Source organism: Rutidosis leptorrhynchoides, chromosome 7 (assembly GCF_046630445.1).
Source record: "Rutidosis leptorrhynchoides isolate AG116_Rl617_1_P2 chromosome 7, CSIRO_AGI_Rlap_v1, whole genome shotgun sequence".
Taxonomy (NCBI): Eukaryota; Viridiplantae; Streptophyta; class Magnoliopsida; order Asterales; family Asteraceae; genus Rutidosis; species Rutidosis leptorrhynchoides.
The window spans coordinates 359,011,747-359,083,835 of NC_092339.1; positions in this window are offsets into that span (position 1 = coordinate 359,011,747).

Here is a 72,089-nt window from a genome sequence, read left to right on the forward strand (position 1 = left end):
AGGCCGCAGATGAGTTTTCAATATTAATGCGGCAGAGGCACAGGAAGACCCGGAGCTTGCTACGGGTTCGTTTCTTATTGACAATAAATCAGCTTACGTTTTATTTGATTCGGGTGCGGATAGATGCTATATGAGTAGAGATTTTTGTGCTAAATTAAGTTGTCCATTGACGCCTTTGGATAGTAAATTTTTACTCGAATTAGCAAATGGTAATTTAATTTCAGCAGATAATATATGTCGGAATCGAGAAATTAAACTGGTTAGCGAAACATTTAAGATTGACTTGATACCAGTAGAGTTAGGGAGTTTTGATGTGATAATCGGTATGGACTGGTTAAAAGAAGTGAAAGCAGAGATCGTTTGTTACAAAAATGCAATTCGCATTATACGAGAAAAAGGAAAACCCTTAATGGTGTACGGAGAAAAGGGCAACACGAAGCTACATCTTATTAGTAATTTGAAGGCATAAAAACTAATAAGAAAAGGTTGCTATGCTGTTCTAGCACACGTCGAGAAAGTACAAACTGAAGAAAAGAGCATCAATGATGTTCCCGTCGCAAAAGAATTTCCCGATGTATTTCCGAAAGAATTACCGGGATTACCCCCACATCGATCCGTTGAATTTCAAATAGATCTTGTACCAGGAACTGCACCAATAGCTCGTGCTCCTTACAGACTCGCACCCAGGGAGATGAAAGAACTGCAAAGCCAATTACAAGAACTTTTAGAGCATGGTTTCATTCGACCAAGCACATCACCGTGGGGAGCTCCTATTTTGTTTGTCAAGAAGAAAGATGGTACATTCAGGTTGTGTATCAACTACCGAGAGTTGAACAAACTTACCATCAAGAACCGCTACCCACTACCGAGAATCGACGACTTATTTGATCAACTACAAGGCTCGTCTGTTATTCAAAGATTGACTTACGTTCCGGGTATCATCAAATGCGGGTGAAAGAAGATGATATTCCAAAGACTGCTTTCAGAACACGTCACGGTCATTACGAGTTTATGGTCATGCCTTTTGGTTTAACTAATGCACCAGTTGAGTTCATGGACCTTATGAACCGAGTGTGTGGACCATACCTTGACAAGTTTGTCATTGTTTTCATTGATGACATACTTATTTACTCAAAGAATGACCAAGAACATGGTGAACATTTGAGAAAGGTGTTAGAAGTATTGAGGAAGGAAGAATTGTATGCTAAGTTTTCAAAGTGTGCATTTTGGTTGGAAGAAGTTCAATTCCTCGGTCACATAGTGAACAAAGAAGGTATTAAGGTGGATCCGGCAAAGATAGAAACTGTTGAAAAGTGGGAAACCCCGAAAACTCCGAAACACATACGCCAGTTTTTAGGACTAGCTGGTTACTACAGAAGGTTCATCCAAGACTTTTCCAGAATAGCAAAACCCTTGACTGCATTAACGCATAAAGGGAAGAAATTTGAATGGAAGGATGAACAAGAGAAAGCGTTCCAGTTATTGAAGAAAAAGCTAACTACGGCACCTATATTGTCATTGCCTGAAGGGAATGATGATTTTGTGATTTATTGTGACGCATCAAAGCAAGGTCTCGGTTGTGTATTAATACAACGAATGAAGGTGATTGCTTATGCGTCTAGACAATTGAAGATTCACGAACAAAATTATACGACGCATGATTTGGAATTAGGCGAGGTTATTTTTGCATTAAAGACTTAGATGCACTACTTATATGGGGTCAAAAGTATTATATATACCGACCACAAAAGTCTTCAACACATATTTAATCAGAAACAACTGAATATGAGGCAGCGTAGGTGGATTGAATTATTGAATGATTACGACTTTGAGATTCGTTACCACCCGGGGAAGGCAAATGTGGTAGCCGACACCTTGAGCAGGAAGGACAGAGAACCCATTCGAGTAAAATCTATGAATATAATGATTCACAATAACCTTACTACTCAAATAAAGGAGGCGCAACAAGGAGTTTTAAAAGAGGGAAATTTAAAGGATGAAATACCCAAAGGATCGGAGAAGCATCTTAATATTCGGGAAGACGGAACCCGGTATAGGGCTGAAAGGATTTGGGTACCAAAATTTGGAGATATGAGAGAAATGGTACTTAGAGAAGCTCATAAAACCAGATACTCAATACATCCTGGAACGGGGAAGATGTACAAGGATCTCAAGAAACATTTTTGGTAGCCGGGTATGAAAGCCGATATTGCTAAATACGTAGGAGAATGTTTGACGTGTTCTAAGGTCAAAGCTGAGCATCAGAAACCATCAGGTCTACTTCAACAACCCGAAATCCCGAAATGGAAATGGGAAAACATTACCATGGATTTCATCACTAAATTGCCAAGGACTGCAAGTGGTTTTGATACTATTTGGGTAATAGTTGATCGTCTCACCAAATCAGCACACTTCCTGCCAATAAGAGAAGATGACAAGATGGAGAAGTTAGCACGACTGTATTTGAAGGAAGTCGTCTCCAGACATGGAATACCAATCTCTATTATCTCTAATAGGGATGACAGATTTATTTCAAGATTTTGGCAGACATTACAGCAAGCATTAGGAACTCGTCTAGACATGAGTACTGCCTATCATCCACAAACTGATGGGCAAAGCGAAAGGACGATACAAATGCTTGAAGACATGCTACGAGCATGTGTTATTGATTTCGGAAATAGTTGGGATCGACATCTACCATTATCAGAATTTTCCTACAACAATAGCTACCATACAAGCATTGAGATGGCGCCATTTGAAGCACTTTATGGTAGAAAATGCAGGTCTCCAATTTTTTGGAGTGAAGTGGGGGATAGACAGATTACGGGTCCGGAGATAATACAAGAAACTACCGAGAAGATCATCCAAATTCAACAACGGTTGAAAACCGCCCAAAGTCGACAAAAGAGCTACGCCGACATTAAAAGAAAAGATATAGAATTTGAAATTGGAGAGATGGTCATGCTTAAGGTTGCACCTTGGAAAGGCGTTGTTCGATTTGGTAAACGAGGTAAATTAAATCCAAGGTATATTGGACCATTCAAGATTATTGATCGTGTCGGACCAGTAGCTTACCGACTTGAGTTACCTCAACAACTCGCGGCTGTACATAACACTTTCCACGTTTCGAATTTGAAGAAATGTTTTGCTAAAGAAGATCTCACTATTCCGTTAGACGAAATCCAAATCAACGAAAAACTTCAATTCATCGAAGAACCCGTCGAAATAATGGATCGTGAGGTTAAAAGACTTAAACAAAACAAGATACCAATTGTTAAGGTTCGATGGAATGCTCTTAGAGGACCCGAGTTCACCTGGGAATGAGAAGATCAGATGAAGAAGAAATACCCGCATTTATTTCCAGAAGATACGTCAACACCTCCAACTGCTTAAAATTTCGGGACGAAATTTATTTAACGGGTAGGTACTGTAGTGACCCGAACTTTTCCATGTTTATATATATTAAATAAAACTGTTATTTACATGATTAATTGTTTCCAACATGTTAAGCAATCAAACTTGTTAAGACTTGATTAATTGAAATAGGTTTCATATAGACAATTGACCACCCAAGTTGACCGGTGATTCACGAACGTTAAAACTTGTAAAAACTATATGATGACATATATATGGATATATATATATATATATATATATAGTTAACATGATATTATGATAAGTAAACATATCATTAAGTATATTAACAATGAACTACATATGTAAAAGCAAGACTACTAACTTAATGATTTTGAAACGAGACATATATGTAACGATTATCGTTGTAACGACATTTAATGTATATATATCATATTAAGAGATATTCATACATCATATTATCATGATAATATAATAATTTAAAATCTCATTTGATATTATAAACATTGGGTTAACAACATTTAACAAGATCGTTAACCTAAAGGTTCCAAAACAACACTTACATGTAACTACTAACGATGACTTAACGACTCAGTTAAAATGTATATACATGTAGTGTTTTAATATGTATTCATACACTTTTGAAAGACTTCAAGACACTTATCAAAATACTTCTACTTAACAAAAATGCTTACAATTACATCGTCGTTCAGTTTCATCAACAATTCTACTCGTATGCACCCGTATTCGTACTCGTACAATACACAGCTTTTAGATGTATGTACTATTGGTATATACACTCCAATGATCAGCTCTTAGTAGCCCATGTGAGTCACCTAACACATGTGGGAACCATCATTTGGAAACTAGCATGAAATATCTCATAAAATTACAAAAATATGAGTAATCATTCATGACTTATTTACATGAACACAAAATTACATATCCTTTATATCTAATCCATACACCAACGACCAAAAACACCTACAAACACTTTCATTCTTCAATTTTATTCATCTAATTGATCTCTCTCAAGTTATATCTTCAAGTTCTAAGTGTTCTTCATAAATTCTACAAGTTCTAGTTTCATAAAATCAAGAATATTTCCAAGTTTGCTAGCTTACTTCCAATCTTGTAGAGTGATCATCCAATCTCAAGAAATCTTTCTTATTTACAGTAAGATATCTTTCTAATACAAGGTAATACTCATATTCAAACTTTGATTCAATTTCTATAACTATAACAATCTTATTTCGAGTGGAAATCTTACTTGAACATGTTTTTCGTGTCATGATTCTGCTTCAAGAACTTTCAAGCCATCCAAGGATCCTTTGAAGCTAGTTCCATTTTTATCATTTCGAGTAGCTTTATCCAGAAAACTTGAGGTAGTAATGATGTTCATAACATCATTCGATTCATACATATAAAGCTATCTTATTCGAAGGTTTAAACTTGTAATCACTAGAACATAGTTTAGTTAATTCTAAACTTGTTCGAAAAAAAAAGTTAATCCTTCTAACTTGACTTTTAAAATCAACTAAACACATGTTCTATATCTATATGATATGCTAACTTAATGATTTAAAACCTGAAAACACGAAGAACACTGTAAAACCGGACATACGCTGTCGTAGTAACACCGCGGGCTGTTTTGGGTTAGTTAATTAAAAACTATGATAAACTTTGATTTAAAAGTTGCTCTTCTGGAAAAATGATTTTTCTTATGAACATGAAACTATATCCAAAAATCATGGTTAAACTCAAAGTGAAAGTTTGTTTTCTAAAATGGTCATCTAAACGTCGTTCTTTCGACTGAAATGACTACCTTTACAAAAACGACTTGTAACTTATATTTCCGACTATAAACCTATACTTTTTCTGTTTAGATTCATAAAATTGAGTTCAATATGAAACCATAGCAATTTGATTCACTCAAAACGGATTTAAAATGAAGAAGTTATGGGTAAAACAAGATTGGATAATTTTTCTTGTTGTAGCAACGTGAAAATTGGTAACAAATCTATATTAATCATACCCTAGCTAACTTATATTGTATTATACATGTATTCTAATATATTATGTAATCTTGGGATACCATAGACACGTATGCAAATGTTTTGACATATCATATCGACCCATGTGTATATATTATTTGGAACAACCATAGACACTCTATATGCAGTAATGTGGGAGTTAGCTATACAGGGTTGAGGTTGATTCCAAAAATATATATACTTTGAGTTGTGATCTAGCCTGAGACGTGTATACACTGGGTCGTGGATTGATTCAAGATAATATATATCAATTTTTTTCTGTACATCTAACTTTGGACAACTAGTTGTAGGTTACTAACGAGGACAGCTGACTTAATGAACTTAAAACATCAAAATGTATTAAAAGTGTTGTAAATATATTTTGAACATACTTTGATATATATGTACATATTTGTTATAGGTTCGTGAATCGACCAGTGGCCAAGTCTTACTTCCCGACTAAGTAAAAATCCGTGAAAGTGAGTTATAGTCCCACTTTTAAAATCTAATATTTTTGGGATGAGAATACATGCAGTTTTATAAATGATTTAAAAAATAGACACAAGTACGTGAAACTACATTCTATGGTTGAATTATCGAAATCGAATATGCCCCTTTTTATTAAGTCTAGTAATCTAAGAATTAGGGAACAGACACCCTAATTAACGCGAATCCTAAAGATAGATCTATTGGGCCTAACAAACCCCATCCAAAGTACCGGATGCTTTAGTACTTCGAAATTTATATCATATCCGAAGGGTGTCCCGGAATGATGGGGATATTCTTATATATGCATCTTGTTAATGCCGGTTACCTGGTGTTCACCATATGAATGATTTTTATCTCTATGTATGGGATGTATATTGAAATATGAAATCTTGTGGTCTATTGTTACGATTTGATATATATAGGTTAAACCTATAACTCACCAACATTTTTTGTTGACGTTTTAAGCATGTTTATTCTCAGGTGATTATTAAGAGCTTCCGCTGTCTCATACTTAAATAAGGACAAGATTTAGAGTCCATGCTTGTATGATATTGTGTAAAAACTGCATTCAAGAAACTTATTTCGTTGTAACATATTTGTATTGTAAACCATTATGTAATAGTCGTGTGTAAACAGGATATTTTAGATTATCATTATTTGATAATCTACGTAAAGCTTTTTAAACCTTTATTGATGAAATAAAGGTTATGGTTTGTTTTAAAATGAATGCAGTCTTTGAAAAACGTCTCATATAGAGGTCAAAACCTCGCAACGAAATCAATTAATATGGAACGTTTTTAATCAATAAGAACGGGACATTTCACGAGAAATTTGAATCGGTGTTTGCCATAAGTAAGTGTGCTGAAGGAGACAAAGTGAAGTAGGCTACGCATACCTTCACAGGTATTGCGTTAACATGGTGGAATACCTATCTAGAGCAAGTGGGACAAGATGCTGCTTACGCGCTACCGTGGTCAGCATTCAAGCACTTGATGAACGAGAAGTACCGTCCCAGAACCGAGGTCAATAAGCTCAAGTCAGAACTTAGAGGGTTACGAACACAGGGATTCGATATTATTTCGTACGAAAGATGATTCACAGAATTGTGCCTATTGTGTCCGAGAGCGTTCGAAGATGAGGAAGAGAAGATCGACGCGTTTGTGAAAGGGTTACCGGAGAGAATCCAAGAAGATATAAGTTCACACGAGCCTGCCTCCATACAAAAGGCATGTAGAATGGCTCACAAACTAGTGAACCAGATTGAGGGAAGAATTAAAGAACAGGCGGCCGAAGAGGCCAACGTGAAGTTAGTCAAAAGAAAGTGGGAGGAAAATGGTGATAAGAGTCACCAAAACAACAACAACTATCCCAACAATCGCAACATCAATCGCAACTACAACAAACGGCACAACAACAACAACAACAACAACTACAACAGTCATCCCAACAACAATAACAACCGCAACAACAACAACAATCAGAAGCTGCTATGCCAAAGGTGTGAAAAGTATCACTCGGGGTTCTGCACCAAATTTTGCAACAAGTGTAAAAGAAATGGTCATAGCGCGGCGAAATGTGAGGTCTACGAACCAGGGGTTAACAGAACGAAAGGAACAAATGGTGTCGGAACGAGTAATGGTGGAGCAAGTAGTGTCGGAGCAAGTTATGCCAATGTAGTTTGTTATAAATGTGGAAAATCGGGCCACATTATTAGAAATTGCCCGAACCAGGAGAACACGAATGGACAAGGCCGCGGAAGAGTTTTCAATATTAATGCAGCAGAGGCACAGGAAGACCCGGAGCTTGTTACGGGTACGTTTCTTATTGACAATAAATCTGCTTACGTTTTATTTGATTCGGGTGCGGATAGAAGCTATATGAGTAGAGATTTTTGTGCTAAATTAAGTTATCCATTGACGCCGTTGGATAGTAAATTTTTACTCGAATTAGCAAACGGTAAATTAATTTCAGCAGATTATATATGCCGGAATCGAGAAATTAAATTGGGTAGTGAAATATTTAAGATTGATTTGATACCAGTAGAGTTAGGGAGTTTTGATGTAATAGTTGGCATGGACTGGCTGAAGGAGATGAAAACAGAGATCGTATGTTACAAAAATGCAATTCGCATTGTACGAGAAGAAGGAGAACCCTTAATGGTGTACGGAGAAAAGGGCAACACGAAGCTACATCTTATTAGTAATTTGAAGGCATAAAAACAAATAAGAAAAGGTTGCTATGCTGTTCTAGCACACGTCGAGAAAGTACAAACTGAAGAAAAGAGCATCAATGATGTTCCCACAAAAGAATTTCCCGATGTATTTCCGAAAGAATTACCGGGACTACCTCCACATCGAACTGTTGAATTTCAAATAGATCTTGTACCAGGAGCTACACCAATAGCTCGTGCTCCTTACAGACTCGCACCCAGCGAGATGAAAGAACTGCAAAGCCAACTGCAAGAACTATTAGAACGTGGTTTCATTCGACCAAGCACATCACCATGGGGAGCTCCTGTTTTGTTTGTCAAGAAGAAGGATGGTACATTTAGGTTGTGTATTGAATACAGAGAGTTAAATAAACTTACCATCAAAAACCGTTATCCACTGCCGAGAATTGATGACTTATTTGGTCAACTACAAGGCTCGTCGGTTTATTCGAAAATTGATTTACGTTCTGGATATCATCAAATGCGAGTAAAGGAGGATGATATTCTAAAAACTGCTTTTAGGACGCGTTATGGTCATTACGAGTTTATGGTTATGCCGTTTGGATTGACTAACGCATCAGCTGTGTTCATGGACCTTATGAACCGAGTGTGTGGGCCATATCTTGACAAGTTTGTCATTGTTTTCATCGATGACATACTTATTTACTCAAAGAATGATCAAGAGCACGAAGAACTTTTGAGAAAAGTGCTAGAAGTATTGAGGAAAGAAAAACTATACGCTAAGTTTTCAAAGTGTGCATTTTGGTTGGAAGAAGTTCAATTCCTCGGTCACATATGTGACGACCCGAAAATTTTCGACCAAATTTAAACTTAATCTTAATATAGTTTTGACACGATAATCAAAGTCTGTAATGTTGAGTCTTGAAAAGCTTTGGAATCATGTTCATGTAATCAAATACCTTTCAACTGCTCTCGACGATTCACGAACCATTAATCGTAATAAAAATGTATGTATATAAATAACTATATATGTAAATAATTATATAGTATAAATATTAATAAACTAGTATGTGATTTAGATAGAAAACATAAAAGTGATAGTTAAAACCTGGTTATTGTGACAACCCGGAAATTTCCAACCAAATTTAAACTTTAATCTTTATATGTTTCCGACACGATAAGCAATATTTGTTAAGTTAAATTTCAAGAATTTTAAACTATGTTCATACATTCATTCAACCTCGACCAAGTTCCAACGATTCACGAACCATTAAACGAATATGATTATATATGTATATGTGTATATATATTATAACTTGAAACGTAAACAAAATATTAGATTAAATACTTTATATGATTGTATCTGTTTCAAAATGTTTATCAATGGAATTAGAAGATAAGATCAAATGATTGAATGATCAGATATATTGAATTATGATTACAAGTCTCTATTGAAAGGCCCACGTTGATTTGAGAAATCTTTTCATCTTAACAATATTCGGAAAATGGTAAAGTGATTTATAAATAAGAACAAATTATCAATCATTGAGAACTAGACAAAGGATAGTGGAAGATTGAATCTCATAAAGACTCGATTGATCTATTTAGTTTCAAACGTACAAAAACGTTTTCAGTTTAAAAAGAACTTTATTATTAAAATGTATATAACTTTTATAGATATCTAGAACCACTTTTGACAACTCATTACTTAACTAGTAAGATAAAGATAAAGATAACGATATTTATATTTTATTTTATTAAATATATATAATGATTTAAATTAATATTATATATATTTATACGCGTATTATACGTACATAGTTTTATACTTTTACTATACTTAAACTTAAACTTTACTTTATTTTTACTTTACTTTAACTTTAATAATTCACTTTAATAATTCATACTTTAATAATTCACTTTAATAATTCATACTTTAATAATTCATACTTTAATAATTCACTTTAATAATTCATAATTTAATAATTTACTTTAATAATTCAAAAATATATTATAAATAGAATTCAATAGGTTTCATCATTTCATAGAAACTTGAAAATATTTTTCTCTAAACTCTCTCAATCGATTTACATATATATATTTACTCCGTATTATTTCAAGATGTTATTAGTATACATAAAATATTACGACGGAGTGCTGTCCGAGTGATTTCGAAATTGTTTTTCGAGTAGGATAGGATTAAGGAAATTATGGGTTATAGCTATGGAGGTGATTGAGTATGGTTCATGAGTATGCTCGTGAGGTCAATATAGTGTTTATCATTTCCGTTGCGTCTACGTACCTTTCCTGCAATATTGAATCTCAATATTGATACGTGAGTACTCATAATTTAACTTTTACATACTAATAGTGTATTCCTGACTAGTGCTCGAGTATTTAGGATTATGCATGCTTGTACTTTTGATATTGCCCTTAGACAGGTTAGGTTGAATCTTGAATTAGTTACACTTGCGGTTGAGATAAGGTATAAGATATGCATGTCCTTGGAAAGCTAGCGAAAAATTAAGAACTTTTCCTTTAGATATTGAATGGTTTCGATGAACGGATTAGAAGTTATAATCAATTGAATTTTCGATATTTTTATTAAAAATGATTATTATTATCGTCGTTTTTATCGTCGTTCTAGTTTTATCTTATTATTATCATTATTATTATCTTTATCAATAAAAGGGATTTATCATTAAAAATTGTTATTTTTTTTATTATTACAATCGTTATTATCGTTAAAGTTATAATTAGTATTATTATTATTATCCAATTATTATTATTATTATTATTATTAGTATTATTATTATTATCATTATTAATATTAATATATATATCATTATTTAAAAATGGTTATTGTTATTGTTATTATTATTATTACTATATTATCATTAAGATAATTATTAGTATTATCGTTAATAATGTTATAGTAACTATCATTATTAATATTAGTATAATTAAAACAAATATTTGTAACACCTAATTATTTTGATTACTATTATTATCATTATTATGAACACGATATAAAAGACGATTAAAAGCTATTAAACGAAACGATTAGGAAATAATGAGTAAGAGTATCATGATTAAAATATTATAAGATATTGATTTAGATAAAATTATCGTTCTTATTATTTTTATCATTACTATTATTCTTAAAAGTATCGTTAGTATTAAAACTATCATTTTAATAGAAATGTTATTGTTACTATAAAATATCATTATTATTATTATTTTAAATAGAATTATTATTTTAAAGATAATATTAAAAATTATCGTAAATATTAAATTTATCATAATTAGAATTATCGTTTTATCATAATGTCATCTTAGTAATTATAAATATTGATATTTTTATAATAATAATTATTATTACAAAATAATACAACTTTTACTTACTATCAATATAGATATTATTTTATCAAATAAATATGTGATACAAACATATTTTACTACGTGTAATAACTTACTTTAATAATACCTATCATATTATCTTTATGATATTAAATGAACCCTATAAATTTTATTACTTAATATATATAAAAGTATATTTTATTATATAAATTTAATATAAAATTTTATTTATTAATAAATAAATTATATTATTTACTCTAATAAATCTTTTAAAAATAATTAAAAATATAAAACGACGATATTTAAACTATATATTAATCATGTATAGATTTTTGGAAATTATTTTGAGTCAAATTTACTTTTGTTGACTTTTGCATATTAGTCTCGAGCATTAGGATTGTGGTACACTATGACTTGACCTAATTTGTTAGACAAATATTGACCAACACATAAATATATATAATTAATTTAGGTTCATGAATCTGAGGCCAACCTTGCACTTGTTCAATGACGTTATATGTATTTTTACTACGAAATACAGTATGGTGAGTTTCATTATTCTCTTTTTATATATATTTTTGGGCTGAGAATACATGCAATGTTTTAATAACTATTTTACAATATTTATATGCGTGAGTTTCATTTGCCTTTTTGCCCTTTATATTTTTGGGACTAAGAATACATGCGCTTTTATAAATGTTTGACGAAATAGACACAAGTAATTGAAACTACATTCTATGGTTGAATTATCGAAATTGAATATGTCCCTTTTTATTAAAGTCTGGTAATCTAAGAATTAGGGAACAGACACCCTAATTGACGCGAATCCTAAAGATAGATCTATTGGGCCCAACAAGCCCCATCCAAAGTACCAGATGCTTTAGTACTTCGAAATTTATATCATGTCCGAAGGAGGATCCCGGAATGATGGGGATATTCTTATATGTATCTAGTTAATGTAGGTTACCAGGTGTTCACCATATGAATGATTATTTTTGTCTCTATGCATGGGACGTATATTTATGAGAACTGGAAATGAAATTCTTGTGGTCTATTAAAATGATGGAAATAAATGATTATGATAAACTAATGAACTCACCAACCTTTTGGTTGACACTTTAAAGCATGTTTATTCTCAGGTGTTAAAGAAATCTTCCGCTGTGCATTTGCTCATTTTAAAGATATTACTTGGAGTCTTTTATAGCATATTTCGAAGAACTTTGCATTCGAGTCATTGAGTTCATCAAAGATTATTATTAAATCAATTTATAGTTGGATAGTGGATATTATGAAATGGTATGCATGCCTGTCAATTTTCGATGTAAAGAAAGTTTGTCTTTTAAAAACGAATGCAATGTTTGTAAAATGTATCATATAGAGGGCAAATACCTCGCAATGTAATCAACTATTGTGAATCGTTTATAATGTATATGAACGGGTCCTTTCAGTTGGTATCAGAGTGGTGGTCTTAGCGAACCAGGTCTGCATTAGTGTGTCTAACTGATAAGTAGTTAGGATGCATTAGTGAGTCTGGACTTCGACCGTGTCTGCATGTCAAAAGTTTTGCTTATCATTTCTAGTCGGAAATCATCTGCTTATCATCCTTAGAAAATTACCTGCTTATCATTATTAGTCTAGACACGTCTTGCTACATTAATTGCATGAGTAGTGTATAGAAAAAATTCATATCTTAGCGTATCTGCTAAATCATATCTTATCGTATCTATTACTGTAAACTTTGCCTGACATATTCCGTAAATTCCTCCGTAATCTACGAAATCTTTTGATCTATATACATATATGGATATCCTATGTAAATAGAATACCACCCGATAGCCGGAAAATCATTTTATATCGAAAAATCCTTTATCCAATCGTACGAAATGGAAGTTGTCATCAGTTCAAGTCACTTGAATTCTGAAATGGAATCTCACTCAAGCTCCGAAAGCAGTGTGACCGGAATGGATCAACCAATCTGTCATGATCTATTCTGGATGAATTAGGGATGGGTTCGTAGTCTTTTTAATCATTGGAGACAAGAAGAAGGCGATCCTTTCCATCAACCACATTGCCCTCTTGATGAAGAACCTGAAGCACTTACCGGCGAACCTGTCCGAAACACCATTTTCTCTCTCATTTCCAGAGTATCTCGTCACGGTTATATACTCCATCATATTCTAGATTTTATTTATCCGCTCGTCCGAACCGACAATCACCCCGGTGTAATAGAAGAAGTCAACGAGCTTCGCGCTCGGGTAGTGGCTTTGGAGAATATGGTGCAGAGATTACAAACACCAGCAGCAGCATCAACAGCATAACCAGTACCACCATCATCAACGCCAACAGTACCATTACCACCTCCAACCACAACCGCGTCGTAAACCTCAACTTCACAATATGTCCCACGAGCATCAACGTCATACGCACCATAGATACCAAGGAGTACCAACAACAATAACTGACGAAGTATTAATTCATAACTTCATTGGAGAAACATTCCGCAGCGATTATGTAATCTCTAAAGTCTTAGAGATTATCTAATCTAGCCCTAACCATAAATTAGTTAAGCGAACCAAAATGATAGAAGGAAGAGTAGAAACCCTGACAAAAATGGTGTGTGATTAACAAGCTAAACTTGCTTTACCAACAGCATCAACAGTACCATCAGCGTTACCAGCATCGTCAGTACAGTCAACATCCGAATCAACAACACCGATAACATCACAAACTCCGTCAGTTCAAGAATCACTGTGGACATCATTACGAATCAATAACGTGTATATTGTATCAACGAGTTATGAAGAATTAACTCATTCCCTCTGAAGAAATTATATGTATATTATATATATATATATATATATATATATATATATATATATATATTTTGAAATAAATCTTTCCGTGCTAAGCTATTGTGTGTAAATCTTAACTACTCGATTAATTAATATTACAAATATGCAATAATGTACGTCCTTCGGCCGCAACTTAACCAGCGTTAACTACAATCTCTGTCGCAATTCAACAAATTCCAATTCATAATAAATCAAGTATATATTTGATTTTACACTTTCATCATCGATGTACCCGAAACTTTTCAGATAACATCATTCGTACTTTGCGAAATTCACAAGAATTCCACGAACTGAACATCATACATCAACAAATAACGAAGTATTGATTCATAATTTCAATGTCATTAAAGAAATACTGCGTAAAAGTTATGTACTTTTTAAAGCCTTTAGGGATTATTCAATTCTAGTTTCAACCGTAAATCAAATGAGTTTAATTTAACATTAACTCATTAAATCTATGTTACATCTGAAGAAAATATACATATATATATATATATATATATATATATATATATATATATATATATATATATATATATATATATATATATATATATATATATATATATATATATATATTTTCATAAAGACTGTAATAAAATTCTTTTGTACAAAATATTAATTGTGAAATTTTTTTTAACTGGTAGGTAATACTCGAGAGATATATAAATTCACAATTAATATGTTACATTCTTCGAATCTGATTCAGCAAATCATCCATTATACTCCCTACTTTCACAACAATATACATTCTTTTATAGAAATCAAAACAACCATACTCATTCAAAATTTAATTACATATTCTGATTTTGAAATCTCAAAATTCAACTTGAGATATGACCAAAATCATCACTCTTAGATCCCTACATCTTTCACAAGCTATATTTTGACTTCAAAACTGTGTTAGAATATCAAATGTATGTTAACGATTACAATCTGTGTTCAAACCCTTCGAAAATTTCTGAAGACACTTCGAATGATGAGCAATCGAGATGATGATCCAACCACATGTTACCCACAATTATGTACCCGAAAAACTCTTGAAACCAAAGTAAAAGTTTAAACAACGTATCCGCGTCAGATTCTTTGGCATTTATTAGCAAAAATAACTTTGCGACTCCTATTCAAAGTAGCCAGTTTTGTCACTGCTCCAGCAAGTCAACTTCGACTTTTCAGTCAGACTAACCTTATTATAACCTTGAGATATACACCATCGTTACCAGGGAACCTTTTACATTCCACCACATTATTAGCAGATGTACCAACAACTTCATTACCCTTTGACTTTAGCCTCTCCAAAAAGTCATTATAATTATTCATTGAAACCCCATCATTTACTCATTCGCATCTTGTAATGAGAATAGCCATACGAATCATTGGGAATTAGCAATCAGTATTTTGAAATCTCGCAGCATGTCTACGCCAACAGTTATATGTGTATATATAACGTCTATCTTCTGGACTTAATTTGAATGTGAAGTTTCTGAAAAACACTCCGAACTACGAATTGATTCTCCGAAAATGGAAAAAATGCTGATGAAGCAGCAAAAACTATAAACGACTTTAAACGGTAAAAGCTGGATGATAATGATGAAGTGTGCTGGCAAAGCGCAGAAAAAGAGAAGTTTTGGAACTGGAAAACGGATTGAGCAAAGTAGGAAGGAGGCTGTGGACAAATTACAAAGACTGAACCTGACTTCAAAGGATCCAAATGATTCAGTACCTGCTGAAGTCATTAACGAATACCTTGCTTCTGACTCTAAACCCCTGCGGATAATATTCTTCATCATCCTATGATATTAGAAATTCTAAAATATCATCATATCTTTCATTATAAATATCCTCCATATTTCTGAAGATATTTTCTTAATTTTTCTTATTTGAAATCATTTACCTCTTCGCGCTATCTGTATTACATCATAAAAGAAACTATTTTAGTTTCTAAATTCTGAAACGTTCAAGTTTAAAATAGGAATATTTTGAAGTAGTGTTGGGAACTGAAGCATGAATTAGTATAATATAATGAAACTTGATCAATGTGATTATATTACAGTAAGTCATGCTGAGTTTCTAAATGGAATGTGATGATTCACAGATCATAACATCATCATGTGCCATGTTATACGACTCTTGTATTCTATTTAACCTCTAAAATATCAAGAAAATATTTCTTGATGATTCGGCCTTTTCCAAGGTATTTTAGTAATTTGACAAGTTAAGATCGTACCATCACAATTTCCTTCCTAGAACATTAACAATGTTCATTCTGAAATTCATATCTGTGAATTCTGGACCATTACAAGCGGTGCTTAATCGCAAGAAGAAGAAACGAAAGGACAAAACTCCGAAATAGAAATTGGGGTATAAATTGCAGCAAATAAAAGAGAGCATTAACTGTGAATGATAATGATTATAGAAGATAAAAACAGAGACTTTGAAATATAAGGGAACATATAAAGCCCAACGACAAACCAGAAATTATAAACCATATATATCGATGCATATAGCAATATAAAGACACGGGAGAACTAGAAACACTATAAACCCAAGAGTATAGTAGAAGTAAATAGATTCTTCCAGCGGTAGATGAAAAAGAAGAATGACCGATATGAAAGTTAGAAGTATATCGAGAATCAGAACTGGATGGAGCATATTGATGAATACTTTAAAATATGAGTTGAGGGGGAAAGAATAGAAGGTGATGAAACATGACTAGGAACTTAGAAATCAACAGATTTAACTCACACAATGGCGGAATAAGTGAATCAAACCCTCTAGTGAATAGGTTAAGTTTTTTTTTTGATTAATTTAGTCAAACCACAACTAAATCAAGTGTGATTAGATCAACACCTAGAGCTATTATTCACCACCTGGGTGATTTGGACTGAGAGAGAATAGGAGGAGCTCACTAGATCTGAATGTGTGTAACAAATGAGAGGCTTAACCTAAAATGAAGAACATAAGACTTTATATACCCCTGCTGTTGACTCACCCATACGATTCATTCATCACACATATGAGTTGGCTTCATCAGCCGTATGAGTGATCACTCACTCGTGTCTTCTCATTTAGGTTGTAATTGTGACTTAACTCAGCATCAACCGTACGTATGAGCCTGTCAGCCGTACTAGTGAGGCTTCACTCGTACGTCTGACTAAGTCTAACATAGTCAAACATCTAAATCTCGTTCCTGCAGTTCCTGTAACCACATACAAACACGGGTAGGATAATAACGAGCAATCATGGTGGCCTGTAAACTGTTGTACCTGCAATGGACGTGGGTAGATGTCTAGGGACTTGCATAAAATGCATCAACAGAAGGTGTGAGTTGTAAGGAAATGAAGGAGGTGAATTTATAAGAAAATCTCCGACAGAACAATTAAAATGGACGATCGCATTTAAAGCGGATCCTAATTCCCTTGATTACCGGAGAGTCAAATCTTATTAAGAAGATTTTCTTCAAATCCCTTAAAATCTGGGAATCAATCATATCTACGTCAAATGATAAGATGAATCTACACTTACTCATTTCACTCTTCTATGTTAGCTTCATTCGTACTCTTCATATAAATGGATTGTTTATCCAAATTATTCGCTGATGATAAAACTCTAATTTTTAGCCCGTATGCATCATGAAAACATACTTATTATTATTCACGACCTTTCCACTCAAATTTCGGGACGAAATTTCTTTAACGGGTAGGTACTGTGACAACTCGGAAATTTCCAACCAAATTTAAACTTTAATCTTTATATGTTTCCGACACGATAAGCAATATTTGTTAAGTTAAATTTCAAGAATTTTAAACTATGTTCATACATTCATTCAACCTCGACCAAGTTCCAACGATTCACGAACCATTAAATGAATATGATTATATATGTATATGTGTATATATATTATAACTTGAAACGTAAACAAAATATTAGATTAAATACTTTATATGATTGTATCTGTTTTAAAATGTTTATCAATGGAATTAGAAGATAAGATCAAATTATTGAATGATCAGATATATTAAATTATGATTACAAGTCTCTGTTGAAAGGCCCACGTTGATTTGGGAAATCTTTTCATTTTAACAATATTCGAAAAATGGTAAAGTGATTTATAAATAAGAACAAATTATCAATCATTGAGAACTAGACAAAGGATAGTGGAAGATTGAATCTCATAAAGACTCGATTGATCTATTTAGTTTCAAACGTACAAAAACGTTTTCAGTTTAAAAAGAACTTTATTATTAAAACGTATATAACTTTTATAGATATCTAGAACCACTTTTGACAACTCATTACTTAACTAGTATGATAAAGATAACGATATTTATATTTTATTTTATTAAATATATATAACGATTTAAATTAATATTATATATATTTATACGCGTATTATACGTACATAGTTTTATACTTTTACTATACTTAAACTTTACCTTTACTTTATTTTTACTTTACTTTAACTTTAATAATTCACTTTAATAATTCATACTTTAATAATTCACTTTAATAATTCATACTTTAATAATTCACTTTAATAATTCATACTTTAATAATTCACTTTAATAATTATACTTTAATAATTCACTTTAATAATTCATACTTTAATAATTCACTTTAATAATTCAAAAATCTATTATAAATAGAATTCAATAGGTTTCATTATTTCATAGAAACTTAAAAATATTTTTCTCTAAACTCTCTCAATCGATTTACATATATATATTTACTCCGTATTATTTCAAGATGTTATTAGTATACATAAAATATTACGACGGAGTGCTGTCCGAGTGATTTCGAAATTGTTTTTCGAGTAGGATAGGATTAAGGAAATTATGGGTTATAGCTATAGAGGTGATTGAGTATGGTTCATGAGTATGCTCGTGAGGTCAATATAGTGTTTATCATTTCCGTTGCGTCTACGTACCTTTCCTGCAATATTGAATCTCAATATTGATACGTGAGTACTCATAATTTAACTTTTACATACTAATAGTGTATCCCTGACTAGTGCTCGAGTATTTAGGATTATGCATGCTTATACTTTTGATATTGCCCTTAGATAGGTTAGTTTGAATCTTGAATTAGTTACACTTGCGGTTGAGATAAGGTATAAGATATGCATGTCCTTGGAAAGCTAACGAAAAATTAAGAACTTTTCCTTTAGATATTGAATGGTTTCGATGAACGGATTAGAAGTTATAATCAATTGAATTTTTGATATTTTTATTAAAAATGATTATTATTATCGTCGTTTTTATCGTCATTCTAGTTTTATTTTATTATTATCATTATTATTATCTTTATCAATAAAAGGGATTTATCATTAAAGATTGTTATTTTTTATTATTATTACAATCGTTATTATCGTTAAAGTTATAATTAGTATTATTATTATTATCCAATTATTATTATTATTATTATTATTAGTATTATTATTATTATCATTATTAATATATATATCATTATTTAAAAATGGTTATTGTTATTGTTATTATTATTATTACTATATTATCATTAAGATAATTATTAGTATTATCGTTAATAATGTTATAGTAACTATCATTATTAATATTAGTATAATTAAAACAAATATTTGTACCACCTAATTATTTTGATTACTATTATTATCATTATTATGAACACGATATAAAAGACGATTAAAAGCTATTAAACGAAACGATTAGGAAATAATGAGTAAGAGTATCATGATTAAAATATTATAAGATATTGATTTAGATAAAATTATCATTCTTATTATTTTTATCATTACTATTATTATTAAAAGTATCGTTAGTATTAAAACTATCATTTTAACAAAAATTATCATTTTAATAGAAATGTCATTGTTACTATAAAATATCATTATTATTATTATTATTTTAAATAGAATTATTATTTTAAAGATAATATTAAAAATTATCGTAAATATTAAAGTTATCATAATTAGAATTATCGTTTTATCATAATGTCATCTTAGTAATTATAAATATTGATATTTTTATAATAATAATTATTATTACAAAATAATATAACTTTTACTTACTATCAATATAGATATTATTTTATCAAATAAATATGTGATACAAACATATTTTACTACGTGTAATAACTTACTTTAATAATACCTATCATATTATCTTTATGATATTAAATGAACCCTATAAATTTTATTACTTAATATATATAAAAGTATATTTTATTATATAAATTTAATATAAAATTTTATTTATTAATAAATAAATTATATTATTTACTCTAATAAATCTTTTAAAAATAATTAAAAATGTAAAACGACGATATTTAAACTATATATTAATCATGTATAGATTTTTGGAAATTATTTTGAGTCAAATTTACTTTTGTTGACTTTTGCATATTAGTCTCGAGCATTAGGATTGTGGTACACTATGACTTGACCTAATTTGTTAGACAAATATTGACCAACACATAAATATATATAATTAATTTAGGTTCATGAATCCGAGGCCAACCTTGCACTTATTCAATGACGTTATATGTATTTTTACTACGAAATACAGTATGGTGAGTTTCATTATTCCCTTTTTATATATATATTTGAGCTGAGAATACATATAATGTTTTAATAACTATTTTACAATATTTATATGCGTGAGTTTCATTTACCTTTTTACCCTTTATATTTTTGGGACTGAGAATACATGCGCTTTTATAAATGTTTGACGAAATAGACACAAGTAATTGAAACTACATTCTATGGTTGAATTATCGAAATTGAATATGCCCCTTTTTATTAAAGTCTGGTAATCTAAGAATTAGGGAACAGACACCCTAATTGAAGTGAATCCTAAAGATAGATCTATTGGGCCCAACAAGCCCCATCCAAAGTACCGGATGCTTTAGTACTTCGAAATTTATATCATGTCCGAAGGAGGATCCCGGAATGATGGGGATATTCTTATATGTATCTAGTTAATGTCGGTTACCAGGTGTTCACCATATGAATGATTATTTTTGTCTCTATGCATGGGACGTATATTTATGAGAACTGGAAATGAAATTCTTGTGGTCTATTAAAATGATGGAAATAAATGATTATGATAAACTAATGAACTCACCAACCTTTTGGTTGACACTTTAAAGCATGTTTATTCTCAGGTGTTAAAGAAATATTCCGCTGTACATTTGCTCATTTTAAAGATATTACTTGGAGTCTTTCATAGCATATTTCGAAGAACTTTGCATTCGAGTCATTGAGTTCATCAAAGATTATTATTAAATCAATTTATAGTTGGATAGTGGATATTATGAAATGGTATGCATGCCTGTCAATTTTCGATGTAAAGAAAGTTTGTCTTTTAAAAACGAATGCAATGTTTGTAAAATGTATCATATAGAGGTCAAATACCTCGCAATGTAATCAACTATTGTGAATCGTTTATAATGTATATGAACGGGTCCTTTCAGTTATATATGAAGTAGTTTAAAAATATAAATGTATAAATATGTATACATATATATATATATATATATATATATATATATATATATACATATATATATATATATATACATATATATATATATATATACATATATATACATATAATTATTAATGGTATGTATATTATATTATATATAAAATATAAAAATACTAAATAATATATATTTTCTACTACTTAATATATTTTACATTACATAAATAATAATATGTGATATTAATATATTCAATTTAAATTTAATCATAAATATAGTTGTTATACTAATGCTATTATTACTTTTATTAATAGTAATATTAAGAAGCAGTATTAGTTATATTACTAAATATAATATATGGATATGAAAATTGATACATATAATTTTTTATAGTATTAGAATTACTAATATTATTGTGTCATTATTAATATCAGTATGATTATTTATAATAGTAAAAAAAATTAAGATTTTAGTTATTATTAATATCTTTATTATTGTTATAATTACTATTATCAATAAAATCATTATTAACAATAATAAGATTTTTTTTATAAAAATAACACAATTTATAATTGTTATCATTAGTAATATCATTTTTAAGAATTATTATTATTATTGTTGAGATTATTATTATTATTATTATTATTATTTGTATTTATATTAATATTATTAATACTATGTTTATTAATTTATACTAATTATGTACGTAATTATATAAAATAGGGGTCATAATCAGTTTCAAGTTGCTATCAACTGTAATTAAATTCCAAAAATTCGTACAGATTGATTCCCAATCAAATTCAATAACAACAAAATTCGTTAGGGGTCGATATCCTCTTTATATTTTTTTTTTATTTTCTTACCTCTGACAGAATAAATTTTATGTCGAGTAAATCAAGCTAGATTACAAATGATAATTGAGTGAATTCAACTGCAATGGTACCTGTTAAACTTTATATAGTACATTTCTATATACAATTATATCATGACTACATTTAAATTGGAAACCACAAAACCAGCCTATCATCACATTTTTCTTCCTTCGTTCTTGAGTATAAAATATAAGATCATAACAACCTAAACCAAACTCACCTTCAAAAGCTTCACTTGCCACCATTCTGAATTTTTCAACGACACTATCACACACCACTTGTGATCAACACCATCGATCCTCACTTTAAGAGGACACCCATCGAAACCCAACATCACTATCTTCATATTATAATTCTACTACTCGTCTCCTATTCGACAAATCAATATGACCCGATACAATAGACACCACCCTCACCATTTTTAATTGGTCATCAAACCCAATTGACATTTTGACAAACCATTTGAACCATCGGCAGACACCAACATCATCACCTTTTCTCTCACTTCCTTCTTTCTTCCTTTTGCACGATACAAGCTCCTGCCCTACTCCGGTTAACAGTTCCTGTCTGCTGTTGTTATTACAACCCGTTACCATTAAATCACCATCATTTTGAAACCATCGAACCAACTGTAAACCGCTACTAGGTTTGTATATTTATTATATAGTTTTATATATCAAGGAAAGGTATAGAAGGAAGCTTACCGAATTGTTTTGGAACCACACACACTTGAATTATATTTAATATAAATATGAAGAGCTAGTGAGCTGTAGCTTTCTTTTTAATCTTGTGGCCGACAACATTTTTTTTATTGATACTTTACAATTTGAGGAATGATGTGATACAATTAAAAAATGCCACGATGATAGGGATATTGGCTCCACTTTTATGGCCTGTTGCTTTCAAATCCAATACTAATCGATTGAAATAAAGTCTGTGATGATCATGAGATGATGCGAGTGTGATGATAAAGATAATGATGAATCCGTTTCAATTGTTTCCTGCTTTTCCTAGTAACTGTTTCGATTCCAAAACAATTACCCCACATTTATTCCACCAAGCAAACGAGGCCACCCCTTTCTTTTTAAATCATATTCGTGTTGTTTCATGGGACCAGTTACAATTTCCTTGCGTAAATTCAGGGTTCAAGAAGAGAAATAGATAAACTAATGATAAAGTGGGAAACTTGCTTTCCAAGTGAGATCTTATTGCATTTTAATTGGGGACGGTTATGATTATGAATATCATGAAAAGGGGTCACCCAAGATGAGTGTTGTTATTTAAAAAAAAAAAAAAAGAGAACGCATAAGGTTGAGCTGTAAAGAGGAAGTAAAATAATTTGTTGTTTCTGTGATGAGCCACACCGCATATGTGTAGGACAAAACATATTAAAAGCAGTTACTAGGCTTGTATCTTGATTGGGCTGCGATTTTATTTTGGTTGGGCCGTGATTATTGGGCCGAGAACCCATGTAATTGTTGGCTGAGTGTTTTTGGCTGCTCGACTATTTTTCTTGATCCTGATTCTAGTTGCTATTATAAATATAAAGGATAAAGAGATGATATGAGTATGGTGATTAATGGTGATATACGATATTGAAATAAATATGAAGATGATGATATGTATACGGATGTGGTTAAGGATGAAGACATGATTATGGAATGTGGTATGATGATCGGTAATAGCATGATGGTATAGATGATGATGACTGTGATCACGATGAATGATGATGATATTAGATGGTTATGTATGATATGATACATGAAGAAGATAAGAAACTAATTAAGTATCGATGGTGATGATATTATTTTATGTGATGTTAGTGAAGAAAATAAAAACTGAAAACGAGTTAAAATAAATAAAAATCCTAATTAGATCAGAAAAGAAGTAATGGGGGAGTGGTCTTAAAGTGTTTTGGGTTAGCGGGAGGTCGCGGGTTCGAGCCCGGTCTGGGGCAATTCTTTTTAGAGAAGCTTCTAAAGGGTATACCCTTTTATTTTATTTCTATTATTAGTATTATTGTTAATATTATTGTCATTATTATTATTATTATTAAGTATTAGTAAGTATTATTATTATCATATCATATTTATTATTATATTTATATAAGTATTATTATTATCATTACTATTATTATTCTTATTATTATTAGTATTAATATATGTATTAACATATAACATTTTTATTTATTAGTATTATTATTATTATTATTAGTATTATAAGTATTTTTTTAAATAATACTATTATTTCTAACATTATTATTAAGATTATTATTATTATTATTATTATTATTATTATTATTATTATTATTATTATTATTATTATTATTATTATTATTATTATTATTATTATCATTTATTATTACAGATAGATATTTTTTTTTTTTTACAATACAATAATATTACCACTACATCTCACTATATTTTATTACTAAAAAGATATTAATTAAGCTATATATATGATTTCAATTAATATATAAATATGTATTTTTATTGTTATATATAAACTTTAATACAAAATTTTTATTATTAATAAAGAAATATTAGTATATATAAAACATATAAATTAAATATACTAAATTTACCTAAATAACATATAATATAACAAGTATAGTATTAATAATAATATATGAATTTGTTTGATTACCATTAGATATGTTAATATATATACATGATATAGGTTCGTGAATCCGAAGCCAACCCTGCATTGTTCAATATAGTCATATGTATTTTTACTACAAAATATATTTGGTGAGTTCATTTGCTCCCTTTTACTCTTTACATTTTTGGGACTGAGAATACATGCGCTGTTTTTTTTACAACTGCTTTATTAAATGCTTTTGAAATATATTTTGAATTGCGAATACATGAAATGCTTTTATAAATGTTTGATGAGATAGACACAAGCAAAACATTCCCCGAATGAATTATTGTGCAGACAGAAGTTCTGCGGATTATTATTGAATTATGTGGACATGATAATTGCCACCATTGAATTATGTAGACATGATAATTGCCACCATTGAATTATGTGGACATGATAATTGCCACCAGTTGATGTGAATGTTATATATCGAGAGAATGATTTTATACACAGGTTATGTGTATGTTATTTTTGTGCACAAGATATGTGTACGGTTACTATGATTTATGAAAATGGTTTCGTACACGAGAAAGATGTACTGTATTTAAAAGATATAGCATGTACATTACAGGTGGATATAGGATTCGGGCCCATTTGTGTGATGACCCGGAAATTTCCGATCAAATTTAAACTTTAATCTTTATATGTTCCCGACACGATGAGCAAAAATATGTAATGTTGAGTCTCGAAAGTTTTGAAAACTATATTCATATAATCAATTACCCTTTGACCATGCCTAGCGTTTCACGAACAATTATATATACATATACATATGTGTGATTATTAAATTGAGATATATTATATAAAACATCGAACGGATTAGTGGATATGATTATAAGCTATGAGATCTATTTTATGAACTTGGAAATGTTATCAAGGTATTGAATGAATAATATGTTACATAAACGTATTTATTCGATGTAAGTTTATCGACGAGATTAAAAGATAATATCAAATGATTAAATTATCGGATACATTGAACTATGATTATGAGTCTCTGTTATGAGGTCCACTTTGACTTAGGAAACCCTTATTTTTTTAACGGTATTCGGAATAAATGGTAAAGTGATATACAAGTAAGAACAAAGTATCACTTATTGGGAGTTAGACAAAAGTTAGTGGAGAATCGAATTTCATAATACTCGATTTATCATATAGAAGGAATAATTGGGATAAGATTCGTTGACTAGATAAACCCATTTGATATGTTATATTAAGATATATTATTTAGAAAGTTAAGGAAATTAAACTAAACATTTACGCATAAAAGAATGAAATCAAATTAAGTTTTAAAGCATAAACGTTATAGGATTTTCGATTTTGTAAAGGACCTTAAATTATATAATTAGTTTTGAAAGGATAACTAGTATGTTATTAGATAAATATTTCAAAAATATGTATATGATTATAAATTTTAATTTAAATTAGTCATAAAACGTTTTGATATTAAACTAATATTAATAAATAGGCTTTGATAAATAACAAGATTATGAATTATAAAAGTAATTGACCAAAACACTCAAAAGATTAAGTTACACTTTGAGTGGGGTAGTTTTAATTAATTTAAGTCTAGTTAATAATAAAGGTACGTGTCACAAAATGTTTATTTTAAAATAAAATATTTTGACAAACAACGAGACTTTAAGTTATAGAAGGAAATGACCACAACACTCAATTTTATAAGTTATATTTTTATAAAGGTAATTTATTGTTGAGTAAGTCTAATTTTTGTAAAAGGTACACGTCACGTAACGTAAAAGGCTAGTTTTCTAAACGTACGAAAGTGCGCCCGAAAAACCGAAAGTGGTACATGAGTCGTGAGACCACGACCGTGTCATTTTTGTAAAAATTATATTTTTACTACGCACGTAAATATAATATAATATTTAATTAATTCTAAAGATTAAATATTATATATATTAATTAATATAAAAAGAAAAATGAAAAGGACTTGTTTCACGAGATTAAGCATCTTATGATGCTTTCACTTTATGACTTATACACGTTTTTTTTTTTAATTTTTTTATTATTATATTCATTAAATTATTATTATTATTATATTAATTATATTATTATTATTAATGGGTTATAAAAGGGAACTAGTTGGTTTCAATGTTTGTACTACACACACGATCAACTATCTATCTCCATATTAATTCAACATTTTTTTTTATTATTATTAATCTTATTATTATTATTAGTATTAGTATTAAACATAAAATATTACGACGAGGTCATAGCGAGTTATTTCAAAGCGAGTGTTGCGAGCGGGTTAGAGCTAAAGAAATTATGGGTTTTAACTATGAAGGTTATGGGTATGAATCGGGGGTATGCTCGGGAGGTCAAACTAGTGTTTATCATCTTCGTTGCGTCTACGTACCTTTCCTCCAATATTGAACCTCAATATTGATACGTGAGTACTCCTAATTTAATTTTTACATACTAATAGTGTATCCCTGACTAGTGCTCGAGAAAATAGGATTATGCTTATTTGTACATTTGATATTGCCCTTAGATAGGTTATGTTGAATCTTAAAGGTTGTTATACTAGGGATGAAATAAGGTATAAGATATGCATGTCATTGGAAAGCTAGCGAAAAATTAAGAACTTTTCATTTAGATATCGAATGAATTCGATGAACGGTTAGAAAGTTATGAATTAAACAATTAATTTCGTAATTAAAAATGCTGTTAATAATTAGTGAACTAATTTTCTGGGTAATAAAAAGTGGTTATTTGGATTCTACTCGTCGAGTAGATGAATTTTCATATAAAGCACGTCTCGTTTCGTTGAACGGTTGTCAAGTTATGGATAAAAGAAGTTTTGTAAATTTTGATGAAACGTCGATACGGAAACTGAAATTCTCGATGATCTGCGTTGTTTCAGATTAAAACAAAAATACCACTGAATTCTTTGCTATAAGGTCTAACAAACAACTCTGGCCGTTTGTCAATTTGAGTCTCGACGATTTTTCTAAAAATCGTCAATGTTGACTGTTTGATCACACTTTAAAATTCTAAAAAGAGCTGAAACTTTTTATTAAAAATGTCAGTTTTGTATCAGTTGTCATGGTCGGCCTGATGTATGTTTACTTTTACCAAAAATCATGTTATATCTTTGTGGTAACGAGAATTTGAAGGCTTTGACCGTTTGTCAATCCGAGTTTCGAGGAATTTTCTAAAAATCTCCAAAGTAGGCTACTCGGTCACTTTTGTAAATTTTATTAAAGCTGAAAAATTAACTTTGAAACGCCGAAACCGCGTTGGCAACTACGAGTTGTCTAGTTTTAGTTTACTTCTGTAAAATTTATACTTAATCTTTTTGGTAATGTGTAACTTTTATCCTTGGACCGTTTATCAATCGGAGTTCCGATAATTTTTCTAAAAATCGCTGAAGTGGTCGTTTAGTCATGTTTGACCGAAAAATCTTTTTTTTTGTATAAGTTATTGTATTTTTGCATGCGACCTCGTTTTTACTTTAACCTTTGACTTTTGACCTAACTGAGCATGGGTAATATAACATGTTACTATACTGTTGAGTCAGACTCGAGCATTAGGATTGTGGTACACTATGACTTGGCCTAAATTGTTAGACAAATATTGACCGTCATATAAATATATATAATTAATATAGGTTCGTGAATCCGAGGCTAACCCTACACTTGTTCAATGATGTTATATGTATTTTTACTACAAAATACAGTATGGTGAGTTTCATTTGCTCCCTTTTACTCATTACATTTTTGGGCTGAGAATACATGCAATGTTTTAATAACTGTTTTACAAAATTTATATGCGTGAGTTTCATTTGCCTTTTTACCCTTTATATTTTTGGGCTGAGAATACATGCGAAATTTTTATAAATGATTTACAAAATAGACACAAGTACGTGAAACTACATTCTATGGTTGAATTATCGAAATCGAATATGCCCCTTTTTATTTAGTCTGGTAATCTAAGAATTAGGGAACAGACACCCTAATTGACGCGAATCCTAAAGATAGATCTATCGGGCCCAACAAGCCCCATCCAAAGTACCGGATGCTTTAGTACTTCGAAATTTATATCATGTCCGAAGGAGGATCCCGGAATGATGGGGATATTCTATATGCATATTGTTAATGTCGGTTACCAGGTGTTCAATCCATATGAATGATATTTTTGTCTCTATGCATGGGACGTTTATTTATGAGAATTGGAAATATGAAATCTTGTGGTCTATTAAAATGATGAAAATGAAATGATTACTATAAACTGATGAACTCACCAACCTTTTGGTTGACACTTGAAAGCATGTTTATTCTCAGGTTTGAAAGAGATCTTCCGCTGTGCATTAGCTCATTTTAAAGATATTACTTGGAGTCATTCATGACATATTTCAAAAGACGTTGCATTCGAGTCGTTGAAGTTCATTAAAGATTATTATTAAGTAAATGACAGATTAGGTCATTTATAGTTTGGATATTATGAAATGGTATGCATACATGTCAACTTTCGATGTAATGAAAGATTGTCTTTTAAAAATGAATGCAATGTTTGTAAAATGTATCATTTAGAGGTCAAGTACCTCGCGATGTAATCATATGTTATTGTATTCGTCCCTATGGATTGGGTCGGGTCGTCTCATGTGGTATCAGAGCGGTGGTCTTAGCGAACCAGGTCTGCATTAGTGTGTCTAACTGATAAGTCGTTAGGATACATTAGTGAGTCTGGACTTCGACCGTGTCTGCATGTCAAAAGTGTTGCTTATCATTTTGTGTCGAAAATCATCTACTTATCATATGTAGGAAATTACCTGCTTATCATTCTTAAGTTTAGACACGTTTTCTTACATTTATTGCATAATAGTGTATAGACGAAATCTTATCTTGGCAGATCTGTTACTATGAACTTTGACTGATATTTTTTTCAAAGATTCTTCCGTAATTTATGGGATTTTGGTATTATATATACATATGTAAATTATGTATTGAGGAATACCAAATCTAAATTCTACAATCTATTTCATACCAAAATTCTTTCTCTGATCATACGAGATGGATCCCTCAACTAGTTCGAACTCCTCAGATTCCGACAGTTATGCCGATATGGAATTCCACTCAAGCTCCGAAAACAGTGTGACCGGAATGGATCAACCAATCAGCCATCATCTATTCTGGATGAAATGGGGATGGGTTCGTAGTCTCCTCAATCATTGGCGACAAGAAGAAGGTGATCCCTTTCATCCACCAAATTGCCCTCTTGGCAATGAACCTGAAGCACTTACCGGCGAACCTATTCGAGAAACTATTTTCTCTCTCATTTCCAGAGTATCTCGCCACGATTATATACTACACCAAATTTTAGATTATATTTATCCGCTCGTCCGAACCGACAATCACCCCGGTGTGATAGAAGAAGTCAACGAGCTTCGTGCTCGGGTGGTGGCTTTGGAAAATACGGTGCGGAGGTTACAAACATCATCAGCAGCACCAGCAGCATAACCGGTACCACCAGTAACATCCACATCGCAAGCCTCAAAACCATAAGCTCCAGCAGCATCACCGGCATCAACAGCACCACCATCAACAACAGGATCATTACCACCACCAACAATCACATCCGCATCACACACCTCAATATCCCAATCTATATATCGGATATCAACGTCACACGCACCAAAGATACCAAGGAGTACCAACAACAACAAATGATGAAGTATTGATTCATAGCTTCATCAGAGAAACATTCTGTGGTGATTATGTAATCTCTAAAGTTTTAGAGATTATCTATCTCAGCCTTAATCAAAAACTAGATGAGTGGACAGAGATGATAGAGAGAAGAACCGAAACCCTAACAAGACTAGTGCGTAAGGTACAAGCTAGACTTGTTTTACCAACAACATCAGCAGTACCAATAGCCTCACCAACACAGTCAAATGCTGTCAACATCGTGAGAATCGTCAACACCTCCAACCTCACAAGCTTCGCCAGTTCAAGAATCACTGTGGAAATCATTACGAATTAATAACGAGTATATTGTATCAACGAGTTATGAAGTATTAACTCAGTTCCTCCAAAGAATTTATATGTATATCCTATATATATATAAAAAAAAATAAATAAATAAAAAAAAAAAATTTTTTTTAACCATAATAAATCTTTCTGTACTAAGCTATTATGTATGGAACTTAACTATCCGGTTAATTCATATTACTAATATGCTATGATGTACAGTCTTCGTTAACAATTTAATCATTGTTAACCACAATCTCTGCTTCAATTCAACGAATTCCGTCTCATAATAAGTCAAGTGTATCATTCAATAACATGTTTGATTTTACACTTTCATCTTCGATGCACTCGAAACTTACTGGAAAACAACATTCGTACCTTGCGAAGTTAGCAAGAGTTCTATTAGCATCAGCATGATTCACTAAGGAAATACCTATAAATATTGAAGTATTGACTACATTAGTGAAATACTCCGCAAAGATTATGAAATCTCTAATGTTTTAGAGAAAATTCATTTCTAATTCAAGCCGAAAATCAAAGGAGCTTAGTATGATATTAACTCATTGAATCTGTATTACATCTGAAGAAAATATACTCACATATATTTTCATAAAGATTGTAATGAAAATTCTTGTTCAAAATATTATTTGAGAAATTTTTTTTAACGGGTAGGTAATACCCGAGAGATATATAAAATCACAATTAATATGTTATGTTCTTCAATTCTGATTCGACAATCATCAACTATACCAATATACATTCTTTTATAGAAATCAAAACAACCATACTCATTCGAATCTAATTACATATTCTGATTTTTGGGAATTTCAGAATTCAACTCGAGATACAACTAAAATCATCACTCTTAGATCCTTACAATTTTTCAAAGCTATACCTTGACTTCAAAACTGTGATAGAACATCACTTTTAATCGTAACACTCAGATGAATATGAAAATCATTCGGGATTCAAGACGATTTCATCATTTAGATATTGACTATGACAATCTGCAATTAAAACCCTTCGAAATTCTAGAAGACACTTCAAATAATAAACAATTGAGATGATGATCCAACCACACGTTACCCGAAGTTTTGTACCTGAAAAACTCTCGAAACCAAAGTCATAATCTAACATGTACCCGCGTCGAATTCTTTATCATTTATTAGCAAAAACAACATTTCGATTCCTTTTCAAAGTAGCCAATTTTGTCACAGCTCCAGCAAGTCAACTTCAATTTTTCAGTCGGACCAGTCTTATTATAACCTTGATAGATACGTTGCCCTTTCGTCATTATTACTGGGGAATCTTTCATATTCCACCCTATTACCACCAGCGTTTAATCATCTAAAACACGATTCTTCTGAACCCACCTCGGATTGCTAACCAAAGATTCAGATATTAGCATTAAATGCAGAGGAAACATAAAAATTGTAGATGGTTTAAACGGTCAAAAGTTTGATGATAAAAGATAGTGAGTTGGTAAAGCTCGGAAAAAGAAAGGATTTGGTACTGAAAAACGGATTAAGCAAAGTATGAAGGAAGCCGTGGACAAATCACAGAGACTGAATCTGCCTTCAAAGGATCCAAATGATTCAGTGTCTGCTAAAATCGTTAGCAAACACGTTACATCTTATTCTAAACCTTCACAGATAGATATTCTTCATCATCATCATATTTTAAATATTATAAGATATCTTCGTATCTTCCATTATACATATTCTCTATACTTCTAGAGATATTATCACAACTATTCTTATCTGAGATCATTTATCTCTTCGTAATATCTGCAACATAAAAGAAACCGTGTTAGTTTCTAAATTCTGAAAAATTCGAAAATGAATGTTTTTGAAGTAGTGTTGGGAACTGATGCATGGGTTAGTATAATATAATGACACTTGATCAACGTCATTATATTACAGTAATTCATGCTGAGTTTCTAATGGATGTGATGATTCACAGGACATACCGTCATCATGTACCATTTACACGACTCTTACATTCTATCTAATCTCTAAATATATCAAGAAAATATTTCTTGATGATTCGGTCTTTTCCAGGGTATTCTGGTAAATTAACAAATCAGGATTTACCATTACCCTTTCCTTCTTAGAACAATTACTATATTCCTTCTGAAATCCATACATACGAATTCCGGACCATTACGAGAGCTACTTAATCGCAAGAAGAAGAAACGAAAGGACAAAGCTCCGAAAACAAAAATTGGGGTATAAACCGCAGCAAATAGGAGAGAACATTAACTATGGATGACAATGATTATAGAAGACAGAAGCAGGAACATCGAAGTATAAGGGAAGATATAAAACCCAACAACCACCCAGAAACTACAAACCGTGTATATCAATGCGTATAGCGATATAAAGACACGGGAGAATGAAAAACACTATAACCCCAAGGTAATGATAGAAGTAAGTAACTTCCTCCGGTGGTAGATGAAAGAGAAGGATGACAGATATGAAAGTTAGGAGTATATCAAGAATCAGTACTGGATGGAGCATGTTGATGAATGTTTTAAAATATGAATCCAGGGAGCAAGAATAGAAGGTGTGAGCTGTGGAAATAAGGAAATGAAGGGAGTGGATTTATAGGAAAATTTTCGACAGAGCAATCGAAGCAGATTATCGCGTTTAATCAAAGAAGATATGAATCTCCTTAATTACCAAAGAATCAAATCTTATTATGAAGATTTCTTCTAAATTCCTTAAATTCCGGAAAGCAATCTTGAACACGCCGCCGGTTAAGTCAAACCTGCATTTATTCATTTTTCACTCTTTTGCGATAGCTTCACTTATACTTTTCGCATAATCAAATTGGGTTATCTATATTACTCAATCATGATAAAACTCTATGTATCATTTTACATTCGTCATAATAACATTCTTACTGTTAGCCATGACGACCTCTATCAAATTTCGGGACGAAATTTCTTTTAACGGGTAGGTACTGTGATGACCCGGAAATTTCCGATCAAATTTAAACTTTAATCTTTATATGTTCCCGACACGATGAGCAAAAATATGTAATGTTGAGTCTCGAAAGTTTTGAAAACTATATTCATATAATCAATTACCCTTTGACCATGCCTAGCGTTTCACGAACAATTATATATACATATACATATGTGTGATTATTAAATTGAGATATATTATATAAAACATCGAACGGATTAGTGGATATGATTATAAGCTATGAGATCTATTTTATGAACTTGGAAATGTTATCAAGGTATTGAATGAATAATATGTTACATAAACGTATTTATTCGATGTAAGTTTATCGACGAGATTAAAAGATAATATCAAATGATTAAATTATCGGATACATTGAACTATGATTATGAGTCTCTGTTATGAGGTCCACTTTGACTTAGGAAACCCTTATTTTTTTAACGGTATTCGGAATAAATGGTAAAGTGATATACAAGTAAGAACAAAGTATCACTTATTGGGAGTTAGACAAAAGTTAGTGGAGAATCGAATTTCATAATACTCGATTTATCATATAGAAGGAATAATTGGGATAAGATTCGTTGACTAGATAAACCCATTTGATATGTTATATTAAGATATATTATTTAGAAAGTTAAGGAAATTAAACTAAACATTTACGCATAAAAGAATGAAATCAAATTAAGTTTTAAAGCATAAACGTTATAGGATTTTCGATTTTGTAAAGGACCTTAAATTATATAATTAGTTTTGAAAGGATAACTAGTATGTTATTAGATAAATATTTCAAAAATATGTATATGATTATAAATTTTAATTTAAATTAGTCATAAAACGTTTTGATATTAAACTAATATTAATAAATAGGCTTTGATAAATAACAAGATTATGAATTATAAAAGTAATTGACCAAAACACTCAAAAGATTAAGTTACACTTTGAGTGGGGTAGTTTTAATTAATTTAAGTCTAGTTAATAATAAAGGTACGTGTCACAAAATGTTTATTTTAAAATAAAATATTTTGACAAACAACGAGACTTTAAGTTATAGAAGGAAATGACCACAACACTCAATTTTATAAGTTATATTTTTATAAAGGTAATTTATTGTTGAGTAAGTCTAATTTTTGTAAAAGGTACACGTCACGTAACGTAAAAGGCTAGTTTTCTAAACGTACGAAAGTGCGCCCGAAAAACCGAAAGTGGTACATGAGTCGTGAGACCACGACCGTGTCATTTTTGTAAAAATTATATTTTTACTACGCACGTAAATATAATATAATATTTAATTAATTCTAAAGATTAAATATTATATATATTAATTAATATAAAAAGAAAAATGAAAAGGACTTGTTTCACGAGATTAAGCATCTTATGATGCTTTCACTTTATGACTTATACACGTTTTTTTTTTTTATTTTTTTATTATTATATTCATTAAATTATTATTATTATTATATTAATTATATTATTATTATTAATGGGTTATAAAAGGGAACTAGTTGGTTTCAATGTTTGTACTACACACACGATCAACTATCTATCTCCATATTAATTCAAAATTTTTTTTTATTATTATTAATCTTATTATTATTATTAGTATTAGTATTAAACATAAAATATTACGACGAGGTCATAGCGAGTTATTTCAAAGCGAGTGTTGCGAGCGGGTTAGAGCTAAAGAAATTATGGGTTTTAACTATGAAGGTTATGGGTATGAATCGGGGGTATGCTCGGGAGGTCAAACTAGTGTTTATCATCTTCGTTGCGTCTACGTACCTTTCCTCCAATATTGAACCTCAATATTGATACGTGAGTACTCCTAATTTAATTTTTACATACTAATAGTGTATCCCTGACTAGTGCTCGAGAAAATAGGATTATGCTTATTTGTACATTTGATATTGCCCTTAGATAGGTTATGTTGAATCTTAAAGGTTGTTATACTTGGGATGAAATAAGGTATAAGATATGCATGTCATTGGAAAGCTAGCGAAAAATTAAGAACTTTTCATTTAGATATCGAATGAATTCGATGAACGGTTAGAAAGTTATGAATTAAACAATTAATTTCGTAATTAAAAATGCTGTTAATAATTAGTGAACTAATTTTCTGGGTAATAAAAAGTGGTTATTTGGATTCTACTCGTCGAGTAGATGAATTTTCATATAAAGCACGTCTCGTTTCGTTGAACGGTTGTCAAGTTATGGATAAAAGAAGTTTTGTAAATTTTGATGAAACGTCGATACGGAAACTGAAATTCTCGATGATCTGCGTTGTTTCAGATTAAAACAAAAATACCACTGAATTCTTTGCTATAAGGTCTAACAAACAACTCTGGCCGTTTGTCAATTTGAGTCTCGACGATTTTTCTAAAAATCGTCAATGTTGACTGTTTGATCACACTTTAAAATTCTAAAAAGAGCTGAAACTTTTTATTAAAAATGTCAGTTTTGTATCAGTTGTCATGGTCGGCCTGATGTATGTTTACTTTTACCAAAAATCATGTTATATCTTTGTGGTAACGAGAATTTGAAGGCTTTGACCGTTTGTCAATCCGAGTTTCGAGGAATTTTCTAAAAATCTCCAAAGTAGGCTACTCGGTCACTTTTGTAAATTTTATTAAAGCTGAAAAATTAACTTTGAAACGCCGAAACCGCGTTGGCAACTACGAGTTGTCTAGTTTTAGTTTACTTCTGTAAAATTTATACTTAATCTTTTTGGTAATGTGTAACTTTTATCCTTGGACCGTTTATCAATCGGAGTTCCGATAATTTTTCTAAAAATCGCTGAAGTGGTCGTTTAGTCATGTTTGACCGAAAAATCTTTTTTTTTGTATAAGTTATTGTATTTTTGCATGCGACCTCGTTTTTACTTTAACCTTTGACTTTTGACCTAACTGAGCATGGGTAATATAACATGTTACTATACTGTTGAGTCAGACTCGAGCATTAGGATTGTGGTACACTATGACTTGGCCTAAATTGTTAGACAAATATTGACCGTCATATAAATATATATAATTAATATAGGTTCGTGAATCCGAGGCTAACCCTACACTTGTTCAATGATGTTATATGTATTTTTACTACAAAATACAGTATGGTGAGTTTCATTTGCTCCCTTTTACTCATTACATTTTTGGGCTGAGAATACATGCAATGTTTTAATAACTGTTTTACAAAATTTATATGCGTGAGTTTCATTTGCCTTTTTACCCTTTATATTTTTGGGCTGAGAATACATGCGAAATTTTTATAAATGATTTACAAAATAGACACAAGTACGTGAAACTACATTCTATGGTTGAATTATCGAAATCGAATATGCCCCTTTTTATTTAGTCTGGTAATCTAAGAATTAGGGAACAGACACCCTAATTGACGCGAATCCTAAAGATAGATCTATCGGGCCCAACAAGCCCCATCCAAAGTACCGGATGCTTTAGTACTTCGAAATTTATATCATGTCCGAAGGAGGATCCCGGAATGATGGGGATATTCTATATGCATATTGTTAATGTCGGTTACCAGGTGTTCAATCCATATGAATGATATTTTTGTCTCTATGCATGGGACGTTTATTTATGAGAATTGGAAATATGAAATCTTGTGGTCTATTAAAATGATGAAAATGAAATGATTACTATAAACTGATGAACTCACCAACCTTTTGGTTGACACTTGAAAGCATGTTTATTCTCAGGTTTGAAAGAGATCTTCCGCTGTGCATTAGCTCATTTTAAAGATATTACTTGGAGTCATTCATGACATATTTCAAAAGACGTTGCATTCGAGTCGTTGAAGTTCATTAAAGATTATTATTAAGTAAATGACAGATTAGGTCATTTATAGTTTGGATATTATGAAATGGTATGCATACATGTCAACTTTCGATGTAATGAAAGATTGTCTTTTAAAAATGAATGCAATGTTTGTAAAATGTATCATTTAGAGGTCAAGTACCTCGCGATGTAATCATATGTTATTGTATTCGTCCCTATGGATTGGGTCGGGTCGTCTCAATTTGTACCATGCAGCATTTAAATTTTGTGGTCTATCAAAATGATGAATTTTATTGTTTATGATAAACCTATGAACTCACCAACCTTTTGGTTGACACTTTAAAGCATGTTTATTCTCAGGTATGAAAGAAATCTTCCGCTGTGCATTTGCTCATATTACATGGAGTCGTTCATGGCATATAGAGGTCAGAACCTCGCAATGGGACCAACTGTTGAAGACTTCGTCCAGATGGATTAGGACGGGTCTCTACAGGTGGTATCAGAGCTGGTATAACGCCGTCCATGTGTGGCGGGTTAGTCGTAAAGGAGGTTCTCACAGTGTTACCTGTGACAAAGCATTGGCTCTTACTCCTTGCGATCCCTTACGAGGGTTGGCAGTAGCCGAGAGGCAGGCCCTAAAATCAGTATCTGAGGTACACTCAGTGGTCACCAGGCGGTTAGCTGGGAAGGCACTGGGTGGGACGGTGGTTGTCCTCAACTGTTCTACAGGTGGTATCAAAGTGGTGGTCTTAGTGAACCAGGTCATGCATTAGTGTGTCTAACTAATAGTTGTTTAGATGCATTAGTGGGTCTGGACTTCGATCGTGTCTGTATTTCAAAAGTTTTGCTTATCATTTAGTGTCGAAAATTACCTGCTTATCATTCTTAGGGAATCACTTGCTTATCATCTTAAGTCTAAACACGTCTTACTGCATTTAGTGCATCGATAGTGTATAGACAAAATCCATATCTTAGCGTATCTGTTACTATAGACTTTTCCTGACAGCTTCCGTAGATTCCTCCGTAACTTATGGAATTTTAGTATTATATATGCATATGTAAATTATGTATTGCAGGGTACTAATCTACATCCTATAATCTATTTCTTATCGAAAATCCTTCATCTGATCGTACGAGATGAATCCCTTAACCAGTTCGAATTCCTCAGATTCCGACAGCTATTCCGATATGGAGTTTCACCTAAACTCTGAAAGCAGTGTCACCAGAACGAATCAACCAATTCATTTGATGGGTTCGTAGCCTACTTAATCATTGGAGACAAAAAGAAGGTGATCCTTTCCATCAACCAAATTCACCTCTTGGCTAAGAACCTGACGCACTTACCGGTGAACCAGTCCGAAATACTATTTTCACCCTCATTTTCCAAATATCTCGTCATGATTACATACTATCTCAGATTCTAAACCCTATTCATTCGCTCGTTCTTACCGACAATCATCCCGGAGTAATCGAAGAAGTCAACGAGCTTCGCGCCTGAGTTATCAATTTGGAAAACATGGTGCAAAACCTACCAGCTTCAGCAACATCACCGGCATCAACAGTACCACCAACATCAATATCAGTACCACCAACAACCCAAGTTTCAACATCACATGCCACAACATCTCATGCTGTACCTCGAGTATAATCATCGTTCTACATGACGTTCTACATCATTTATTTTCGTTCGTCATGGCAATTATGTAATCTCTAATATTTTAGAGATTATATATTCCTGTTCTAACGGTAAATCAAATGAGTTTAATATCATATTGACTCATTAAATCCATGATTACATCTGAAGAAAATTTATTTGAATATATGTTTTCATAAAGATTGTAATTAAAAATTCTTTCGTACAAACTGTTAATGGTGAAATCATTTTAACGGGTAGGTAATACCCGAGGAATATTTAGATTTCACATTAATAAATTACATTGTACATTCTTCGAATCTGATTCAACAGTCATCTAACATTCTACTTACATCCACCGATATACGTATCCGTTCACCAAAGAATAACCAATTTCATTCAAATTTAATTTCATATTCGGATTTTGACCGATCAAAATCCAAGTCAAGATTTAACAGAAGACATCACTTTTAGATTCCTACATCTTTCAAAGCCATACTTTGAATTCAAAACTGTGTCAGATCCATTAGCGTGTTATTACCGAAAATAACTTTACAATACCTTTCCAAAATTAGCCAATTTTGTCACAGCTCCAGCAAATCAACTTCGACTTTTATTTGGATTAGCCTTATTATAACTTTGATATATAAGTTGCCACTTGATTTCGTCCTAAACAATCATTCGTATCTTGACGATTACCATCAGCGTTTAATCATCTAAACACACAATTCTCTTGAAACCACCTCGGATTGATAACCGATGATTCAGATATGGCTGCATTAAATGCAGAGGAAACAGTAAAATTGTAGGTGGCCTAAATGGCCAAGAGTTGATGATAAAGAATGGAGTGTTGGAAACGCTCAATAGAAAATTTAGTAACAAAAAGCGGATTATGCGAAATTATGAAGGAGGCTGTGGACAAATCATAAGGACTACACTTGTACATAAAGAATCCTGATGATTCTGATTCCGATGAAATCTTTAGAGAATATCTTACTCCGAAGTCATGTTAAAATTTTGTGGAAAATTTTCCTTCATAAACATTCGAACTTAGAAATTCTCAAAATATCATCATAAATATCTTCGATATTTCTGAAGATATTTTCATAAATATTTTCATCCGAAATTATTTATCTCCTCGTATTAGCTATGTTACATCATAAAAGAAACTATTTTAGTTTCTATTCATCTATAAATTTGAGTTTAAATTAGGAATGAATTCTAGAGAAGTGTAGGGAATTGAAGCATGAGTTAGTATAATATAATGGCGCTTGGCCAACGTGATTATATTACAGTAAGTCATGCTGAGTTTTTAATGGAATGTGATGATTCACAGATCATAACATCATCACGTGCCATGTTACATAACTCTTTCATTCTATTTAACCTCTAAACATATCAAGAACATAATTACTTAATAGTTCTATCTTTCCCGGATATTCTAATAATTTGACAAATCAAATCGTGCTAATACATTCCTCTCTGCTTAGAATCTTATAGTCATTCAAAATTCTATACCTACGAATTATGGACCATTATTCGCTTGACTTGAATGTAGGATGAGAGTGGTGACAATAAGGAAACAAAGAAGGTGAAATTATAGTGAAATATCGGACATAGTAATCGAGACAGATGACCGCATTTAATTAAAGAGATCTTAATTTTCTTACTCGTCGAAGAATCAAATCTTTTAGATTTCGAAGATTTTCTTTAAATCCCTTGAATTTTGAAATTCAAACAAGACAATGTCAAAAGTTAAGACGCACCTTATTTTCTAAATTCAACCATGACTAGTCAAAAGTTATGATGAAACATGTCTTTCTCATTTCACTATTTAGTAATAGCTTCATTCGTACTATTCGAGTAATCGAACTATTTTATCCGTATTACTCAATAATGATAAAACTCTATTTATCAACTCATATCCATCATGAGAACATTTTTTATGTTTAGCCATGACGACCACGACAAAATTTCAGGACGAAATTTCTTTAACGGGTAGGTACTGTGACGACCAGGAAATTTTCGACCAAATTTAAACTTAATCTTAATATAGTTTCGACACGATAAGCAAAGTCTGTAATGTTGAGTCTTGAAAAGTTTTGGAATCATGTTCATGTAATCAAATACCTTTCAACTGCTCTCGACGATTCACGAACCATTAATCGTAATAGAAATGTATGTATATAAATAACTATATATGTAAATAATTATATAGTATAAATATTAATAAACTAGTATGTGATTTAGATAGAAAACATAAAAGTGATAGTTAAAACCTGGTTATATATGAAGAAGTTTAAAAATATAAATGTATAAATATGTATATATATATATATATACATATATATATATACATATATATATATATATATACATATATATATATATAATTATTAATGGTATGTATATTATATTATATATAAAATATAAAAATACTAAATAATATATATTTTCTACTACTTAATATATATTACATTACATAAATAATAATATGTGATATTAATATATTCAATTTAAATTTAATCATAAATATAGTTGTTATACTAATGCTATTATTACTTTTATTAATAGTAATATTAAGAATCATTATTAGTTATATTACTAAATATAATATGTGGATATGAAAATTGATACATATAATTTGTTATAGTATTAGAATTACTAATATTATTGTGTCATTATTAATATCAGTATGATTATTTATAATTGTAAAAAAATTAAGATTTTAGTTATTATTAATATCTTTATTATTGTTATAATTACTATTATCAATAAAATCATTATTAACAATAATAAGATTTTTTTTTTATAAAAATAACACAATTTATAATTGTTATCATTAGTAATATCATTTTTAAGAATTATTATTATTATTGTTGAGATCATTATTATTATTATTATTTGTATTTATATTAATATTATTAATACTATATTTATTAATTTATACTAATTATGTACGTAATTATATAAAATAGGGGTCATAATTAGTTTCAAGTTGCTATCAACTGTAATTAAATTCCAAAAATTCGTACAGATTGATTCCCAATCAAATTCAATAACAACAAAATTCGTTAGGGGTCGATATCCTCTTTATATTTTTTTATTTTCTTACCTCTGACAGAATAAATTTTATGTCGAGTAAATCAAGCTAGATTACAAATGATAATTGAGTGAATTCAACTGCAATGGTACCTGTTAAACTTTATATAGTACATCTCTATATACAATTATATCATGACTACATTGAAATTGGAAACCACAAAACCAGCCTATCATCACATTTTTCTTCCTTCGTTCTTGAGTATAAAATATAAGATCATAACAACCTAAACCAAACTCACCTTCACAAGCTTCACTTGCCACCATTCTGAATTTTTCAACGACACTATCACACACCACTTGTGATCAACACCATCGATCCTCACTTCAAGAGGTCACCCATCGAAACCCAACATCACTATCTTCATATTATAATTCTACTACTCGTCTCCTATTCGACAAATCAGTATGACCCGATATAATAGACACCACCCTCACCATTTTGAATTGGTCATCAAACCCAATTGACATTTTGACAAACCATTTGAACCATCGGCAGACACCCACATCATCACCTTTTCTCTCACTTCCTTCTTTCTTCCTTTTGCACGATACAAGCTCCTGCCCTACTCCGGTTAAAAGTTCCTGTCTGCTGTTGTTATTACAAACCGTTACCATTAAATCACCATCATTTTGAAACCATCGAACCAACTATGAACCGCTACTAGGTTTGTATATTTATTATATAGTTTATATATCAAGGAAAGGTATAGAAGGAAGCTTACCGAATTGTTTTGGAACCACACACACTTGAATTATATTCAATATAAATATGAAGAGCTAGTGAGCTGTAGCTTTCTTTTTAATCTTGTGGCCGACAACATTTTTTTTTATTGATACTTTACAATTTGAGGAATGATGTGATACAATTAAAAAATGCCACGATTATAGGGATATTGGCTTCACTTTTATGGCATGTTGCTTTCAAATCCAATACTAATCGATTGAAATAAAGTCTGTGATGATCATGAGATGATGCGAGTGTGATGATAAAGATAATGATGAATCCGTTTCAATCGTTTCCTGCTTTTCCTGGTAACTGTTTCGATTCCAAAACAATTACCCCACATTTATTCCACCAAGCAAATGAGGCCACCCCTTTCTTTTTAAATCATATTTGTGTTGTTTCATGGGACCAGTTACAATTTCCTTGCGTAAATTCAGGGTTCAAGAAGAGAAATAGACAAACTAATGATAAAGTGGGAAACATGCTTTCCAAGTGGGATCTTATTGCATTTTAATTGGGGACGGTTATGATTATGAATATCATGAAAAGGGGTCACCCAAGATGAGTGTTGTTATTTTTTTTTTTTTTAAAAGAGAACGCATAAGGTTGAGCTGTAAAGAGGAAGTAAAATAATTTGTTGTTTCTATGACGAGCCACACCGCATATGTGTAGGACAAAACATATTAAAAGCAGTTACTAGGCTTGTATCTTGATTGGGCTGCGATTTTATTTTGGTTGGGCCGTGATTACTGGGCCGAGAACCCATGTAATTGTTGGCTGAGTGTTTTTGGCTGCTCGACTGTTTTTCTTGATCCTGATTCTAGTTGCTATTATAAATATAAAGGATAAAGAGATGATATGAGTATGGTGATTAATGGTGATATACGATATTGAAATAAATATGATGATGATGATATGTATACGGATGTGGTTAAGGATGAAGACATGATTATGGAATGTGGTATGATGATCGATAATAGCATGATGGTATAGATGATGATGACTGTGATCACGATGAATGATGATGATATTAGATGGTTATGTATGATATGATACATGAAGAAGATAAGAAACTAATTAAGTATCGATGGTGATGATATGATTTTATGTGATGTTAGTGAAGAAAATAAAAACTAAAAACGAGTTAAAATAAATAAAAAATCCTAATTAGATCAGAAAAGAAGTAATGGAGGAGTGGTCTTAAAGTGTTTTGGGTTAGCGGGAGGTCGCGGGTTCGAGCCCGGTCTGGGGCAATTCTTTTTAGAGAAGCTTCTAAAGGGTATACCCTTTTATTTTATTTCTATTATTAGTATTATTGTTAATATTATTGTCATTATTATTATTAAGTATTAGTAAGTATTATTATTATCATATCATATTTATTATTATATTTATATAAGTATTATTATTATCATTACTATTATTATTCTTATTATTATTAGTATTAATATATGTTTTAACATATAACATTTTTATTTATTAGTATTATCATTATTATTAGTATTATAAGTATTTTTTTAAACAATACTATTATTTCTAACATTATTATTAAGATTATTATTATTATTATTATTATTATTATTATTATTATTATTATTATTATTATTATTATTATTATTATTATTATTATTATTATTATTGATATTACTAAGTTAAGAAACTCGAAATGATATATATATAACGATTATCGTTATGATAACGTCTACTAAATACATATGTATCATATTAAGATACTGATACACTATATTTAACATGGTAAAATGATATTTAAATATATCATTAAGTATGTTAACAATGAACTACATATGTAAAAACAAGACTACTAACTCAAGAATTACGAAACGAGACTTATATGTAACGATTATCGTTGTAACGATATTTTAATGTATATATCATATTAAGAGATATTCATACATCATAATATCATGATAATATAATAATTTAACATCTCATTTGATATAATAAATATTGGGTTAACAACATTAATTGAGATCGTTAACTTAAAGGTTTCAAAACAACACTTACATGTAACGACTAACGAAGACTTAACGACTCCATTAGAATGTATATACATGTTGTGTTTTGATATGTATTCTTACACTTTTGAAAGACTTCAAGACGCATATCAAATTACTTCTACTTAACAAAAATGCTTACAATTACATCCTCGTTCAGTTTCATCAACAATTCTACTCGTATGCACCCGTATTTGTACTCGTACAATACACAGCTTTTAGATGTATGTACTATTGGTATATACACTCCAATGATCAGCTCTTAGCAGCCCATGTGAGTCAACCAACACATATGGGAACCATCATTTGGCAACTAGCATGAAATATCTCATAAAATTACAAAAATATTAGTAATCATTCATGACTTATTTACATAAAAACAAAATTACATATCCTTTATATCTAATCCATATACCAACGACCAAAAACACCTACAAACACTTTCATTCTTCAATTTTCTTCATCTAATTGATCTCTCTCAAGTTCCATCTTCAAGTTTTAAGTGTTCTTCATAAATTCCATAAGTATAGTTTCATAAAAATCAAGAATACTACCAAGTTTGTAAGTTTACTTCCAAGATTTCTAATCCATTCCAAGTAATCATCTAAGATCAAGGAACCTTTGTTATTTATAGTAGGTTATCTTTCTAATTCAAGGTAATATTCATATTCAAACTTTGATTAAATTTCTACAACTATAACAATCTTATTTTGAGTGAAAATCTTACTTGAACTGTTTTCGTGTCATGATTCTTCTTCAAGAACTTTCAAGCCATCCAAGGATCCTTTGAAGCTAGATCTATTTTTCTCATTTCCAGTAGTTTTATCCAGAAAAATTGAGGTAGTAATGATGTTCATAACATCATTCGATTCATATATATAAAGCTATCTTATTCGAAGGTTTAAACTTGTAATCACTAGAACATAGTTTAGTTAATTCTAAACTTGTTCGCAAACAAAAGTTAATCCTTCTAACTTGACTTTTAAAATCAACTAAACACATGTTCTATATCTATATGATATGCTAACTTAATGATTTAAAACCTGGAAACACGATGAACACCATAAAATCGGATATACGCCGTCGTAGTGAAACTGGGGGCTGTTTTGGTTTGGATAATTAAAAACTATGATAAACTTTGATTTAAAATTTGTTCTTCTGGGAAAATTATTTTTCATATGATCATGAAACTATATCCAAAAATCTTGGTTAAACTCAAAGTGAAAGTATGTTTTTCAAAATGGTCATCAAGATGTCGTTCTTTCGATGGAAATGACTACCTATTTAGTAATTGACATGTAACTTAAATTTCCAACTATAAACCTATATTTTTTCTATTTGGATTCTTAAATTATAATTCAATATGAAACCATAGCAATTTCATTCACTCAAAACGGATTTAAAATGAAGAAGTTATGGGTAAAACAAGATTGGATATTTTTGATCTTTTTAGCTACGGGAAATGTTTAACAAATCTATACAAATCATATCCTAGCTAACTTATATTGTATTATACATGTATTCTAATATATTATGTAATCTTGGGATACCATAGACACGTATGCAAATGTTTTGACATATCATATCGACCCATGTATATATATTATTTGGAACAACCATAGACACTCTATATGCAGTAATGTTGGAGTTAGCTATACAGGGTTGAGGTTGATTCCAAAAATATATATACTTTGAGTTGTGATCTAGCCTGAGACGTGTATACACTGGGTCGTGGATTGATTCAAGATAATATATATCGATTTATTTCTGTACATCTAACTGTGGACAACTAGTTGTAGGTTACTAACGATGACAGCTGACTTAATACACTCAAATCTTTAAAACATAATAAAAATGGTTGTAATTATATTTTGATCATACTTTGATATATATGTACATATTTGTATAGGTTCGTGAATCGATCCGTGGCCAAGTCTTATTTCCGAGGAAGGAAATATCTGTGAAAGTGAGTTATAGTCTCACTTTTAAAATCTAATATTTTTGGGATGAGAATACATGCAGGTTTTATAAATAATTTACAAAATATACACAAGTATGTGAAACTACATTCTATGGTTGAATTATCGAAATCGAATATGCCCCTTTTTATTAAGTCTGGTAATCTAAGAATTAGGGAACAGACACCCTAATTGACGCGAATCCTAAAGATAGATCTATTGGGCCTAACAAACCCCATCCAAAGTACCGGATGCTTTAGTACTTAGAAATTTATATCATATCCGAAGGGTGTCCCGGAATGATGGGGATATTCTTATATATGCATCTTGTTAATGTCGGTTACCAGGTGTTCACCATATGAATGATTTTTATCTCTATGTATGGGATGTGTATTGAAATATGAAATCTTGTGGTCTATTGTTACGATTTGATATATATAGGTTAAACCTATAACTCACCAACATTTTTGTTGACGTTTAAAGCATGTTTATTCTCAAGTGAATATTAAGAGCTTCCGCTGCTGCATACTAAAATAAGGACAAGATTTGGAATCCATGTTTGTATGATATTGTGTAAAAACTGCATTCAAGAAACATATGTCGATGTAATATATTTCTATTGTAAACCATTATGTAATGGTCGTGTGTAAACAGTATATTTTAGATTATCATTATTTGATAATGTACGTAATGTTTTTAAAACCTTTATTGATAAAATAAAGGTTATGGTTGTTTTAAAAATGAATGCAGTCTTTGAAAAACGTCTCATATAGAGGTTAAAACCTCGCAACGAAATCAATTAATATGGAACATTTATAATCAATATGAACGGGACATTTCATTTGGGTTTTCGAGAGGTCGCGGGTTCGAGCCCGGTTTGGAACAAGTCTTTTTAGAAAAAGCTTAAAAGGGTATGCAATTTATTTTTTATTTCAAATATTATTATTATTATTATTATTATTATTATTATTATTATTATTATTATTATTATTATTATTATTATTATTATTATTATTATTATTATTATTATTATTATTATTATTATTATTATTATTAATTATTATTATTATTGTTAGTATAAATCATTTTGTTATGTTATTATGTTACTTGTAATATTAAGAAATATAATTATTATTATTATCAATACGATTAGTATTACTATTATTATTATTATTATTATTATTATTATTATTATTATTATTATTATTATTATTAGTAATATCATTATTATTAGTATTGTTATTAACACAAGTAATAAATATTATTTTTATTATTATTATGATTATAAGTACAAAAATGAATATTATTATTATTATTATTATTATTATTGATAAGTTAAGTAATATTATAATTATCATACTACAATTTATTATTATTATTATTATCATTAAGTATTAGAATTATTATTTAGTATTATTGTTATTGTTATTATCATTAATATTAATATCATTATCATTAATATTAACACTAGTATTATCATTATTTTTATTATTTTAACCACTACTAATATTATTTTGGTATTAATATAATTACTATATTAACAAACAAATGAAATATATACATATAAAATATTTGATACATATAACCTAACAAAAGTTATATTTTTATACAGTAATAATGAAATATATAAATTAATAATATAAAAATTATATCCCTAATAATAATATAAATATTTGTTCGATTACGATTATGTGTATTAATATATATACAAATGATATAGGTTCGTGAATCCGAGGCCAACCCTGCATTGTTCAGTTTTGTCATATGTATTTTTACTACAAAATACAGTATAGTGAGTTTCATTTGCTCCCTTTTACTCTTTACATTTTTGGGCTGAGAATACATGCGTTGTTTTTATAAATGATTTACGAAATAGAGACAAGTGATTAAAAATGATATTCTGCGGATTGATGTGCTAGGTAATTTAGTTATATGTTATAGAACATGTAAGCGCGAATCTTAAAGATAGATCTATCGGGCTTAACACCCCCATCCTATAGGCTGCACTAGACATAAGAGCTAGTGAGCGGATGTTTAGTACTTCGAGGATTATTTATACACTTACGAGTGTACGTATCCATCTTTGCGAAGATGACCTATTATATTATTGTTAAGGTTGGTTACTGAGGCCTCAACATAAGCAGAACGGTTTTATACACTTACGAGTGTACATATATTTATAAACGGAAATCTTGTGGTCTATTAATATATTGAAATGATTGTTATGATAAACTTATGAACTCACCAACCTTTTGGTTGACAATTTAAAGCATGTTTAAAGAAATCTTCCGCTGTGCATTTGCTCATTATAGAGATATTACTTGGAGTCATTCATGGCATATTTCAAAAGATGTTGCATTCGAGTCGTTGAGTTCATCAAGAATATTATTAAGTCATTTATAGTTGGATATATCATGAAATGGTATGCATGATGTCAACTTTCGATGTGATGAAAGTTTGGCTTCTAAAAACGAATGCAATGTTTGTAAAATGTATCATATAGAGGTCAAGTACCTCGCGATGTAACCAAATGTAATGTATTCGTCCAGATAGATTAGGACGGGTCATTAAAGTTGGAATTAAACGAAAAATGACCAAGTTGGACAGTCCCTAGCAGTTCATTTGGACGGCATCCAGATTGGCTGGTGTCACGACCCGGAAATTTTTGACCAAATTTAAACTTTAATATTTATATGTATTCGACATGATAAGCAAAGCCTGTAATGTCAAGTCTCAAAAATTTTAAACTGTTTCATATATTCAATTGACCTTCGACTGTTCTCGACGATTCATGAACAACTATTTGTAAATAGATACATACATACATATATACATACATACATACATACATACATATATATATATATATATATATATATATATATATATATATATATATATATATATATATATATATATACATGAATGTTAATTGTAGATATGTTTATTTGAAAAAAAAAAAAATATATATATATATATATATATATATATATATATATATATATATATATATATATATATATATATATATATATATATATATATATATATATATATATATTTAGTTCTATAATAAAACCTGATATTAGAATGTATTTATATATACATTTAGTATATGGAAAATAACTGATTTCGAGCCTAATTAATAAATGTCAGTAACACTCGGTTGACGTTTCGTTAGTTTTAATATAGATGTAATACATGTTCATGAAAGATTAAAATAAAAGATGGAGTGTAAATTGATTACGAAGATTTTAGGTTTAATAAAAATATTCTTACCTCTTTAAGTTTAAATATTAGTACTCCGTACATATAAATTGGACCAGAAAATAAATAATTATCGAACCTTTTTGATCAGGTTTCAAACAGTTAATGAGTGAAATAATTGAATATACTTAATCTAAAAATTTGGGATTTTTAGGAGCACTTTTATATTTTAACTGTTTAGCAATGGACACGATATGATACTCCGTGTACACGTGTCGACAGATATTTATGGCTGCTAAGCGATGTCCACGCGTTTCAATTCAATTATGAATTAGGAGTTACTAATTTGCACTATATACTTTTTGATTAAACTTCATCAACTGCATAGATTATATATATACATAAAACGTGCAATTGGTTACACATACCAATCAATCAACTATATGATTCAATTAGGATTACTGTGCACTTTTTGAATTCATTCATCAACCACATATTCTTATTCTTCTATATATACATGGCATAAATATATACATATAGGATAGATATGTGTAAACCATTGTCACCTTCACCACTCCATAACCACCACCCTAAATGAATCACTACTCGACCACTGTTGAACCCTACAACCACTACCGTCGCCCACCCTTCTTTCTTCTCTCTTTATTACTCTCTCTCTTAAAGATATTCGAAACCACAACACCCTCGCATGTCTAGTGTTAACAACCTTTTACGATTAAGCCATCACCACTTGTTTCTCCTGGCAACACCACGGACCACTAGAGTCACCACCACCAGAGCATCTCTTTTAATTACCACCACAACCCTATGTCCACTATCTCTCTCTCTCATCCTCTCTTTCACTACTTATTTTCTGTTTCAAATCAATGCAAACCAATGATCCATTTGATCACTCCTGTTTCTGTTTTTCTGGACCGATCAAGCATGAAGACACCATGGTTTCATGTTACTACTGTGATCGGATAAGTAAGCTGTTATAGTGGCTTTTACTGTTTCTGTTAAACCGACACCCAAAGACAAATGAGTAGGTGATTACTCAACTACTTTTGCTGTTGAGTATTTTATTATCGTGTTGATAGTGGTGGGCTGAAGGAAAACCTTCATCCACTCAATTCTGTTTTAGTTAAACTTAATTTGGTAGACACCAATCTATATGAATAAACTATGGAAAATGACCTGAGATGAAGAGGTATCCAAGAATACATGACAGGCCATCTAAATCAAACTAAAACAATTGGTCTTGGTGGACTTTTGAGTGATAAGTTGGGCTCTTGATGATAAGTGGACTACTACCGCTACTATTCTTGGCCTGATTACCGAACCAGGCTGCTATTTTTTTTACGCATCTCTGTTTCGGGTTGACAAACCATCACATACCGTCTAGTTGGTGCTAGTCGGTTTATATTGCTTGTCTATCATTTACATCGAGGGTATAATATTTTCTTTATCCAAGCTTTCACTTTAAACGATAATGACGATGATGTTGAGATGGAAGAAACTTAAGATTTGGGTTTGGGTAAGAGTTGTTAGTGAACCGAAAGTGTGAAGGGTTTCTAATTTTTAGATCTTAATTTATCAAAAAGCTCAACTGTTCGGTTTTTGGGCTAACCATTATATTGGGTCGTGATTCAAATTGATATCTATTGGGCTTGTCTTGGTTAGTGAGTTGGACTTTAGGAGTTGAACTCATTATTTCAAACACTTGATCCACTTTAGATCTAGGATAATTCGATATAGATAACGGGTTATGAGGAAGAAAAAGTTGATCATAATGGACGTAATAATTCATGGTAATATCAAGATAATGGTGTTTACAATTTACATGTGATGATTAACGAGTATGATAATGAGGAGATGACTATTAGAAAAGATAATGATAATTATGTACATAAAATAATAACGGGTGTATGATGATGATGATAACTAGCGAGCGATGTTGATGAGTTGATGATGTTGATGATGTTGATCGAGATTACATTATGATTATGAGTAGAATTTGGTTGTATTGGTGTTGTTAAGAAAATAATAACGTTGATGATAAAAGATAACAATAAAATTATGATAATAATAATGATATGGTTACATGATGATAATGGTGTAACAATAATAAAGGATATTGGCGATGAGGTTAAAATGGTTATTTAGTTTTAACTCGGGATTAAAATGGAATATAGTAAACAGAGCAATGGTTAAGGATGTTATCGGGTTAGCGGGACGTCGCGGGTTCAAACCCGGACTTGGGCAATATTTCTAGGGCTACTTCCTTACGGTTCGTCAATCCGAAGCCAACCCTATACTTGTTCAATGTCGTCATATGTATTTTTACTACAAAATACAGTATGGTGAGTTTCATTACTCCCTTTTTATATATATTTTTGGGCTGAGAATACATGCGCTGTTTTATAAATGTTTTACGAAATAGGCACAAGTACTAAAACTAATTCTATGTGGGTTTAAACCAGAAATATACCCTTAGCTTGGTAACATTAAACTACTTGTCTATGTACGTTAGACGCGAATCCTAAAGATAGATCTATTGGGCCTGACAAACCCCATCCTGACTATGGGATGCTTTAGTACTTCGAAGTTATATTAAACACACCTGATCTGGTGTACTTTATAGGGTAAAACATGAACGTTAAGGCTTGTTACCGGGTGCCTACAACTTATAGAGTACTTTTATACACTTGCGAGTGTACATATATTTATAAACGAAAATCTTGTGGTCTATTAATATATTAAAAAGATTGTTATGATAAACCTATGAACTCACCAACCTTTTGGTTGACACTTTAAAGCATGTTTATTCTCAGGTACGAATTAAGTCTTCCGCTGTGCATTTGCTCATTTTAAGGACATTACTTGGAGTCGATCATCGCAATGGGACCAAATGTTGATGACTTCGTCTAGGAGGATAAGGACGGGTCCTCACAGGTGGTATCAGAGCGATGGTCTTAGCGAACCAGGTCTACATTAGTGTGTCTAACTGATAAATCGTTAGGATGCAATAGTGAGTCTGGACTTCGACCGTGTCTGCATGTTAAAAGTTTTGCTTATCATTTTTGTCGGAAATCATCTGCTTATCATCCTTAGGAAATTACTTGCTTATCATTCTTAGTCTAGACACATCTTACTGCAATGATTGCATGAATACTGTATAGACAAAAAAAAATCATATCTTAACGTATCTGCTACTTCATATCTTAGCATATCTGTTACTATAGATCTTTCCTGACAGCTTCCGTAGATTCCTCCGTAACATATGGGATTTTAGTATTATATATGCATATGTAAATTATGTATTGCAGGGTACTAATCTACATCCTATAATCTATTTCTTATCGAAAATCCTTCATCTGATCGTACGAGATGAATCCCTCAACCAGTTCGAATTCCTCGGATTCCGAGAGCTATTCCGATATGGATATCCACCTGAACTCCGAAAGCATTCGTCACTAGAATGAATCAACCAATCATTTATCCCCAATTCATCTGATGGGTTCGTAGCCTTCTCAATCATTGGAGACAAGAAGAAGGTGATCCCTTCCATCCACCACATTACCCTCTTGGCGAAGAACCTGAAGCACTTACCGGTGAACCTGTCTGAAAAACCATTTTCTCTCTCATTTCCAGAGTATCTCGTCACAATTATATACTACATCAAATTCTAGATTTTATTTATCCACTTGTCCTAACCGATAATCATCCCGGTGTAATAGAGGAAGTCAACAAACTTCGTGCTCGAGTAATCAATTTGGAGAATATAGTGCAAAATTTACCAGCTTCAGCAACATCACCGGCATCAACAGTACCATCAGTAACAACACCAGTACCATCCACAATCCATGTCTCAACATCCCATTCTATTCCTTGAGTATGATCATCGTTCTACGTATCGTTGTACATCAATGATCTTCGTTCTTCACGGCGATTATGTAATCTCTAAAGTTTTAGAGATTATTCATTCTAGTTTCAAACGAAAATCAAATGAGATTAATATCACATTAACTCATTAAATCCATGATTATATCTGAAGAAAATATATATGTATATATATTTTCATAAAAATTGTAATTAAAAATTCTTTCATACAAACTGTTAATGGTGAAAATATTTTAACGGGTAGGTAATACCCGAGGAATATTTAAATTTCACATTAATAAGTACACTGTACATTCTTCGAATCTGATTCAACAGTCATTTACTATCCTACTTACATTCATCGATATACGGATCCGTTCACCACAGAATAACCATATTCATCCAATTTCATATTTGGATTTTGATTTATCAGAATCCAACAAGTGGCATAATGAAGAAAACATTTGACAAAATAAAATTTGTTAGAAACAGACAAATTAACTATGAGAAATTTTGTTAAGAATCCACGCTAACTGTTCCTAGCTAATTGTTCCTAGCTAACTGATTACATTTTATTTATCGCAATTTAATTATCGCAATTTACATTCTCGCAATTTTATTTATCGTCATTTAATTTCTGTTATTTACTTTACGCACTTTATTTATCGTCATTTAAATTTCTGTTATTTATTTTTACGCACTTTAAATATCGGGACATGTATACAAGGTTTTGACATATCATATCGACGCATCTATATATATTATTTGGAATAACCATAGACACTCTATATGCAGTAATGCGGGAGTTAGCTATACAGGGTTGAGGTTGATTCTATAATAATATATATACTTTGAGTTGTGATCGAGTCTGAGACGTATACGGGTCACGAAACGTATTAATTAATTCAAATATTAAATATTAAACTATATATGAATTATTGGACTGTTAACTGTGGACTATCGACTGTGGACTAATAATTTTGGACAATTAAAATGAATTAAAATACTGATTATAACATATGAAACTAAATAATTCTTCAAGTTTGCCACTTGATTTCATCTTAAACCTTATTTATATCTTAACAATTCCAATCTGCGTTCAAACCTTTCATGATTCTTGAAAACACCTCAATCGAGAGGATGAATCAACCGCATTTCATCTACGGAAGGAAAGATTTATGCATATAGTTATGCACCTGAAAACACTCAGAACCTGAGTAAACGTTTAACACGTATCTGTGACTAACCCCTTTGGCGTTGTTATTACCCAAAATAACTTTACAATTCCTTTTCAAGGTAGAAAATTTTGTCACAGCTCCAGCAAGTTGATTTCGACTTTTCGTTCAAAACAACCTTATTATAACCTCGGAATATATGCGTACTCTTTTATCGTTACCGAAGAACACTTCATATTCCACCATATTACCATCAGCGTTTAATCATCTAAAAACACAATTCTCCTGAAACCACCTCGGATTGATAACCGACAATTCAGAAATGGCTGCATTAAATGCAGAGGAAACAGTAAAATTTTAGATGGCCTAAATAGCCAAGAGGTTGATGATAAAGAATGGAGTGTTGGGAACGCTCAATAGAAAATTTGGTACTGAAAAACGGATTAAGCTAACCATGAAGGAGACCAAGGACATATACAAGGACCAAATTCTATATTCAAAGAATCTAGGTAATTCTGGATCCGATGAAATTTCTTGAGTATATCTTGCTCCGAAGTCATGTTAAAATCTTGCGGAAAATTTTTCTTCATCGACCTTCGAACTTTGAAATTCCAAAATATCATCATAAATATCTTCGGTATTTCTGAAGATATTTTCATAAATATTCTTGTCCGAAATTATCTACCTCTTCGTGTTTTCTGTATTTCATTATATTGGAAACTTCTGAAAAATCTAAGTATAAATTATGAATGAATTGTGGAGAAGTGTTGGGAATTGAAGCATGAGTTAGTATAATATAATGGCGTCAGGCCAACGTGGTTATATTACAGTAAGTCATGCTGAGTTTCTAATGGGACGAGATGATGGTTCACAGATCATACCATCATCATATGCCATGTTACATAACTCTTTCATTCTACTTAACTTCTGAACGTATCAAGAAAATATATTCTTGATGGTTCTATCTTCCGTGATGTTGATAAATTTGAAAATCAAATCGTGCTATCACGTTCCTTCCTGCTGAAAACATTATAATCATTTGAAACTCTACATCCACGAATTCTGGACAATTATTCGCTTGACTTAAAATCGGGAAAAGAAGGCAAGAGCATGAAACTCCGATATATAAAGGAAAATACAAAGCCCAACAACACCGAAATTACAAACCATGGATATCAGTGCGTATAGCAATATAAAGACACGGGAGAATTGGAAAGACAATAATCCCTAAGGCATAATAGAAGAAAATAGATTCCTCTGGAGGCAATTGAAAGAGAAGGATTATTGTTGTAATGACCAGAATAATGCTCAGAATTAAAACTGGATTAAGCATTTACACAATCCTTGGAAGAATAGATTAAGAAAGAAGTTATAGGGATGATAAAAATAAAGGGAATGGAAGAGGTTGATTTATAGCGAAATACCGGACAGAGTAACCGAGGAAAGATGACCGCATTTAATTAAAGAGATCTTAAATCCCTTAAATCCCAAGGAATCAGATCTTATAGATTTCGAAGATTTTCTTTAATTCCATGAATTCCGAAAATCAACCATGACTATGTCAAAAGTTAAGACGAACCTTAATTTTTTTCATTTCGCTCTTTTGCGATAGCTTCACTCGTACTCCTCGAGTAATCGAATCGTTTTATCTATATTAATCAAAAATGATAAAACCCTATTTTGTCAACTCCTAATCGTCATGAAAACATTCTTATTGTTAGCTATGACGACCACGATCAAATTTCGGGACGAAATTTCTTTAACGGGTAGGTACTGTCACGACCCGAAAATTTTTGACCAAATTTAAACTTTAATATTTATATGTATTCAACATGATAAGCAAAGCCTGTAATGTCAAGTCTCAAAAATTTTGAACTGTTTCATATATTCAATTGACCTTCGACTGTTCTCGACGATTCATGAACAACTATTTGTAAATAGATACATACATACATATATATATATATATATATATATATATATATATATATATATATATATATATATATATATATATATATATATATATATTAGTTCTATAATAAAACCTGATATTAGAATGTATTTATATATACATTTAGTATATGGAAAATAACTGATTTCGAGCCTAATTAATAAATGTCATTAACACTCGGTTGACGTTTCGTAAGTTTTAATATAGATGTAATACATGTTCATGAAAGATTAAAATAAAAGATGGAGTGTAAATTGATTACGAAGATTTTAGGTTTGATAAAAATATTCTTACCTCTTTAAGTTTAAATATTAGTACTCCATACATATAAATTGGACCAGAAAATAAATAATTATTGAACCTTTTTGATCAGGTTTCAAACAGTTAATGAGTGAAATAATTGAATATACTTAATCTAAAAATTTGGGATTTTTAGGAGCACTTTTATATTTTAACTGTTTAGCAATGGACACGATATGATACTCCGTGTACACGTGTCGACATATATTTATGGCTGCTAAGCAATGTCCACGCGTTTCAATTCAATTATGAATTAGGAGTTACTATTTTGCACTATATACTTTTTGATTAAAATTCATCAACTGCATAGATTATATATATACATAAAACGTGCAATTGGTTACACATACCAATCAATCAACTATATGATTCAATTAGGATTACTGTGCACTTTTTGAATTCATTCATCAACCACATATTCTTATTCTTCTATATATACATGGCATAGATATATACATATAGGATAGATATGTGTAAACCATTGTCACCTTCACCACTCCATAACTACCACCCTAAATGAATCACCACTCGACCACTGTTGAACCCTACAACCACTACCGTCGCCCACCCTTCTTTCTTCTCTCTCTATTACTCTCTCTCTTAAAGATATTTGAAACCACAACTCCCTCGCATGTCTAGTGTTAACAACCTTTTACGATTAAGCCATCACCACTTGTTTCTCCTGGCAACACCACGGACCACTAGAGTCACCACCACCGGAGCATCTCTTTTAATTGCCACCACAACCCTATGTCCACTCTCTCTCTCTCACATCCTCTCTTTCACTACTTATTTTCTGTTTCAAATCAATGCAACCCAATGATCCATTTGATCACTCCTGTTTCTGTTTTTCTAGACCGATCAAGCATGAAGACACCATGGTTTCATGTTACTACTGTGATCGGATAAGTAAGCTGTTATAGTGGCTTTTACTGTTTCTGTTAAACCGACACCCAAAGACAAATGAGTAGGTGATTACTCAACTACTTTTGCTGTTGAGTATTTTATTATCGTGTTGCTAGTGGTGGGCCGAAGGAAAACCTTCATCCACTCAATTCTGTTTTAGTTAAACTTAATTTGGTAGACACCTATCTATATGAATAAACTATGGAAAATGACGTGAGATGAAGAGGTATCCATGAATACATGACGGGCCATCTAAATCAAACTAAAACAATTGGTCTTGGTGGACTTTTGAGTGATAAGTTGGGCTCTTGATGATAAGTGGACTACTACCGCTACTATTCTTGGCCTGATTACCGAACCGGGCTGCTATTTTTTTTACGCATCTCTGTTTCGGGTTGACAAACCATCACATACCGTCTAGTTGGTGCTAGTCGGTTTATATTGCTTGTCTATCGTTTACATCGAGGGTATAATATTTTCTTTATCCAAGCTTTCACTTTAAACGATAATGACGATGATGTTGAGATGGAAGCAACTTAAGATTTGGGTTTGGGTAAGAGTTGTTAGTGAACCGAAAGTGTGAAGGGTTTCTAATTTTTGGATCTTAATTTATCAAAAAGCTCAACTGTTCGGTTTTTGGGCTAACCATTATATTGGGTCGTGATTCAAATTGATATCTATTGGGCTTGTCTTGGTTAGTGAGTTGGACTTTAGGAGTTGAACTCATTATTTCAAACACTTGATCCACTTTAGATCTAGGATAATTCGATAAAGATAACGGGTTATGAGGAAGAAAAAGTTGATCATAATGGACGTAATAATTCATGGTAATATCAAGATAATGGTGTTTACAATTTACATGTGATGATTAACGAGTATGATAATGAGGAGATGACTATTAGAAAAGATAATGATAATTATGTACATAAAATAATAACGGGTGTATGATGATGATGATAACTAGCGAGCGATGTTGATGAGTTGATGATGTTGATGATGTTGATCGAGATTACATTATGATTATGAGTAGAATTTGGTTTTATTGGTGTTGTTAAGAAAATAATAACGTTGATGATAAAAGATAACAATAAAATTATGATAATAATAATGATACGGTTACATGATGATAATGGTGTAACAATAATAAAGGATATTGACGATGAGGTTAAAATGGTTATTTAGTTTTAACTCGGGATTAAAATGGAATATAGTAAACGGAGCAATGGTTAAGGATGTTATTGGGTTAGCGGGACGTCGCGGGTTCAAACCCGGACTTGGGCAATATTTCTAGGGCTACTTCCTTACGGTTCGTCAATCCGAAGCCAACCCTATACTTGTTCAATGTCGTCATATGTATTTTTACTACAAAATACAGTATGGTGAGTTTCATTACTCCCTTTTTATATATATTTTTGGGCTGAGAATACATGCGCTGTTTTATAAATGTTTTACGAAATAGGCACAAGTACTAAAACTAATTCTATGTGGGTTTAAACCAGAAATATACCCTTAGCTTGGTAACATTAAACTACTTGTCTATGTACGGTAGACACGAATCCTAAAGATAGATCTATTGGGCCTGACAAACCCCATCCTGACTATGGGATGCTTTAGTACTTCGAAGTTATATTAAACACACCTGATCTGGTGTACTTTATAGGGTAAAACATGAACGTTAAGGCTTGTTACCGGGTGCCTACAACTTATAGAGTACTTTTATACACTTGCGAGTGTACATATATTTATAAACGGAAATCTTGTGGTCTATTAATATATTAAAAAGATTGTTATGATAAACCTATGAACTCACCAACCTTTTGGTTGACACTTTAAAGTATGTTTATTCTCAGGTACGAATTAAGTCTTCCGCTGTGCATTTGCTCATTTTAAGGACATTACTTGGAGTCGATCATCGCAATGGGACCAAATGTTGATGACTTCGTCTAGGAGGATAAGGACGGGTCCTCACAGCTGGACGGTGTAGTGACCCGTCCTAATCCATCTGGACGAATACATTACATTTGGTTACATTGCGATGTACTTGACCTCAATATGATACATTTTACAAACATTGCATTCATTTTTAAAAGACAAACTTTCATTTCATCGAAAGTTGACGGCATGCATACCATTTCATAATATATCCTACTATAATTGACTTAATAATAATCTTGATGAACTCAACGACTCGAATGCAACGTCTTTTGAAATATGTCATGAATGACTCCAAGTAATATCTTTAATATGAGCAAATGCACAGCGGAAGATTTCTTTCATACTTGAGAATAAACATGCATTCAAGTGTCAACCAAAAGGTTAGTGAGTTCATAGGTTTATCATAAAACAATAAAATTCATCATTTTGATAGACCACAAGATTTAAATACAGTACACCTATCTCGTGTACAAAACCATTTTCATAAATCTTAGTAACCGTACACATATCTTGTGTACAAAAATATCATACACATAACCTGTGTATAAAATCATTCTCTCGATACATAACATTCACTTTTCATTCATTGCTTGGCTTGGTAACCGACCTTAACATATAATGCGCATAAATAATATCCCCAAAAACAGAACATCTCGTCTGTATAATATATAAACCTCGAAGTACTAAACACCACGCCCACTAGCTCTTCCGTCTAGTGAACATTCTGGGTGGGATGTTAAACCCGGTAGCTACCTTTAGGATTCGCGTGAATTAGGCGTGCACTAATTCTCAAAATTAGTGATGTTCCCTAATTCTTAGGTTAACAAGCAATAATAATCAGGGGAAAAATATTCATATCAATTGTGGCAATTATCACGTCCACATAATTCAATGGTGGCAATTATCACGTCCACATAATTCATTCGAGGAATGTTTTGCTTGTGTCTATCTCGTCAAACATTTATAAAAGCATTTCATGTATTCGCAGTTCAAAATGTATTTCAAAAGCATTTAATAAAGCAGTTGTAAAAGTAGCGCATGTATTCTCAGTCCCAAAAATGTAAAGAGTAAAAGGTAATCAAATGAACTCACGATACTGTATTTCGTAGCAATAATGCAAATGACAGCACTGAACAAATGCAGGGTTGGTCTCGGATTCACGAACCTATATCATTCATATATGTATTAAAACATATTCTTGTACTCGAATAAATCTATATATTATTTTTAGTGATATAATTGATATATTTATTAATTTATATATTTTATTTATATATTTTCATTTTGTACATAATAATATTAATATAGTTAGATTATGTATCTTAAATATATCTTTATATATAACCTTCAATTTTATACATATAATCTTAAACATGTCTTATAATTATATTTACCAATTTACTAATGTTTCATTAATCTATATTAAGCTATATATATTTTATATATAATTCTCATTTATAGTCGTAATATATTTTGTACTTTAATATATGCATAATTTATATGTAACTAACATTTACACCTTAAAGTTATAATAGTCGGTATATATTAAAAGTGGGTTCATAGTAATACTCATATTTTTTTTTGAAAAGCATAGTAATACTCATATTAAAGTTTAAATCTTAAAGAGTTTTCTATATATATATATATATATATATATATATATATATATATATATATATATATATATATATATATATATATATATATATATATGCTACATATGGCTATATATTTTTAATCATCGCAAATCTAAATCTTCAAGCTAACTTATTATAATATTTTGTATTATATTGTAAACTTTAATTTAATATACTAACCATATTACTTATCATACTAATCTTATATTCATTTCTATATCATAATATTATCCTTACCATTTACAATAATAATAATAATATAACAATAATAATGATAATAATAACAATAAATATAGAAGTAGTAAACAAAATTGGCTACCTTTAGAGTAAGCCTTCTAAAAAAAATGCCATGGCTCAGGCTCGAACCCCTGACCTTTCGATTAATCCCTCAACACCCTAACCATCTCCCTACTCCTTACTTTTTGTTATAGATACCAATTAATTTTTTTTACCCCGTCATCAATTACAGTCCAACGAACTTGGTACCACTGCTATCCAAATTCCGGGATATTGTCACGTATGAATTTAATCTAAACGATCTTGGTCTCGGCCCAGTAACGGTTTCACAGGCCCAAACTAACTGCCCAATATCAACATGATTGTTTAAATAGAAGCCCATTAAAATACCCATTCATTACTAATTAATCTGTACCTCGCATAAAAAAATATATCGACATAGCAACCCTACAAGTGGAGCAGTTCATACAGCCGACGTTATTTAATAATATCGACATCATTATTAATTCTTCCATTATCGAAACTTTATCATTATTTAACATCACCATATCCACTTATCATCATTCTTGTTTCATGGCTAATTACACAAAAAAGCACAACAGACGCAGTAGCAGTAGAATAGCTATGAACAAAGTGTTAGATTTTGGTGGTTAATATAGAAGAAGGTGATTGTTCTAAGGTATTTTACGGCTGCAATAACAAAAAAAAAATAAACAGTTACAGTATTATGGCATTTTGGTGGTGGTTGTTTGTGTTTGGTAATCGTACAGCAGGGTTGAAGACAGTTTGAAGGGATTAAAGGACGGTGTTCATGATGTGGTGTAATGGTTATCGAGCATTCGAACAAGAAACAGCCAGTTGTTGCAGATGTATTAAAGGTGTTATGTTGATGATTTGATGCAGATGGTGGGTGTTAGGGTTTCATGTTGATCGACTATAAATCATGAAGGGTTGTGATGATTTTTCTTCAGCTTGAAACAGTAACAAAAGTACAGCAAAATAGCAGTAAGCTATGGTGTTGTGTGGCGGTTTGTGGTGGTTTTATTTTAAAAGAGAGAGAGAATAGAGAGGGGTGGAGGTAGGGTTGTGGTGGCGATTCAAATGGTTAGAGAGTTCACGAAGAAAGAAAAGAGATAGAGTAGAGATGGGGTGAAGAAGATGGTTGATTTCTTTATTTTTCTAACGATAACAGAGATTATATAACGTGCAATGTAATTGATTGATGCTATAACATGAGTTGATTGAAATTGTATGGTAGTGAAGATTGTGGTCGACAAAATTGCAATCAGGAGTAGAAGAAGAATAAAGAGGATGGAAAAGGGATAGTGACAGGAAACAGATTTTGTATCTGTTATGAGACTTCAACACAAACGCAGTCAGGAAACAAAACAAAACAAAAACCAATAAAGTCGATCGTGATATTCCACGGAATTTTTGGTTATATCTGTATTATATTAACTATTATATTAACTGGTATTTTTAATAATAATATAAAATATAATACTAATAATAATAATAAGATCTATAATAATACTAATATTAACCATAATACTAAAATTATAACTTTACTACTAGTAGTTATAATAATAATGATATTAACAATGATAACAATAATATTAATAAATATAACAAATTAAATGTATCAAATTTCAGTATTAATAATATTAATAATAGTAATATTAATATGAATGTAATAATAATATAATAACTATAATTAAACTTGTAATTACATTTAATATTACAATTTATTAATTTTGTAATATCTAATAATTATATCATATATTATATGAATATATCTATTGAATATTTAACATTTATATGTTTTATATATGTTTTCACATAATAGTTATTAATAGAAATCATTTATATATATTTATCTTATATAGATTCATAATAGTATTATATATATTTTTTTATTCATTTTAATAATAATTTAATTATTCTGTTTGTTATTTTGCATTTTTAATTTCAAATTGATTAAAGTGTATTTTAGTAATTCAAAATATTATATACACTTATATTTATATATATATTTACATATTTATTTACACACAACTATTCGTGAATCGTCAGGAATGGTCAAATATTAAATGTATCCATGTAAACAGTTCAAAATTTTTGAGACTCAAGATTATTGACTTTGCTTATCGTGTCGGAAACATATAAAGATTAAGTTTAAATTTGATCAAATATTTCCGGGTCATCACAGTACCTACCCGTTAAAGAAATTTCGTCCCGAAATTTGAATGAGGTGGTCATGGCTAACAATAAAAATGTTTTCATGACGAATATGAGTTGATAAATAGAGTTTTATCATCATTGAGTAATATGGATAGAACCATTCGATTATTCGAAAAGTATGAATGAAGCTATCACAAAAGAGTTAAATGAATAAATGCATATTCGTCTTAACCGGTGACGTAGTCACGGTTTATTTTCGGAATTTAAGGGATTTTAAAGAAAATATTTGAAATCTAAAAGATTTGATTCTTCGGCGAATAAGGAAATTAGAATCCTCTTTGATTAAATGCGATGATCTGTCTCGATTGCTCTGTCGAATATTTTACTATAAATCCACTCCCTTCATTTCCTTCATATTTTGGAGTTCCATACTTTTATTTTCTCTTCCCGACTTTAGGTCAAGCGAATAAGGGTCCAGAATTCGTAGGTATGGAGTTTCGAATGAACATGACTAACGTTCTAAGAGAGAGATTGTAATAGCACGATCTTGATTGGTTAAATTACCAGAATTTAGGAGAGAAGATAGAATTATCAGGAAGATATATTATTGATATGTTTAGAGATTAGGTAGAATGTAAGAGTCGTGTAACATGGCACATGATGACGGTATGGTATGTGAATCATCACGTTTCATTAGAAACTCAGCATGACTTACCGTAATATAATCACGTTGATCAAGTGTTATTATATTATACGAACCCATGTATCAATTCCCAACACTACTTAAAAAACATTCATAGTTTAAATTTGAAAGTTTACAGAATATAGAAACTAACAGTTTCTTATATGATGTAATACTAATAGCGTAATGAGATAAATGATTTCAGATAAGAATAGTTATGAAAATTTCTTCATTAATATAGAGGATATTTATAATGAAAAATATGATGATATCTTAGAATTTCTAAGATCGAAGGATGATGAAGAAGATTTTTCCATAAAGGTTTAGAGTCGGGAGCAATATATTCGTTAATGACTTCAGCAGATATTGAATCATTTGGATTCTTTGAAGGCAGGCTTAGTCTTTGTGACTTGTTCACAGCCTCCTTCATGGTTTGCTCAATCCGTTTTCCAGTTCCTACATTTCTGAACTTTACCAACACACTATTCTTTATCATCAAACTTTTGACAATTACGGTTGTCTAAAGTTTCTGCTGCTTCATTCAGCTTTTTCAAAAATTTGAGTATCGATTCGTAAACTGGGTGCTTTTCAGAATTTCAAAATTTAAGATCGTAACTCTAGGAGATAAATGTTATATGTATACATATAACTGTTGATATAGACATGCTGCGAGATTTCAAAATACTGATTGATGATTCTCGGTATTTGGTATGGCAATTCTTATTATCAGATGCAGATGAATAGATGATAAGGTTTCAATGAATATAGTAACTTTTCAGAAGGTCCAAGATCAATGAAGTTACGGGTAAGTTTACTGCTAATGTGGTGGAATATAAATGGTTCACCGGTAACGATGACGATAGGCAAACTTATATATCGAGGTTATAATAAGGCTAATTCGAATGGAAGTCGAAGTTGTCTTGTTGGAGCTGTGACAAAATCGGCTAATTTGAAAAAGAATTGCAATGTTATTTTCGGTAATAACAATGTCAAAGGAGCTAGCATAGATACATGTTAAACGTTTACTCAGGTTCTGAGTGTTTTCAGGTGCATAACTATATGCATCAATCTTTTCTTTCGTAGATGAAGTGTGGTTGTTTCATCCTCTCGATTGAGATGTTTTCAAGAATCATAAAAGGTTTGAACGTAGATTGTAATCGTCAAGATACAAATGAGGTTTAAGATGAAATCAAGTGGCAAACTTGAAGAAATGTTTAGTTTCATATGTTATAATCAATATTTTAATTCATTTTAATTGTTCAATGTTTTTAGTCCATAGTTAGCAGTCCACAATTAATAATTCAACAATTCATATATAGTTTAATATATTATATTCGAATTAATTAATACATGTCGTGACCCGTTATATACATGTCTCAGACTCGATCACAACTCAAAGTATATATATTATTTGAGAATCAACCTCAACCCTGTATAGCGAACTTGATCATTACAGCATATAGAGTGTCTATGGTTATTCCAAATAATATATATAGATGCATCGATATAATATGTCAAAACCTTGTATACGTGCCCCGATATTTAAAATGCGTAAATAACAGTATTTAAATGACGATAAATAAAGTGCGTAAAATAAATAACAGAAATTAAATGACAATAAATAAAATTGCGAGAATTAAAATTGCGAGAAATAAATTGCGATAAATAAATGTAATAAGGATTTAACAGTTAGCTAGGAACAGTTAGCTAGGATTTTGTTAGCGTGGATTCTTAACAAAATTTCTCATAATTAATTTATTTGTTTCTAACAAATTTTATTTTGTCCAATGTTTTCTTCATTATGCCACTTGTTGGACTCTGATAGGTCAAAATCCAAATATGAAATTGAATTAAAATGGTTATTCTGTGGTGAACGGATACATATATCTGTGGATGTAAGTAGGATATTAAATGACCGTTGAATCAGATTCGAAGAATGTACAGCGTAACTTATTAATGTGAAATCTAAATATTCCTCGGGTATTACCTACCCGTTAAAATATTTTCATCATTAACAGTTTGTACGAAAGAATTTTTAATTACAATCTTTGTGAAAATATACTTACATATAATTACAATCTTTGTGAAAATATACTTACATGTATATATTCTTCAGATGTAATCATGGATTTAATGAGTTAATATAGTATTAAACTCATTTGGTTTACCATCAAAACTAGCATACATAATCTCTATAACATTAGAGATTACATAATTGCCATGAAGAACAAATATAATTGATGTAGAATGATACGTAGAACGATGATTATATTCGAGGTACAGAATGAGATGCTGAGGCATGGATTTTTGATGGTACTGGTGCTGTTACTGATAGTACTGTTGGTGCCGGTGATGTTGCTGAAACTGGTAAATTTTGCACCATATTCTCCAAATTTATTATTGGGGCGCGAAGTTTGTTGACTTCTTCTATTATTCCGGGATGATTGTCGGTCGAAAACGAGCAGATGAATAAGGTTTAGAATTGTAGATAGAATATAATCATGTCGAGCTACTCTGGAAATGAGGCTGAAAATGGTGTTTCGAATAGGTTCACCGGTAAGTGCTTTAGGTTCTTCACCAAGAGGAGAATTCGGTTGGTCGAAAGGATCGCCTTCTCTGTATCTCCATTGATTAAGTCGGCTACGAACCCATTAGATGAATTGGGGATAGCTGATTGGTTGATTTATTCTGGTGACACTGCTTTCGGAGCTTAGGTGAAACTCATGTCGGAATAGCTGTCGGGTTTCGAAGAACTTGAACTAGTGATAAGCTCCATTTCGTACGATTGAGTAAAGGATTTTTCGATATGAAATGATTTTCGGCTATTGGATGGTATTCTAATTACATAGAATATCTATATATATAGAACAAAAGATTTCGTAGATTACGGAGAAATTTACGGAATATGTCAGGCAAAGTTTATTGTAACAGATACGCTAAGATATGAATTAGCAGATACGCTAAGATATGAATTTTGTCTTTACACTATTCATGCAATCAATGCAGTAAGATGTATCTAGACTAAGAATAATAAGCAAATGATTCCCTAAGAATGATAAGAAGGTAATTTTCGACACGAAATTATAAGCAAAACTTTTGACATGCAGACACGGTCGAAGTCCAGACTCACTAATGCATCTTAACAACTAGCAGTTAGACACACTAATGCAAGACCTGGTTCGCTAAGACCACCGCTCTGATACCAACTGTAGTGACCCGTCCTAATCCATCTGGACGAATACATTACATTTGGTTACATTGCGAGGTACTTGACCTCTATATGATACATTTTACGAACATTGCATAAGTTTTTAAAAGACAAACTTTCATTTCATCGAAAGTTGACGGTATGCATACCATTTCATAATATATCCAACTATAATTGACTTAATAATAATCTTGATGAACTCAATGACTCGAATGCAACGTCTTTTGAAATATGTCATGAATGACTCCAAGTAATATCTCTAAAATGAGCAAATGCACAGCGGAAGATTTCTTTCATACCTGAGAATAAACATGCTTTCAAGTGTCAACCAAAAGGTTTGTGAGTTCATAGGTTTATCATAAAATAATAAAATTCATCATTTTGATATGTATTAAAACATATTCTTGTACTCGAATAAATCTATATATTATTTTTAGTGATGTAATTGTTATATTTATTAATTTATAAATTTTATTTATATATTTTCATTTTATACATAATAATATTAATATAGTTAGATTCTGTATCTTAAATATATCTTTATATATAGCCTTCAATTTTATACATATAATCTTAAACATGTCTTATAATTATATTTACCAATTTACTAATGTTTCATTAATCTATATTAAGCTATATATATTTTATACATAATTCTCATTTATAGTCTTAATATATTTTGTACTTTAATATATGCATAATTTATATGTAACTAACATTTACACCTTAAAGTTATAATAGTCGGTATATATTAAAAGTGGGTTCATAGTAATACTCATATTAAAGTTTAAATCTTTGAGAGTTTTCTATACATCTATATATATATATATATATATATATATATATATATATATATATATATATATATATATATATATATATATATATATATATATATATATATATATATATATATATGTTACATATGGCTATATATTTTTAATCATCGCAAATCTAAATTTTCAAGCTAACTTATTATAATATTTTGTATTATATTGTAAACTTTAATTTAATATACTAACCATATTACTTATCATACTAATCTCATATTCATTTCTATATCATAATATTATCCTTAACATTTACAATAATAATAATAATATAACAATAATAATGATAATAATAATAATAATAATAAATATAGAAGTAGTAAACAAAATTGGCTACCTTTAGAGTAAGCCTTCTAAAAAAAATGCCATCGCTCAGGCTCAAACCCCTGACCTTTCGATTAATCCCTCAACACCCTAACCATCTCCCTACTCCTTACTTTCTGTTATAGATACCAATTAATTTTCTTTTACCCCGTCATCAATTACAGTCCAACAAACTTGGTACCACTGCTATCCAAATTCCGGGATATTGTCACGTATGAATTTAATCTAAACGATCTTGGTCTCGGCCCAGTAACGGTTTCACAGGCCCAAACTAACTGCCCAATATCAACATGATTGTTTAAATAGAAGCGCATTAAAATACCCATTCATTACTAATTAATCTGTACCTCGCATAAAAAAAATATATCGACATAGCAACCCTACAAGTGGAGCAGTTCATACAGCCGACGTTATTTAATAATATCGACATCATTATTAATTCTTCCATTATCGAAACTTTATCATTATTTAACATCACCATCTCCACTTATCATCATTCTTGTTTTGTGGCTAATTACACAGAAAAGCACAACAGACACAGTAGCAGTAGAATAGCTATGAACAAAGTGTTGGATTTTGGTGGTTAACATGGAAGAAGGTGATTGTTCTAAGGTATTTTACGACTGCAATAACAAAAAAAAAAATAAACAGTTGCAGTATTATGGCAATTTGGTAGTGGTTGTTTGTGTTTGGTAATCGTACAGCAGGGATGAAGACAGTTTGAAGGGATTAAAGGACGGTGTTCATGATGTGATCTAATGGTTATCGAGCATTCGGACAAGAAACATCCAGTTTTTGCAGATGTATTAAAGGTGTTATGTTGATGATTTGATGCAGATGGTGTACGTTAGGGTTTCATGTTGATCGACTAGAAATCATGAAGGGTTGTGATGATTTTTCTTCGGCTTGAAACAGTAACAAAAGTACAGCAAAATAGGAGTAAGCTATGGTATTGTGTGGCGGTTTGTGGTGGTTTTATTTTAAGAGAGAGAGAGAGAAGAGAGAGGGGTGGAGGTAGGGTTGTGGTGGCGATTCAAATGGTTGGAGAGTTCACGAAGAAAAAAAAGAGATACAGTAGAGATGGGGTGAAGAAGATGGTTGATTTCTTTATTTTTCTAACGATAACAGAGATTATATAACGTGCAATGTAATTGATTGATGCTATAACACGAGTTGATGAAATTGTATGGTAGTGAAGATTGTGGTCGACAAAATTGCAATCAGGAGCAGAAGAAGAATAAAGAGGATGGAAAAGGGATAGTGACAGGAAACAGATTTTGTTTCTGTTATGAGACTTCAACACAAACGCAGTCAGGAAACAAAACAAACAAAAACCAATAAAGTCGATCGTGATATTCCACAGAATTTTTGGTTATATCTGTATTATATTAACTATTATATTAACTAGTATTATTAATAATAATATAAAATATAATAATAATAATAATAATAATAATAATAATAATAATAATAATAATAATAATAATAATAATAATAATAATAATAATAATAATAATAATAATAATAATAATAATAATAATAATAATAATAATAAGATCTATAATAATACTAATATTAACCATAATACTAAAATTATAACTTTACTACTAGTTATAATAATAATGATATTAACAATGATAACAATAATATTAATAAATATAACAAATTAAATGTATCAAATTTCAGTATTAATAATATTAATAATAGTAATATTAATATGAATGTAACAATAATATAATAACTATAATTAAACTTGTAATTACATTTAATATTACAATTTATTAATTTTGTAATATCTAATAATTATATCATATATTATATAAATATATCTATTGAATATTTAACATTTATATATTTTATATATGTTTTCACATAATAGTTATTAATAGAAATCATTTATATATATTTATCTTATATAGATTCATAATAGTATTATATATATTTTTATATTCATTTTAATAATAATTTAATTATTCTGTTTGTTATTTTGCATTTTTAATCTCAAATTGATTAAAGTGTATTTTAGTAATTCAAAATATTATATACACTTATATTTATATATATATTTACATATTTATTTACACACAACTGTTCGTGAATCGTCGGGAATGGTTAAAGATTAAATGTATCCATGTAAACAGTTCAAAATTTTTGAGACTCAAGATTATAGACTTTGCTTATCGTGTCGGAAACATAT